We start from the raw sequence: 72089 nt of genomic DNA, 5'->3' as shown, positions 1-72089 counted from the left end.
TAGACACAGATCATCCGTTCAACAGTCCCTAGTTCAGCGGTCATTATCCACCTCGCCTGTATGTAGTTGGGCTGAGATATTTGTTTCCACCTCAGAAAAAGGATACACACTTGTTCAGTTTGATCAGTAGTTTTCAGTTAGAATGGAAGAGATGATGCGTCAGCTCTAGGAGAGTATGAGAACCATGTAGCAGGACGCTGCTCGTCAAACAGAATTTGCCAAACAGCAGGCCGAGGCCATGGCTCAACAGGCAGAGTTAATTGCCAGGCTACAACAGCAAGCCGGAGCATCAGCTTCACACCAAGCTCCTTCCCCACCAAAAGTCCCAATACTCGAGGAGACAGCAAATGTCCAGGAAGATATGGACATCCCAACGGGGCCGGCTCCGCCCCCAATCTTACCTCAGCTGTCCAAGGCACCCACGCCCACCAATCTACCGGATTCTCCCTTTGAGTTCGAGGTGGACCCCACAACACTAAAAGTGAGCAAGCTAGAAAAGCTGTTCAAGAAGACTGAAGGCGTGAAATCCATTCCGGACATAGAGGATGGATACACCGATTCGGCCGTAACTCTGCCGGACCGGTTCAAGATGCCACACATCGACCGCTTCGATGGCTCTGGAGACCCAATGGTGCACCTCCACCTGTTTTCTGATGTCTTGAGGCCAATGGGTTTGACCACGGCCCAGAAGCTGTCACTATTCGGCCGAACCTTGTCTGGGATAGCCGCAACCTGGTATGCAAAATTGGAGAACTCTGTGAAACAGAACTGGGAAGAGATGGCTGAGGCCTTCGTTGCTCAATACTCCTATAACACACAGATCGAGGTCACAACTCGTGATCTTGAAGTCACCCGCCAAGAGCCAAAGGAGGGTTTTTCTGAGTTTGTGACGAGATGGAGAGCAAAGGCCTCGATGATGACTACAAGGCCTTTCGACAAAGACCAGATAAGGATGGTTGTACGTAACATCCAACCCACGGTAATGCAAAAGATGATCGTCATACCCCTTCCCACCTTTGTGGACCTACACGAGATTAGGGTGCAGATTAAGGATGCTATGAAGCAGGGCCCTATTGACCAGGAGAAGGAGCAGCCCAGGAGGGCGTTTACACGCAGTTCGAATGCGACCACCAGTGGTGACGCAGCTGCAAGATCTTCTGAAGTTGGAATGACCACCATCACTCTAAAAACAGCCACCCCTTTTGTTGGCACATCCAATCCAAACCCCCGAACTTCAGACTATCTACCCCGAGGCAAGAGGGTTTTCACCCCACTTTATATGCCTTTGTCTAAAGCTCTAGGGGTCCTACTCAGGAAAGGACATCTGAAACAGTTAGAACAACGGCCTTTGCCCGATCCTCTCCCTCCAAAGCATGACCCGACTAAGTACTGTGCTTTCCATCAACAAACCGGTCATGACACTAACAGTTGCGTCCGTCTTCGCAACGAGATAAAAAATTTGATTGACAACAAGGTCATCGTCGCACCAGGTCATGCAAAGTCTATCGGCACTTGATCCGTAAACTCTTGGGGGATAATGTGACCATGTGATCGGGGGATGAACCACCTGCGGATGGCACTCAGTTCACTCCAGCTGTGGGGATAGCACGTACTATTTTGAGCATTTGTGAATGCTGTTTACTTTACTTTCTGACTTGGGTATTGGGTCAGTCTTGTTGTGTTGTACAGAGTCAGTCTGTTCTTACTGAGTCAGTTGGGTCTCTCTTGTTGTACCAAGTCAGTCCTGTTTGTTGGAGTCGGGTGATTTCAGGGGTGTTACCTCAGACATCACTTGCTTGTTTTGTGTTTGTCTTTTCGCTTTCTTTTGAGTCTGTTTCTACCTTGGAGCCAGTAATGCCAACAGATTTCAATGAACAGTAGTGATTTTCACACTCTTGTGTTTGCTTCTGCCTTGTGCTAGTTGTGCCAGAAGTTCTGAATGAGATGGCAGTATTTGATTAAAAACTATGTCTTTTCTATGCTTTGAAATCATTACATTGACCTGAGTTTTTTCAAAACTTTTTGAACATTGTGATGAAAACAAAGAGGTAGGAATTCCTCAGGATTTGCAAAAAAATTTTGATCAATTGAGAGAAAGAGAGGCATTCTAAGCCCTTAATGATTGAAATCATGTTTGTTAATGTGAGTACTGAGAAGGATCCTGGCTTGATCCAGATTAGTTCTGCATTGTCTTCGACACGAGCGATTAGTTGCTTTCTTAAAAGATTTCAAAAAATGTTTTGCGTGGTTCTACGAAGACTTGTGTGGAATTGCTCTTGAGATTGTGCAGCTTAGGATCGCTCTCAGCCTCGAGACTCAACCCCTTTGCTTCCAAACCTTGAACCTTAATTCAGAATGTTCAACGGTCAACCACAATGTAAGGCCCGTGTGGCCGGATCAAAAGCAACCCATGAATTAGGGGCGAGAATATCAGATGTGATCAAAGGAAGCTTGCGAAGCTAGATCAAAAGCCGCCCTTGAACTAGGGGAAAAAATGTCAGATGCGCTCGAAGAGTCAAAGATGAGTCTTTTTTGCAAACCAGGGAAGACTGGCAAGAATGCCAAATCCCAGAAGAGGGAAAGAAGAAAGTATTGCTGAAGGACAATCAAGTTCCTATCCACAACACTAGGGGCAAATTCACCATCCATTGGATAGACTTCTACATCATCAGTGAACAACAACCATTCTCTTGGATTCAGATGACGTCAGGATCTCAAAACCATTTGACATGGACAAAGCTAAACTTTTACCCTTGAGAGGCTCGTTGGGCCGAAAACCCAGAAGGGCGACCTAGGCAAAAGTTAGAGCCAAAAAAAAAAAGAAGAAAAATGAATAAAATGAAAGGAAAAGATAAAAAAGAAAAAAGTAGAAATGAAATGAAATGAATTGAAATGAAAAGAAGAACAAAGCTCGCAAGGTTGAAAACCCAGAAAGGGCAGCCTTGGCAAAAGTTAAAGCGCAAAAGGAGAGGTTAATACCCGAGTGTACCTTATAGCCCGAAATATGTAAGGCTTGATTCCCATGTTTGGGATACGTAGGCAACTTCGTTCTGATGTCTAGCTGTAAAACACTTCAAATTTGACTGTGTCCATGTGATGGTTCCGGTCATCTTTGTCTTCTCTATATCCGAGAATTTGGTTGTACTTATCACTGTAAGGACTGGTTGCCACGTGTTGCGACGATATTCAGACTAGGGGCAACTTTCTGTTGCCCTGCAGTGCTGCGGTGCTATTCAGACTAGGTGCAACTTTCAGTTGCCATGCAGTGCCGTTCAGACAAGGGGCAATTTTCCATTGTTCTGGATCTGAGGTTGTGCATCTCAAGAGTAAATCCTGTGTTGGTCGAGCAGTGGCCATTTGCAAAAATAGTTTTTGAGAATTTTTAATGAGGTTGACTAATTCTCTCGAAAATTATTCCATTTTTATAAAACTGGACCATTTCTTGGACCCAAAAAAGGAAAATTTTCAGTGCTCATAGCCTGACTTGCATGATTTTAGATCAGAAAATTGAACAAGCATGTTAATCTAACTCTCATTTTGGTCAAAATTGTTTTAGTAGAAAGCCAAAAACAAAAAATGGTCAAAATGATGAACTAGGGGCACAGTTGAGTCAGGCTCCCTGTCTGTTTCCCCATTGTCAGCATACTTGCCAGAAAGGGCACTCTACTTGCCAGAAAAGGGCACAACTGAATCTAACAAACAAAGGGCCGAAAGCTCTCTCATCCTCCGAGCTGCGAGGTATCAAGCCAAGTGTGAAGCACAAATTAGAATGGATCAAGATATTCCACTCCCTCATCTGGATAGATCTGATCACATCCAAACTCCCCAGCAAAGCATCGTCAACCAATGCCAGCTGCAGATTTGCTACACATCCAGTTGTAGCGCAACCCCTCTGTGGGAGTAACTCACTATTGTGAACAAAAAGAAGGATCTAGCGGAAGGCTAGGGGCAAGGGCCTACAACTTTCTGTTTATCCATCAACCGTCCAGGGGAGGGATAAAAAAAGGAGAGATTGAAGAATAGAGAGATGTGCGTTGAGAGAAAAAGTGAGGAAAGGGCTTTTTCAGAAAAACAGAGCCTGAGGGCCGAGCGATGTGAGGATCACAAGTAAGGAAGGGTGGGAAACAATACCCGGAGAACTGGCTCCTCGTGACCCGAGAGGTCTCTCGTCTTTGGAATACGTCTGAGTGTCGTGTCTTTTGCTTTGTTTGTCTCGATTCTTGTTTTGAGTCGTTTCGAGTGCTACCCGATGTGTTTAGGTTGTTTACCTCTTACTTTTCTTTATCGAGTCATTTTCGCTGTGTACAGTCGTAGGCTCAATACCCAGTTAAGAACTCATCTCTTAATTTCAAAAAAAAATCGTTTTGTGCCCAGAGTACTGTGTTATTCTCCACATTTGTGCAAAACAGGATTTGTTCTTTCATAAAACTGCAGGGTTCAACCCAGGTCACATGAGAACAGTAGAGCAAGGACCTATCTGAAGCTATATAGATTCTAGACTGCAAAGCAAAAGAAAAGAGGGAAAATTTGAAGCATCTGCGTGTGTTTCAACTTCTGCAAGTTCCGTCATTGCATCATGTCTGTCCAGAATGAGTTGTGTGTTCAGAATGAGCAGTGTGCTTTTACAGGCTATGTGTTCAGAATAAACAGAGTACTGTGTTATGAGCTGTATGTTCAAAATAAACCGAGTATCGTGTTATGAGCTATGTGTTCAGAATGAGCAGTGTGTCATACGAGCTATAAGTTCAAAGTGAACAGAATACTGTGTTGATTGTTTCAGAGCCAGGATGGCAATCAGAAGTGCTCTCCTTGAGGACCATTCCCTGTCAAAATAGAGCGGTTTACCGCCACTCATTCCATGAGGTGCTTTCTAAAGTGCCGCTTTGTTTTTTTATTGCATTCCCTAAACATCATGCTCTACATTGCTTGTAACATGCATCGTATCATCGCACTTATTGCACTTATTTGCATCTTGTGTTATCTTGTATCGTTTATCCTTTAACGCTGAGCAGCATTTAGGATCGTTGCCCTCTGGGGCTTTCTCAGGTTGCATTGTGCGTGCACCTGGGCGGTTGTTTTCGATACTCTTCTCACGTTTTCAGCATGGTTAGAGTGTTCTTTTCCTTACACGATTTCAACGTGTTTGGAATTCATCTTATCTTGCATTGTTATGCACGCTCCTTTCTGAAACACCGGGACATGTCCTTGTGTTTCTCCCTCTTTGGCTAAGAGCATTTGGAATACGTTCCAATGCTTGAGCCATTCCGAAACACCGGGATACGTCCCTCTGTTTCTCCTTCTTTTTGAAACACCGGGATACGTCCCTATGTTTCTCCCTTTTCGGTTAAGAGCATTTGGAATACGTTCCAATGCTTGAGCCATTCCGAAACACCGGGATACGTCCCTATGTTTCTCCTTCTTTTTGAAACACCGGGATACGTCCCTATGTTTCTCCCTTTTCGATTAAGAGCATCTGGAATACGTTCCATTGCTTGAGCCATTCCGAAACACCGGGATGCGTCCCTATGTTTTTCCTTCTTTTCGAAACACCGGGATAAGTCCCTATGTTTTTCTTCTTTTCGAAACACCGGGATACGTCCCTATGTTTCTCCCTTTTTGGTTAAGAGCATCTGGAATACCTTCCAATGCTTGAGCCATTCCGAAACACCGGGATACATCCCTATGTTTCTCCTTCTTTTTGAAACACCGTGATACGTCCCTATGTTTCTCCCTTTTTGGTTAAGAGCATTTGGAATACGTTCCAATGCTTGATCCATTCCGAAACACTGGGATATGTCCCTATGTTTCTCCTTTATTCCAAAACACTGGGATATGTCCCTATGTTTCTCCTCTTTTCCGAAACACTGGGATATGTCCCTATGTTTCTCCTTCTTCCCGAAACACTAGGATATGTCCCTATGTTTCTCCCCTCCCACCTGCATTGTCATGCACACTTTATCTGCGTTGTTATGCATCCCCTTCACATTGTTATGCATCACACTTAGGTTGCATTGCCATGCATCCCTCGACTTGTGTCATTACGCACTTTTCACTTGCATTGCTATGCATATTCCTAACAATATTGTACCTGTTGAGTTTCTCTCTTTTGCAGGTACGATATTGAATGTCCAGTTCATTTGAAGTTGGCGCGACTAGACGAACCAGACAGGTATTGTATGTACTCCGCGTGAGACGTAGCGAGAATTGTATAATCCTCTTACATTCTTACTGCATGAAATGTAGTTTGATTTGCATTCTTGCTTAAACTTGTTGCATTTATTGTGTATATTTGCTTCATTACAGCTGTCTTTGCATGATCATAAGTTAGGTCCGGCATTGTGAATGTCCTTTGCATTTTGCCCCTGCCTGCGGGCACATCTCTTGCTTATCCCGCCTGCTTGTCTAAGTCATCGGCCTTGTCAAAAATGGGTCGTCTCTAGGCTTTGACATTCACTCCCGTCATGTATGACTTTCAAGTTCTATCAAAGAGAAGCAACTGTAGACACCCTATTTTTGACCGACATTAAGACTCAGACGTCATCGATTGAGCGCTCGGTGATGGTGCATGTTGTGCTTGTTCTGAGGTTTCGGAGTTTCGGCTAAGAGCCTTAACCCCGGACCTCGGGACCCTTTTGTGCTTTGCCTCGATTTGCGAACCAGGTCCTGTTTTCTCTTCCCGAAGGGAGGGAGAGGTCTCGTAGACCATCTCTCAGTGGCCGTAGGCTACTTTTCGTGGTCGTAGGCCACTTTTTCCGTTTGGAGACCAGTTTTTGGTTTTCGGAGCCGTCAGTCGTGCCCCTCGGTTCGGGACCGCTTAACTTTCTCTGTTTGACACAATTTTTGGCACACACCTTGCATCCTCTCTCAAGAGGAACACTGGCACCCGGGAGACCACCTTTGTGGTCGCACGCCACTTCCGATGCTTAACTGCCTATTTTCGGGGCACCCGGTTGCGCATTTTGACCCCCGAACCCTCGTTTTGCATCCGTCTTGGTTCGTTTTTGGCATGAACCTTGCTTTCATTGTTTGGGAGGTGGTACAAGGGTGGGAGACCACCTTTCCTCATTGGAGACCACTTTTCTCCCGCCAGTCGGTTTTCTTGTCAGGAAGTTGCTCTCCTTGGTCTTTGAGCCAAGTTTGCTAGTCTCCCATCATACCACTAGCTCGCATTCAATGTGGAGACCATCACAAGGGCTGGCCGACCAACTTTTTTTGACTTGAACCTTTTGAACTGGTCGGCCGACCAGGGGAAGTGGTCAGCCGACCACCTGAACTGGTCAGCCTGCCCCCCTCAGTTTTGTCTGTGTGAGTGTGTGCCAGCTGTGCCAGCTGAAATGCATAGACTACATCCTCCATACACGTGTATGAAGGATCTTGAGCCTTGTTTTTTAGCTTCTTGGGGAAGCTTTGGCCTTGTATCTCTATAAGAGAGGCCCTCCTCTTTCTTATACCAGGTTGAGAAATTGGTTTAAGGCTCCAATACATATCTCTCTCTTTATCTCTATATTTTGGGTTCAAAAGGGTCTTGTTCTTGCACCTTTGCACACCACCTCATAGCCTAACCCTTCCACCATTGCTTTGAGGTCCTTCGAGGTCATTTTCAGAGGTTAAAGGTCTGGTTTTTGGGTCCAAAAGTTGTTGTCTTGCTGAGCTTCAAGGGTAACACAGTTTTTCCCTCTTTTAAGCTTTATTTTGATCCATCTCTTAGCCCTATTTGCATGCATATTTGAGCTTTGTTGTCAACTAAAAAAAGTCTTTTTTTGAGGTCCTTTTGGTGTTTGTTTAAGGTCATTTTGTTGTTGGGGGTCATCTACCCCCTTGCATGCTTCATTTTGCCTTGTTTTGAGCCATGCCCTAAGGCCTTTGTGTTGGCCTTTGCTTTCCCTTTTAACCACTGAAATCCAGCAGATTTTCAGTGGTTAACATGTATTTTTGAGAGCCAAAATCAGAGAGGGGTGACCCTCTCCCTCCTTGTCTTGTTCACTAGCATTTTTGGCCTTACAAAGGAGCCTTCATTTGCACCCCTCCAAGCCTTGTTTCAGGCCCTTTTCAATGACTTTTAGGGCCTGCCTAGGCTCTTTCTAGAGTTGGTTTTGTCATCTTGGGTGTGTCTCTTGCATGTGTAGAATAACCCCTCTTATAGCCTATCAAAGGAGCATGACATTCTTGCATGCATTTATCATGTTACAGTGGGTTTTTGGGCTTTATTTGGCATGTCATGTCTCTGACTTTTGCTGGTTTTGCGGCCTCTTGAATGCTTCATATGCTTGTAGTGTAATCCATGCTCACTAGCTCACATTGCATGTTGTTTTGGCCCTTGATTCTAGCACATTTTGGCCATGTTCTAAACTGATTTTATTCATGATTTGGCCTGCCTTAGCTCTATTTTGAGGTCCCATGGTCGAATGATGCTTGCCATGAATGCTTGTAGTGTAATACCCTTGCATAGCTTCGAGTTTTAAAGCCTCTTACTTGCTTAACTTGAGTTGTTTTCATGCCTTGGCATCATTGAACATGTTATTTCAGAGCTTATACTTGTGCCATATTCCCATGTTTTCCACTCTTTAAATGTGTTTGAGGGTTGTGCTTGTATGCCTCATTTATGGACCATTGCATGAGCTTCATTTTTGTGCATTGCAAGCCATCATTGTAGTCCATTTTGCCACTATTTTCAGTCTGCATAGGGACTGTTTGGGGTTGGTTTGGTCATTTGGGCATCACTTTGCATACCTCTAGTGTAATGCACTTCACTAGTTTCGATAATTGTGTCGTCCAACATGCATCGGGTGAGTTGTTTGCATGATTCGGCACCATCTTGTATGTCATTTCAGAGCTGGAACATGTGTCATTGTATGCCATATTTCATCATTGTCATGTTGTGGTAGAGTTACACTTTGTTCCTTAGGTTTGGTCCCTTTCATTTGTGCATGTTTGCATGTACCTTAATTTGGAAAATCAATTCCTTTAATTTGGAAAATCATCCCTTAATTTTCGACATAATCCTGATCAGAATCCCAATCACTCCCCAAATTTTTGTAGTTCAATCATTGCCCCAAATAACTTAGATTGCCCTAGAATCAAATCACTTCCATTTCTGCCTTCCTAGATTTTTCAGAATGAAATCACTGCCTTTCTGAATGTTGATCTCAAAATCAAATCAAACCATTTCATTTAAGACAAGATACCATGTACGCATATAGTTTGCATTCATGCCAATTTGGGGGTAGGGTTGTCATGTCCTAATTTCAAAAGTAGGATCTAAGATTCACTAAATCATACAAGAAGGCAACATTTGCAATCCTAGAAAGGTAGGTACCTGTCCTAGTTTGGAAAGTGCTAATGCTTTCTATATGCAAAAGGTAGGTTTGGTCACAAAAGGATACATTAGTTATTACTACCAATATACCTCTCATTCCACAAGAAAATGATCAAACAGTACTAACAGCATAATTTGACGCTTGCCTTATTGACATAACATAGCCCGCGAATAGTGCCCAGGATATTATGTAATAAGGCAAGTTTCCTTAACTCTAAAATGATGCAATGCAATTAACAATTAACCACTAATTTCATAAAATAAAAAATTTCAAATCAAGCTAACTTAAGTACGCAACAGAGTCGCCAACTGTGGGTGTCGTGCCTTTTTCAAATCTCAAGCATGCATCCCACACCAACATGCTCTATTAATATAAAGTCGCCACTTAATTTTTAAAGGGGAATTAAGAAACCTTTAACAATGAAAACTTAGTTAAGGCCTAGTTTGTCCTAACCAAGTCCTAACCAAGAGCATTCCAGGTTCTGTAGCTTAGTGTAACAAGCCCGCGGGGGGCCTCGCTACAGCTCGGACTCGACTTTGTCAGTCACGGTTCTAAGTCTGAACCAAAGAGTCCAAATCCGGCAAATCGTTTTGAGAAAACAGATTTTTGAAAGAAGTGCCAAACATGGACTGCTTTGCCAGAAACAGAGTCGCCACCTAAATATTTTATTTTGGGAAATTTAGGAAACCCTGACTCGGTGCCAAAAGGCCACGTGTCCGTCATCACCAAAGTTGCCTCGTCTCGGGAACTTGGGTACGATTGGGAAAGGTCACTTCGTGAGCACCCCCGCTCGCCCAGTCATAGGCCGGCCTCTACTAACCATGATATCAATTTTTGAAAAACATTGTGAGTTCTTATTCCGGTTCATTAGCCTAGGTTACTATGTGATGCCCACAGCATACAAATATAGACCGAGTCGCCTGAATTGGAACGAAACATTTCATGCTTGTTTTTGAAAGTGGTTTGCTACCCGCAGGTAGGCTTTAAAACATTTGATGATTTATTCCAATTTAAGTAACCCAACCTTCACCCACAGGCATTCAGGCAGTTATATCAGATAAGCATATAGCCTCATGGTAAGCATGCTATTCATGGTAGTCACTCACACGCATGCAAGGATGCTAAAGCATAAAGCTTACCGAGTACTCCAAGCCAAAATAGGAATTCATTAGAAATCATGCATGATCCTAACTATACAGAAATGCCTAATGCAACACATGCAAAATGCAATTATAGCAGGCTCGGCTATTCTAAGATGGCATATGAAATGTTACAACTATCATGTATTCAACTTTGAGATTGAAAGTACAATGCAGTTAGTATGATGCGCCGAGCCCGGTGCATGCAATACAGATGAATGAATGCAAACATGCTGTCATACTGTATGCTAATTTAAATATGCCCTAATCTAACCATCATAAGCGGATAAATAAAAGGGAGAAAGACGTGGGTTTGGAAGACATACATCACACTCACGCACACTTATTACAGTTGTGCCCTCGCGCAGAGGGTCCGAATAAATATACAGTCCAAATATTACAGTCCCGAATAAAAGAATATTACAGTCCAAAATATTACAAAATCCTAATTAATTAATGAATTAACTAAGAAAGCAAATAAAACTGGCGTGCAAGCCAGGGACTGCCTTGCTTCTGATGGATGATGCATGTCCGGGTTGTCTTGCGCGGAAATCCACCGGAATGCCCCAATTAGCCTTTGTTTACACCTGTTCTTGAAATGCGTGCCAAGCCCCGAAAAGTTGCTGATTCTTCGTTTTGCTGCAACAGAGAGCAGGAAAGGGGCATAGCAATGTATTTGCACAGATATATGCATGTCTCGAACTTCGTGCCACCAATCACGCATACCGAGGCATGATGGCCGAGGAGTCGAAATGCACAACTCAATATAGGATGAATGCACATGAAACTACAGCTAAAACCTAACTCCATGATCGATAATCCGGAGTGTCAGTGACTGGGGAGTTGAGACACATTCCGTCACTCGGAGTACGAAATGTACCTCGTTTCCCGTGCCCGGGCTAACTCCTATTCCGGACACGATGCAATATGCATGATATGTATGAAATGCAACTAATATACAATCCTAACATACACAATGCTATAAAAATGAGATGTCTCGAAATGCGTGCACGCGGGCACGCGAATCGAGAAAATGCATGAATGCAATGAAAATGAGACGCCTTGAAATGCGTGCACACGGGCACGCGAACCGAGAAAATGCATGAATGCAACAAAAATGAGACGCCTTGAAATGCGTGCACACGGGCACGCAAACCGAGGTGATGGCATACGCAATGAATGAAAATGAGGTGCCTCGAAATGCGTGCACGCGGGCACACAAACCGAGGCAATGGCAAAATGCTATGAAAATGTGATATGGACTTATACCAACATGAGTGAGCCTCAGCCACACTCACATAGGATGCCGGCGGATAAAAAAGAGGTGCCTCGAAATGCGTGCACACGGGCACGCAAACCGAGACGATGGCAGAATGTGATGTAATGACATGAAAACATGATATGGGCTTATACCAACATGAGTGAGCCTCAGCCACACTCACATAGGATGCCGGTAGATAAAAAAGAGGTGCCTCGAAATGCGTGCACACGGGCACGCAAACCGAGGCAATGACGAAATGCGATGAAATGACATGGAAACATGATATGGGCTTATACCAACATGAGTGAGCCTCAACCACACTCACATAGGATGCCGGCGGATAAAAAAAAAAAAAAAAAAAAAAAGAGGTGCCTCGAAATGCGTGCACATGGGCACGCAAACCGAGGCAATGACAGAATGCGAACTATGGCATGGGAAGTGATATGCAAACATGGTAATGGGATTTAAGCAATAAAATATGGGGGAAAACAGTCCCGAAATGAGGCGAAATGACATGAAATGCAAGGAATTGTCCCGAAACGCGAATTTAGGCACCCGAAATGGCCTATAGCTATGCCAAACATGCACAACATGGACATGAAATGCAAAGACAGAAGCTAGGCAGTCCCAAAAAAGGCACTTTCACAGTTATAAACAAGGCCAAACAGAAAGCATAGATATGGCAAAAATAGCATGCAAGAATAGGGGCCAAAAGAGGGGTAATGAAGCAAGTGATATAAAAAAAACCCAAACTGAAAATTTTCCTTCTACAACACTGAAGAGGGACCAAAAATATGAATATTTACAGTTTATGGCAGCCTCAAAATCAGTATACAAATATGCTAAAAAATGAGCACAAGATTGGGGCTTAAAAGGTGCTATAACATGAAGTATACAAAATAATCACCAAAAAGCCAAAGACCCTTAATAAAACATGTATAATGGACCAAAATAAGCACTTTTCCAGAACTGTAAAATGGCCAAAAACAAAAGTATGATAGACTGCCATTGCATGCAAGAATGGGGAATAAAAGAGGGATATAACATGAAGTGACCTATGGAGGCCCCAAACCATGAAAGGACCTAAATGAAACATGAAGAATGGACCAAAATAAGCACCTTTTCAGAACTGTAAAATGGCCAAAAACAAAAGTATGATAGGCTGCCATTGCATGCAAGAATGGGGAAGAAAAGAGGAGTATAAAGGTAGGTATAACATGGAAGTACCAAATGGTGTTGAGCCCTTCTTCAACGTTGAAGAGGGACTCAAAATAAGCCTAATATCAGTTTACAACATGCTCAAAAACAGATTACTCATGGGTCGAAAATAGCATGCAAGATTATGACATATAAGAGGATCAATGAAGCAAGTGTGTCATGGAGGGCTCAAACAGGGTTGAGCCCTTAATGAAAAGTGAAGATGATCTCAAAAGAGGGCCCTTTTCAGTTAGGGCCGGAACTTGAAACAAAAAGCAAGTGAGGCTTACAAATGGATCAAGAAAAAGGGTCAAAAGAGGAGAAGTATCACTTACCCTTGAAGACTCAAACTTTTGTTGCTTCTTGGACCAATTTGCAGCTTCTTTGGCCTTTGAGAAACCTTCCTTGTTTCTGGAAATGAGGTGGTGGTGGTAGAGCTTGGTGGTGTAGAAGAAATGATGCTTAAGGACTTAGAGATTTTTCAAGAAATGAGAGGTATGGAGATGGAGTTGTGTATGGAGGCTTGAAGGTGAAGTTTTCTAACCCCAACAAAGGATATATCTTGCTTGCTATATAGGCCAAAAAGGGGGTGTAAAGGTGGGGGAAAAGGAGAGTAACTTTCCCCCACAAAATATCTCCCAGATAAAGATCTTTTCCGGGGGATAAAGCCTCACAGCTGTAAAGGGAACAGTGCAAGGAGCCCGGCCGGCCTGGTACTTTTGCTGCAGGTGGCCGGCCGGCCACACCCCCTAGCCGGCCGGCTAGGGGTCAAAAAGGTCAATCAGATTTTCTGGCCGGCCACCAACTGGTGGGGTCCTCCTATCTGTGTACAACACAACCCTGTGGTTAAAAGTCCAAGAAAGTGGGTCCAAGGGGTTCAACATTAGCCCGGAAGGAGGGGGTCAAAAGGGTCAAGTTGAATTAATGGCCGGCCATGAACTTTTAGGGTCCTCTCATGTGTGTACATCACAAATATGTGGTTCAAAGTTCAAGAAAATGGGCCCAAGGTGTTCAACATTAGCCCGGAAGGAGGGGGTCAAAAGGGTCAAGTTGAATTAATGGCCGGCCATGAACTTTTAGGGTCCTCTCATGTGTGTACATCACAAATATGTGGTTCAAAGTTCAAGAAAAAAGGTCCAAGGTGTTCAACATTAGCCCGGAAGTGCGAAAAACGGGCGCCGGAGGGCGTCGGAGGATGTATAACTGGTTGCTGCAACAATTGCTGGCCTCCCACCCTTCAGGGACCTCCCCGGTGATAAAACAGAGGTACCTGCCAAAAATGAACGAAAACCGTTGCAAAACGAATGCTCGGGGACCAAAACGCGCAGTTCGGGGTCCCGAAAATGGGCTGTTAAGCACCGAAAGTGGCATTCGGCCACGAAGTGGGCTTCTCAGCCCCCAGTGTCCCTCAAAAGGGAGCAAATGAGATGTATGCCAAAATTCAGAACAAACGGAGATGGTTAAGCGGTCCCGAACCGAGGCACACGGCCTAACGGCTCCGAAAACCGGATACCGGACTCCGAAATGGGAAAAATGGCCTACGGCCACCAAATGTAGCCTACGGACATTGAGATATGGTCTATTGGACCTCTTCCTCCCCTCAAGAAAAGAAACAAAGAAAACCGAGCCTGGAACCGAGGCAAAGTACAAAAGAGGGTTCGGAAGTCCGGAGGTAGGGCTCGCGGCCACAACTCTGAAACTTCTGAACAAGCACATTATGCAATATCACCAAGCGCTCAATTGGTGACGTCTGAGTCTTAAGGTCGGTCAAAAATGGGGTGTCTACAGTTGCCCCTCTTTGACAGAACTCGGAAGTCATAAGTGACGGGAGTGAATGTCAAAGCCCAGAGACGACCCATTTTTGACAAGGCCGAAGACTTAGACAAACGGACAGGATAAACAGAGATGCGCCCGCAGGCATGGCCACAGGCAGGGGGCAAAATGCGAATGATATGCAAGAAGCCGAAGGTAACCCAATGATCATGCAAATGCAGCAAGCTGTAATGAAGCAAGTATTCGCAAATAGATGCAACAGTTTTAAGCAAGAATGTAAAGCAACAACTACATTTCATGCAGTTAAGAATGCGGAGGATTATTCAATCCCCGCCACGTCTCACACGGAGAAGATACGATACCTGCGCGATTCGTCTGGTCGCACCAGCCTCAATTGAACCGTACATACAATATTGTGCCTGCAAAAGAGAGAAACTCAACGAGCACAATATGCTAACAACATGTATTTAATGTGATTCCGAAAGTTCGACACACGCAGTGCCGGTGAGTGAATGCATCGTAATGCAAGAATGGAACATGCGTGACAACGCATGCTCCAATATGGAGGTATGCCAATATCAAGAAATGTACATGACAAGGCAAGTATGCTCATGAGAATGCAAGATAATGTGACACGAGCATGAATCAGGGTGTTCATTTGTCATGAAACAACGAGTACGGAAACGCGTGTTTCAGCGAAGGTAACTCAATCGCGGCCTCCGATCCACTTCCCTGAAAGGTTACAACTCATTCAAAAAGGATGCACTTTGATTTCGATGAGTGATGATGAGACACATGTCAGAACTTGAAGCCGAAGTTCCGGCGGAGCTATTTCGCGACCGGAAGTGTACTTTTCTTGAACTTTTTCAGGTCCCGGGAACTCCGATCTTCCTCAAAATTTGCAGAGAGCTAGGTGGGCATGTGGGGGACATGGCCGGCCGTTCATCTTCCCAAGGGGAGGTGGCCAACCGGTTTCCCATAAAGCTAATGGCTGGCCGACCAGTTATGCAAAAAGCAGATAGCTGGCCGGCTAGAAAATGGGGCCGGCCGGCCATGTGCCCAGATCCGGGGGTATTTTGGTCTTTTTCACCCCCTTCCTTCATGCTTCTTCAACCAAGACTTGAGGCCTATAAAAGGCAGCCGAGGCCCCTTCCTTTTCTTGCCTCCCACACCACTTTCTTTTCCAGATCTGAGTTTCATACGCGTTTTCCAACGCCCCGTGCAAATTGTTTCCGCAAAAACATTCAGTTTCAAGCACTTTGAAGCGATTAAATTCCGGCTTCGGAGCTTCTTTTTGCATTTTCGCCACTTGAGGTAAGTTTGTCTCAATATTTGGAATATTTTCTCGGGAGTTGACTTTTGTTGACTTTTTATTTCCCGAGAGTTGACTTTTGTTGACTTTTTCCAATTTTGGCTCGTTTTGGCTCATTTTGCTCCCTTTGCAGATTCTTTGAAAATGGCGGGTAATTCTCCCCACGGCGGAGGTTTTCCAGGTGCCGGAGATGATTTCGATCCCATGACTCTACCCCCGAGGACCCGACCTTTTATTCCCGGGAGGTACCGTCCGCCAGCACATGTCCTCCCTCGTGCTGTCTTCCGTCACTTCACTAGCTTTGACGAGCGAGCACCCGTGGATCTGCTTCTCCGAGAGCCGGAGCATCACCTCTCTCATGAGGCCCGAGAGGTATTTACTTCATTTTCTGTATTTTTCGTGCATTTCGTACCTTTGCCATGCTTGAACATGCAGTTTAGCTTATGACATAGTTCTTCGCTTGCATCCTGAACATGTAGTTTCAACATTCGAATTTCTGAACACTCGGCTCATTAATTAATTGCGAACACACAGCCCACATTAGAACACACGGCTCAAACACTGATTTGTCGAACACACAGCCCGAATTCGAAAGTGAACACACAGCCCACACTTTAAATTTTCTGAACACGCAGCCCAGATTAGATAGTGAACACGCAGCCCACACTGGTAGAAAGTTGAACACGCAGCCCAAACTTCAAATTTTCTGAACACGCAGCCCAGATAGATAGTGAACACGCAGCCCACAATTTAACTGAAAGTTGAACACGCAGCCCAAACTTCAAATTTTCTGAACACGCAGCCCAGATAGATAGTGAACACGCAGCCCACAATTTAACTGAAAGTTGAACACGCAGCCCAAACTTCAAATTTTCTGAACACGCAGCCCAGATTAATTAGTGAACACGCAGCCCACAATTTTACTGAATTTGCAGGTAGCTCATTCCACTTCATCGGCATACAGCCCATTTCATCTCATTGGCACACAGCCCATTCATTTCATTGGCGCACAGCCCAGTTCACTTCATTATTGACAAATGTATTCATTCTGAATGCAGGTTGGCTCCCGCAGTGTGCGGGGGTATGGTTCCACCATCGCACGGGACTGGTACGCCGAGCTCCCGGAGGCTGTCCGAGATTTGGTAGATTTGGCAGGATTCGGGCCTTTCTGCGTCGGGTTGTCACGTTGTCCTGCCAGGAGGACACTGATGGCAGCCTTGGTAGAGAGATGGTGGGACACCACCAACTCCTTTCATTTCTCTGCTACCGGGGACATGACCATGACCCCTTTTGACTTCGCTGTATTGACCGGCCTTGACATCGGAGGTTGGTCCATCCCCTACGATGAGGATATGGGCAAGTGGGAGGCCGCCTGGATGTATCTGTTGGGGGCTCGCCCGCCTGTTGACAGGGTTTCTGGGAGAGTCCGATACACTTGGTTCTCTTCCCATTTTCGGCGGGCGGAGATGGTGCCTGAGACTCCTGAGGAGACAGAGCAGTATGCCCATGGTTTCCTTATGTTCCTCTTCGGGACTACCCTGTTTGCCGACAGAGGGAACACAGTCGGGTTATATCTGCTGAGCGCTCTGGTTGACCTATCACAGGTCCATCGATATGACTGGGGTGGCGCCGGCCTGGCTACTCTTTACTTCTATATGAGCGCGACCTCCCGCGGGCGGGGTGATTTACTTGGCGGCTACTGGAGAGCCTGGGAGGTACTTTTCTGTCCCCTTGATTTACATTTCTGCTTTTCATTACTTGTACATTGCACACACAGCGCACTTTTACAGTTTGTATTTTGCTCTCAGCATTTCGTACTTACATTCTGCATTGCTTTTCTCAGCTATGGGTCTATGTATACTTCCCATCATTAGCCCCAGAGTTGGAGGTGGCAGGGATTCTCATGACCCCATATTCATTGGTGTTCGAGGGCCCGCACCGGCCGAGACCTCGAGAGACCCTCCTTAACCTGTGACAGTACTTTGACACTGTGCGACATTCAGAGGTACCTCAGAACTTTCAGTTCCTTTCATTTTCATCTTTGATTTGCCCTATATATTCTCGATTTCTGATTGGTTTATGCATTTATCATCCGCAGATCACATGGCAGCCCTGGGTGTCCCTGGGTGATGGTCTCCGACTTCAGTATACCGGAGCGTCGGACATCTCCCAGTATAGGGTCCTGCTTGAAGGGCCGGTTGGCAGGGCATGGTTCCTGGGGGAACGCTTTCTGCGCCAGGTATGGGGGTATCTTTCTCAGGATCCTCCCGCAGTACCTCCAGCCAGTATGTGGACTGCTGACAGGCTCTCTTACTCGGAGGTAGTCGGTGCCATGCTGGGCAGTGATGCTTTACTATATGTTGAGGAGGGGGACTACGCCACTTACCGTCACATATATTTGATGCCTCCATTGACGGGAGCTCATATCCCGATGATGAGGCCTGCCGGTATGTCATCCTCGGGCCAAGCTCGGGCTCGGGCTGCAGACGCCCCTTCTACTAGCAGGGCTGGTACATCTAGAGGTGGGAGTAGACCGGTTCCTCCGGTTCCGTCGACTCATCCTCATCCCGGATGGCCAGATATGCCGACTGAGTTGATGGCGTGGCAGTATGGGGCTATCTCTCCGACTCCGATCCCGCTAGAGCCTCCGATGCCCAGTGATCGATACGCCATTGATCCGGACTCACCGCCGGTATGCTCCACTTTTTTCATTCATCATTCAGATGTTTAGACACTCTTCTGTTCACTGATGATTATGAGCTCATTTTTGCAGCCATCGCGAGGGTACGTGGAGGAGGTGGTTGGACTGGTGGCCACACTCGAGGGCATGGTCCTGCGTAGGGAGGCACAGTTGTCTGTCGCGGGCATTCAGGTACCCTTCAGTTTTCTGGCATTTATCATACTTCTGATGACATGCTGATTTCTACTGCATCGATAGACTATTTGTGTAGAGCACATCTGACACACACCCCACTTGTATTCTGTATTTACATGCACCTACTTCACGTAGCCTTTGCTTGTATCTGCATCTGATGTATATATTTGGACTGATGCATTTGAATTGAACTCTTTGTTTTCAGATGCCTTCATGGTCCGGTCAGCCGCAGGCCAGGCCACCTGGGCCTCCTTGGGGAGCTGGGCCATCTGGGCCTTTTCAGGGGGCGGGGCCATCTGGGCCTTCCCGAGGAGCCGGGCCATCTAGGCCTTTTCGGGGAGCTCGAGGAGGGCCTGTCCGCAGACGCAGGGCTCACGTTGTGGAGGTGGAGCCTGATGAGGAGGAGGAGGATGTTGAGGAGGAGGAGGAGGAGGAGGCTACCGATCGTCAGTCAGAGACATCTGCCGAGGAGGGGGGCTCCGGTTTTGCCTCGGGGAATAGAGGCGAGGCTGAGGGGGATCCTGAGGATGACAGCTCCGACTTAGATGATGATGATGGTGCGGAGATTGTCCCGCAGAAGAGGATGAGGAGTGCTTCCTGTTCCCGTTCCCGAGGACTCTGATGTTGCTATTTCCTGCTTTATTTTTCTTTTTGCTAGTAGTTTGTAGCACTTTGCACATTGTTAGGCAGTTTTATTTTTTGTAAAACTTGTACCTTTGTTTGTTGTAAAGCATGATGAAATGAAATAGCTTTTGAAAAGATGTTTGTATTTTAAACTTTTAGCATCGTATCGCATCATTTATTTCGCACAAAAATGAAATTGAATGGAAATGCGCATTGTGTAATCACCAAGTCAGGTAGTGAACCGACGCAACAAACTAAGCAACTCAACTTACTAAGATATAACAGAATCTTTAGCAAGTTTACAACTCGATAAGCAAAATGCAACAACGCAAATAAACAAGACTTTAACAAAAATTGCTTAAACAGAGAGCAATGACTCAAAAACACAAAACACGTCCGCTCGACAAACACTCGATAAGCAAAACAACAACTCGATAAACAAAACTCAATAACAACAAAGTGTACTTCTGACGATCTGGGCATCGGAACGTATCCGAAACGGAGGGAGATGAAGGCCTTTGACTCTCCCGTTGCATGGAAATGCTTGAAACTTTCCCTCGAAGGGTAAATCAGGGCCAAGGGGATACACTGCAGCATTGCCGGCCATCCCTGGGAGCTGGCCGGCCATTTTTTTGTAGAGAGAGACAGCTGGCCGGCCATTTCTGAAAAAGTAAATGGCTGGCCAGCCAGAAAAGGTGGCCGGCCGGCCACTCAGTCCTGCAACCACCAGATTTTTGACACGTGTCCCCGTGAATAGTGTTTTTCCTTCTATAAAAGCCTCAACTTTGGGAACATTCATTTCATCTTAGTTTTAGACAAAGATGGAGGCGTTTCTCGCAGAAAATCTCATATCTTAGATCTCTTCTTTGGATGGCTCGGAAAAGCTGAACTTCCGGGGTTTCGGCTTGAATGCACTATTCACGTTGAGCCGTACTCCGCTACAGCTTCTTTTTCTCCATGCCGCGGCAAGGTTCTGGAATCCAGTGACGCATGTTTTTAGCTTCGGCGGCCAAGAGGTATGTTCTACTTTCGAAGATTTTCAGGTTTTGATGGAGTCTGAATGCTCTGAAGTGATCTTGCCCCAGCTCCGTTTTGGCCATGCTCAGGCTTTAGGGCGGATGTGTGGGCTCACGGCGCATGACGCTCGATCTCTGATCTGCAGTGGGGAACTGGACATCCTCGGCTTGATCCATCGTTTTTTCGACGCCGGTGACCGCAGTAACCATTATTGGCAGGGTTTTCGGCAACACGCTCTCTGCTTATGTTTGTTGTCTCACTTTCTGCTTTCCTCGGGCTTCGGCGGGGCTAGCATTCGCCTGATTGAAGTCGCACAAGGCTTGAGAGAAGGGAAGAGCTGTATTGCCATGACCTTGGCCGAGACACTGATGGGCTTAGATTCTGTCTATCGCCGGGAGGCGACTAGGTTTGCCGGGAGTCCACTGCTGCTGCAGGTAATATTTCCCACCCGACCTTACATATATATTTGCTCACATCACTCGACCCTCAGGCTCGGTTTTTCTCACAAAACCCTTGTCTTACTTTTCTCTCATCGTACATCTCTCTATTTTTTATTCTCTCATTTTCCATCCCTCCCCTAGGTATGGTTAATGGACAAGTTGCGGGTTGTGGACTCTTGCCCGGCCTATTCAGCTCGAGGCTACTTCTTTCGGCAGCGCCTAGTCAATGCTCTTGACGAAAGGTGGTGGTTCGATTGGATGTGCAATTTGTCCGCAGACGGCATTGCTTGGCGTTGCCCTTGGCTCAACCTCCCGGCAATGAGCTATAGTATGTCCCGGCTGATTGGGATCCAATTGATTGGTCTAACCCACTGCGTATTCTATTTTCCGTTCCGGTTCCTGCGTCAGTTTGGTCATGATCAGACCTGTCCACCGGAGGGGATTGAGTACCCAGCTGCTTTCCCGATCCGGGGTGTACAGCTTGCCCGATATGCCACGGCATGGAGGACTAGAGAGCTCCTGGCCCCTGCTTCAACTTTCAGTTGCACTTTGTCCGATGAGTAATTGGATTGGCTCAATGAAGAGGCACAGGTTGGGCCTAGCTTGGCATCAGATGCTTCGTCCAGCTCTGGGAGGGGACGCAGAGATACTTGATTCAACTATGCCCCAAATTTATTGCTTATTTAGCATTTTCAAGTTTTCTTTATGAATGTACTAAAAAAGCAACCTCGATTGTATGCAAGAGCAGGAGAAGTCTATTTTGAAATCAATGAAATTGAAAGTTGTGGTACTGAGAATTTTCCGTTTTTGGTCCAAAAATCGTCTTAGTCGTAAAAAGATTAATTTGAACAAAGTCAACTTTTATTAAAACTTTTCAAAACTATTTTCGATGTGGATCAGAACTGGACACGCCGAAAATCTGTCACTGAGATGCACAACCCCAGATCCCTGCAACTGGAAAGTTCCCCCTAGTTTGAAGAACAATGCGGCACTTCATAGCAACGGAAAGTTGCCCCTAGTCTGAGTAATTTTGTACCGTCGCGGCAACGGAAAGTTGCCCCTAGTTTGAACAGCACTGTACCTGAGATCACGATAAATGCTGATGGATAAAGATGACTGAGATGATCAAAATGGACAGAGTTGATCGGGGAAAAGTTTATGGCTGAACTTCAAGGTAAAGTTGCCTACGTATCCCAAAGATGGGAATCAAGCCTTACGTAGTTCAGGCTAAGGTTCACTCGAGTATTTTCACTCTCCTTTTGCGCTCTAACTTTTGCCAAGGCCGCCCTTTGCGGGTTTTCAACCTTGCGAGCTCAGTTTTTATATTTTCTAATTTTTTGTGCTCTGAATTTTCCCTAGGTCGCCCTTTCGGGTTTTCGGCCTAGCGAGCCTCTCAAGGATAGTATTTCTTCAACTTGTCCATATTGATCGGTTGTGAGAACTCCAAGCCATCTAGATCCATCAGAACCACAGCTCCACCTGACCAGATAGCTTTGATGATGTAAGGACCAGTCCAATTGGGTTTGAACTTGCCCCTTGGGTCGTGGATGGGAGCTCGGTTGTCTTTGAGCACCAGATCTCCTTCTTTCAGATTCCTGGACTTAACCTTCTTATTGAAAGCCCGGGAAATTCTGCGTTGATAGCCTTGGATGTGGTACAGTGCTTTCAGTCTTCTTTCATCAAAGAGCATGAGTTCTTCGAATCTGCTTTGCTGCCAATCTGCTTCGGCTATCTGGCATTCAGCCAATACTCGTAACGACGGAACCTCAATCTCAATGGGTAGAACAGCCTCCATTCCATAGACCAATGAATATGGAGTTGCTCCAGTAGAAGTTCTGATTGAAGTCCTGTAGCCCCACAGAGCAAATGGCAGCTTGTCTGGCCAGTCCCGATAGGTTCCCACCATCTTCTGCAGTATATGCTTGATATTCTTGTTGGCGGCTTCAACTGCTCCGTTGGTCTGCGGCCTGTATGTAGATGACTTATGGAAAGCCACATTGTATTTCTCCAACAAGTCTATTACTTCTTTCTTGAAGTGGGAACCATTATCTGAAATTATTTCGTTTGGCACCCCGTAGCGGCAGATGATGTTGTTTCTGATGAACTTTGCGACGTGCGACGCCTTCAACACCGCGTATGATTGGGCCTCGACCCACTTTGTGAAATAATCTATCGCTACTAGGATAAACTCATGCCCGTTTGACCCCTTCGGGGTAACAGCTCCGATCACATCAATTCCCCAGACTGAAAAAGGCCATGGTGAAGTCATGTTGTACAGTTTTGACGGCGGGATCTTCATGCGGTTTGCATGAATTTGACATTTGTGGCATCGCCGAACAAAGCTAATACAATCCTCCTCCATGGTTGACCAGTAGTAGCCCTGTCTGAGGATCTTTCTGGCCGGCATTACTCCATTCATGTGTGCACCGCACTCCCCCCCATGGATGGCTTCCATCAGGCGTTTTGACTCTTCAGCTTCTACACAGAGCTTATGCATTCCCAGATGACCCCTTTTGTACAGCTTTCCCCCGCAGATAATGAACTGAGCAGCCATTCTCCTGACAGCCCTCTTATCCTTGGCATTTGCCTCTGGTGGATATGTCTCCTTTTCCAAGAAGTTCCAGATGTCGTAATACCAGGGGTTGCCGTCTTGAACCTCATCTATGGCGGAAATCGACTCGTATGCCGGCACGAACTTCTGATCAATAATGACTGGATGCATCCGGACTCCGGACGGGATGTCTATCATAGAAGATAGAGTTGCTAATGAATCTGCAAACCTGTTGTTCTCTCTTACGAGGTGGGTGAAATTCAGCTTCTCAAACCGAGGAATTGACAAATCCAAGGTTTGATGGTAAATTATCATCCTTTCCTCCTTGACTTTCCAATCTCCTTTTGCTTGAGACACAACAAGGTTCGAGTCCCCAATGACGTCCAATCGTCTTACCCCTAGTTCCAGGGCTGCTTCCAGGCCAGCAATACATGCCTCATACTCTGCCTCATTGTTGGAAACTTTGAACCGGAGCTTGAATGCTAAAGGGATACGGGAATCGTCAGGCGCTATCAGCAACACCCCTATCCCATACCCATACTGGTTTGACGCTCCGTCAAAGTACATCGTCCAAGTTTCATCTTCGACGTGCAGAATGGCTTCATCTGGGAATAGATACTCAACCGCTTCATCCCCCTCAACCGGGTGGTCGGCAAGGAACTCCGCTACCGCTCTCCCTTTTACTGACTTGCGCGTTACATATTTCAAATCAAATTCGGAAAGCAACAGCAGCCAACGAGCTAGCCTACCCGTAAGCGCTGGTTTCTCGAAAAGATATTTGATGGGATCTAAACGGGAAACCAACATTACAGAGTGAGCTAACAGGTAGTGCCGCAGCTTCCTGGTTGCCCATACCAAGGCCAAACAAGCCTTCTCCAGCGATGTATAGCGGGTCTCGTAATCCAGCATCTTTTTGCTCAGATAGTATATGGCCCTTTCCACTTTGTCTTCTGACTCCTGCGCGAGCATGCAGCCCATGGTAGTCTCAGTTACCGAAAGGTACAATACCAACGGTCTCCCCGGCTCTGGTGGTGACAGCACGGGTGGGTTCTGTAGATACTCTTTGATCTGCTCAAAAGCTGCTTGACATCGGCCGTCCCATTGGAATTTCCTTTCTTCAGGAGACCAAAAAGTGGTTCACAAGTCAAGGTTAATTTAGAAATAAACCGTCTTATGAATTGCACTTTACCCAGAAAGCCTCGCACCTCCTTTTCAGTCCTTGGTGGTGGCATTTCTAAGATGGCCTTGATTTTGGAAGGGTCGACCTCGATGCCCCTTTGTGTAATCAGAAACCCTAGCATCTTCCCTGCTGTAACACCAAACGTGCATTTCTGGGGATTCAGTCGCAGCCGAAACTCTTTGATCCTTTGAAAGAATTTTTGTAAGGCAGTGTAGTGGCCCTCTCTATCTTTGGACTTGACAATCATGTCGTCCACATACACCACGACCTCTTTATGGATCATATCATGCAATATTGTAGTTGCTGCCCGTTGATACGTAGCTCCATCATTTTTCAACCCGAATGGCATCACTCTATAACAATATGTCCCCAACGGGGTAGTGAACGCAGTCTTCTCCCGGTCTTCGGGTGCCATCACTATCTGATTATAGCCTGAGAAACCATCCATAAATGAAAGCAAGGCGTGTCCTGCCGTGAAATCCACCAATTCATCAATGTGTGGCAAGGGAAAGTCGTCCTTCGGACTGGCCCTGTTCAAATCTCTGAAGTCTACACAGACCCGAATTCTGCCGTCCTTCTTTGGCACCAGAACAATGCTGGCCAACCAAGTTGGGTATTCAGATACCAGCAAGAACCCTGCGTCAATTTGCTTGGTGACCTCTTCCTTAATTTTGAGAGCCCAATCCGGGCGAATCCTTCTGAGTTTCTGTTTGACAGGGCGGGCCTTGGGATCAAGAGGGATCCGGTGCTGTACAATCTCAGGATCAATTCCAGGCATGTCTTCGTAGGACCACGCGAAAACATCTTTGAAATCTTTTAATAAAGCGACTAAGCGCTCGCGCTCCTCCGAAGACAACGTGGACCCGATCTGAACCAGCCGCGGGTCCTTCTCAGTACCAACATTCACAGTAGTGATTTCATCCATTAAAGGTTTAACAAATCTTTCCTGCTCTTGATCAATTAGTCGTTGCAAAACTGGAGGAATTTCTTCCTCGCTGTTTTCATCAAAATTTGGAAAATCCTGATTTAAGCAATAAATCAAAGGCACAGAAAAATACTCGGAAACCACATCCACATCATTCTCATTAAATATTTCCAAGCCGTCAGATTCCTCTGTTACAACAGACTCAAAAGAAAATGAAAAAGACGACCTAGACAGGACTGTGGCATCCGGGTTATCACCCCCAAGAATACCGGACTCAGACTCAGTCGAGCTGGAATCTGATTCCGACGCACAAGATTCGGTGGAATCAGATTCCGGCTCACTACCTGACCCGGAACTGCTAGATAAAAAGCCTTCTTCATATTGCCAGATGAGAGAAGGTGCGATAGATGCATCCAAGATCGGCGCTGGAAAGCCCGCAGCTATTTCATCTCCAATCACAGAAACCGAAGAGTTATCCCCCAAGCACTCTTGGCCGATCGGAGGATCTGATAGTAGACTCGCCAGTGCTACCCCCATTTCAAGCTCTGTGCTCTCAGGATCCACTGCTTCACATTGCTCAGCCTCAGTTGGTGGGTCTGTCTGCGCTTCGGCAACGTCATCCCCAGATAATTGTATGTCGAAGAAGATTTCAAAACCAGGCACGCGCTTCCCCTCCGCGTTTTGCCATGGCTCCGGGAAGCCGCAGAATGGAAAATCTTCCCCCTCCCGGACGAAGCGTCCGTTTAGGGTACCCCAGATGGGCCTGTGCATTAACTCAAATGGCTTCCCGGCCTTCTTTGCTCTGGCCCTTCCGGCCATTTCTTTTCCTTTCCTCACCCAATCCTCCTTGGTGGGCAGATAACCCAGTCCAAAGGCGTGAGGGTTGTGTGGCACTTCGGCCAACACTGAGACGCCCTTCCGGCCGCTTCTCCCTAATCCCATCCCGGGGATATGTTTTAGCTTGTTCATGAGGTATATAAATTGTGCACTAACATACATGCCCTCGTTCACAGCCATGACATTTTGCACCACTTGAGCCTCGGCCAAAGTGAACCCCGATAGAAACACATCCTCCGTGCCGTGCTCGATCTCCAAGATAGGTGTGGACACTTCCGGCGGCGGATGGATTGATGAATTCCCAAAAACGATCACTACCCCTTTCCCGTGGGGGTACTTTAGCATCTGATGTAGGGTGGAAGAGACTGCTTTGACCTGGTGCAACCACGGTCGCCCCAAAAGTAGGTTAAAGGTTGCGGGAACGTCCAAGATATGAAATTCGATACTGTGTTGTCCTGGACCAACCTTGGTTTGAATTTTAACAGTCCCCATCACTTCTCTGCTGGTATTGTCATATGCTCTGATCACTTGGGTAGTTGGGACGAAGTCCGCGGGTTTTAACCCGATCGCATATGCCGTTCTGGTTGGGCAGACATTAATCGCAGACCCGATATCAACAAGTACCACCGGTATCCACTTATCTCTACATTCCACAGAAATATAGAGAGGTTTGTTATGACTTGTGCCCTCAGGCGGTAGCTCCTTGTCCGAAAAGGTTAATGCCGGGGAACCTCCTCCCGGAAAAACCAGCCCAACCAGCTGTTCAGGCGTGGTGTCTATGGAGAGTTTGGACTTGTCCATAGCAGATAGGACAGCTTCTCTGTGTACTCGTGATGCCATTAGCAGTCCCCAGATGGAGATGTCTGCTTGTATTTTCTTTAACTGTTTCAGCACAGCCTCATCTTCAATCTGCTTCTCCTTTTGTTTCTCTGCTTCTCTATCCTTCCTGGATGCCTCGGGTTGGTCCAGGTGTGGGGGCTTGAAGTACCGCCCACTTCTTGTCATATGGTCAACCTCATCGAGGTACCAAGTATCATCCGGCTGGCCACTTCCCCAGTCTTCATCGGTGTGGGCAAGACACAAGTCGTCATCTTCCCACCACATTCCGCTGGCAGCCAACAGACACCTGTCTGGCTCCAGTTTAGTTGCACTCGCAGTATTCTCTGTCCATGTGCTCGCAGCATTCTCCATTTTCGTGCACACAGCACTTTCGGTCCCCTCAGGGCCTTTAGCTTTTCTAATTCTCTCAGCCTCCTCAAACTTTTCTTGTTCCAGCTGCGTCAGTACAGCTGTTTGTTCAATAGTTCCCATATCTATAATGCCCATGTCCCGAGCGGAATTCTTAACACCGGCGCTCTCCGGCGACACAACTTGACTTTCGGCCATTCCGGCCACAAATGGTACTTCTGCCCCCGCCGGGCTCTGTTCTGGTTGGGCTTCCCCCACTGCATCCGGTTGATCTTCGAGCCATCCAGTGGCCTCCTCTGATCCCTCATAATCGTACCAGTTAATTGATGCATCCTCCAGTTCCTGGTCGTCGAGGAATTGCAAGTTGGCAAAATCCTCCTCTACGGCTGTCAGATCATCTGCCCATAGCCCAGACCCATCCCCCCGGATCATGCATAGCTCTCCTGTCTCTGGCAATTCTACGCTTAGCCCAATTCGGCTCGTTGATAGGATGTACTTGCTTAGATCATAGACTCTCCCAGCAAAATTCTGCCCAGTCCCAGATTCAACAATCTCATTCTCTCCCAAAATCTGCCCTGCCCTGTCTTCGACGGTCACCACCATCGGTTCTGGTTGGGTTTTGGAGATGTCCACCATGCACAAGAAGTCAGTGCAGTCGGGGAGGAGCACCTCCGGCTTGGGTAGGTGGGTGGGCGTAATATAGATGCTAGGATCGTAAGATACGACCCCAGTCTGGATAAAATTAATTCTTTTGGGAGGAGGAGCTTCGTTATGTGGTGGGAGAGGGTTGGTTGTGACATTGGGTTTATCAGGAGGTGCGATCACCTGTTTGTCAATAAGATCTTGGATCTCATGACGCAATCTGTAACAACGGTCGGTATCATGACCGTGTTGTTGGTGATACGCACAGTATTTTGACGGGTCGTAAGAGGGGGGGAGTGGATTCGGTAATGGCTTTGGTTCCAGGGGTTTTAAATGATTTTTTCTGATCAATATTCCCAGAACTTTGGTCAGGGGCATATATAGTGGGGTAAAGGTTCTTTGGCCTCGTGGTTGGAATCTGTTGGCTTGTGTGTTGCTTCCGGACGCGCCGGAGAAGGGTGTGGCAGTCATGGGCCTTGGAGGGGGAGGGGGAGTGGTGGTGACCATACTAACTTCCGAGGCTCTCCTATTTGCAGCGCCACTCGGGCCCGCATTGTTGTTACGGTTAAACGTCCTCCTCGGTTGTTCTCTGTCATGGTCAAACAGACCTTGTTTCATTGCGTCTTCGATTTGCACCCCCATCTCATGTAAATCTGCGAAAGTAGGGAAGGGGACTACAATCATTCTCTACATCAGTTTTGGGTGGAGATTGCGCACAATCATCTGGATTTGATCTTTGTCCGTGGGCCTTAAAGTCATCATTGACGCCTTTGCCCTCCATCGGATCACAAAGTCCGAGAAAGTTTCTTTGGGCTCTTGCCTTGTCGTTTCCAGATCACGAGTTGTGATCTCGATCTGAGTGTTGTATGAATATTGTGCGACAAAGGCCTCAGCCATTTCATCCCAGTTCCTCTTCACTTCGTCTTGTAACTTTGCATACCAATGGGAGGCCACACCCGACAGGGTTCGGCCGAATAATGAGAGCTTCTGTGGTCGTGTTAGGCCCATTGGCCGCAAGACGTCTGCAAACAGTCGGATATGAACCATGGGGTCGCCGGACCCATCAAAACGGTTGATTTGTGGCATTTTGAACCTATCGGGGAGTGTTACGGCCTCCTCGGTATATCCATCTTCGATATCCGGCATAGCCTTGACCCCTTGGGATTTCTTGAAGAGCTTCTCCAGTTTGCTCAATTTCAGAGCTGTGTGATCAACCTCGACCTCGAATGGAGAGTCCGGGTGATTGGATGTATGGACTTTGGACAGTTGTGGTGGAAGCGGGGGCGGAGGTGGCCCCGTTGGAAGATTCGTGTCCTCTTGTAAATTTTGGACATGCGGCAGGGTATTCTGGGCGTTTGGTGGGGCGTTCTGAACAGTAGGTGCCTGCTCAGGTAACGGAGCCCCTGCCGGAGGAGGAATTTGATGTGAAGCAGATGCCGCGTTCTGCTGTTGCAGTCTGGTGATTAATTCGGCCTGTTGGGCCATGATCGCGGCCTGCTGTTTGGAGAACTCCGTCTGACGAGCGGCATCATCATGCATCTGTCTCATGCTCTCCTGCATCTGGCGCATTAGAGCCTCCATCCCTGATGTATTCTGTTGATCCATCTGTCTAACTGGTATGTCTATTCCTACAGCAGTAATTGAGACCTCAGTCCTATAGTCCTCTGATGAAGTAACCCACTGTTCTGACAACCTCCGTTCTGACACACTGCGCCTTTTCGGCTTCCTTCTGGTAACAGGGGGTAGGGAATGGAACACTGGCTGTCCGTCGATTAGATCCTCAGATCGATGGAGTCGACGACCTCGTGTCCAAAGTGCTTGGGGAATGCCTGCTGGGTTGGAAGCAATTGTGCTAGAACTGACCTAGCAAAAGATAAATAAAGCGAAAAGGAAATAAATAAACAGATAAACGGGCAGCATAACAGCTTAAAATAAAATGCAAGACACACAGTCAGGCATAATCAACACACAGTCAATAAGCTGAATAACATACTGTCCTCAAACACTGATTATTATCCCTGTATCACTGTTTCCCTAAAACAGAATCTGATATCCGCAGATAACTCGTTCTCAAATACTGGTTGATGCCCGCAGGCCTGATATCTATAATACTGAACTGATGCCCGCAGGCCTGATACTGACAATACCGAACTGATGCCCGCAGGCTTGATACTCAAACTCATATACTAATCTGATGCCCGCAGGCCTGATACTGACAATACTGAACTGAAGCCCGCAGGCTTGGTGCCCAAACTCATATACTGATATATGCATTCCTGTAGAGACGCACTCTAAAGCACATAACAGATAAGTGAGAGCCAAAACACCCCTATGTTGGGGTAGGGTTTCCCTGTCCTATTGTGTCAGGAGCTAGGGTTTCATTACGCACGCAGCGGTTTCAAACAACCTATAAACGGGTAAGCAACCTGTCCTAATTTGGAATGGTCACTATGGATCCGAATATGCACTAGGTCGAATGGTCAAAGAGGGTGCCCCGGTAAAACCGGGGTTTGTGTTCCCATACTGGCAGAGCCCACAACCGGTCAGCCTTATGGTCATGCCTTGACAAGACAAGCCTCCGGCAAACCGTTCAGGAATAGCAGATGGCAAACACGGTGTCCTAGGCGCACCAATGCAAATGCAATGCAAAGAAACTCACAAGTGTAGTCAAAAACAGATATCACGAGTTCGAGTCAAGTTCTCTAAATCCCCAGCAGAGTCGCCAGAAACTGTAACAAGCCCGCGGGGGGCCTCGCTACAGCTCGGACTCGACTTTGTCAGTCACGGTTCTAAGTCTGAACCAAAGAGTCCAAATCTGGCAAATCGTTTTGAGAAAACAGATTTTTGAAAGAAGTGCCAAACATGGACTGCTTTGCCAGATACAGAGTCACCACCTAAATATTTTATTTTGGGAAATTTAGGAAACCCTGACTCGGTGCCAGAAGGCCACGTGTCCGTCATCACCAAAGTTGCCTCGGCTCGGGAACTTGGGTTCGATTGGGGAAGGTCACTTCGTGAGCACCCCCGCTCGCCCGGTCATAGACCGGCCTCTACTAACCATGATATCAATTTTTGAAAAACATTGTGAGTTCTTATTCCGGTTCATTAGCCTAGGTTACTATGTGATGCGCACAGCCCCAATTAGCCCCAATCCACCGGAATGCCCCAATTAGCCTCTGTTTACACCTGTTCTTGAAATGCATGCCAAGCCCCGAAAAGTTGCTGATTCTTCGTTTTGCTGCAACAGAGAGCAGGAAAGGGGCATAGCAATGTATTTGCATGATGGCCGAGGAGTCGAAATGCACAACTCAATATAGGATGAATGCACATGAAACTACAGCTAAAACCTAACTCCATCATGGATAATCCGGAGTGTCGGTGACTGGGGAATTGAGACACATTCCGTCACTCGGAGTACGAAATGTACCTCGTTTCCCGTGCCCGGGCTAACTCCTATTCCGGACACGATGCAATATGCATGATATGTATGAAATGCAACTAATATACAATCCTAACATACACAATGCTATGAAAATGAGATGTCTCGAAATGCGTGCACGCGGACACGCGAACCGAGAAAATGCATGAATGCAATGAAAATGAGATGTCTCGAAATGCGTGCACGCGGGCACGCGAATCGAGAAAATGCATGAATGTAATGAAAATGAGACGCCTTGAAATGCGTGCACACGGGCATGCAAACCGAGGCAATGGCATACGCAATGCAATGAAAATGAGGTGCCTCGAAATGCGTGCACGCGGGCACGCAAACCGAGGCAATGGCAAAATGCTATGAAAATGTGATATGGACTTATACCAACATGAGTGAGCCTCAGCCACACTCACATAGGATGCCGGCGGATAAAAAAGAGGTGCCTCGAAATGCGTGCACACGGGCACGCAAACCGAGGCAATGGCAGAATGCGATGTAATGACATGAAAACATGATATGGGCTTATACCAACATGAGTGAGCCTCAGCCACACTCACATAGGATGCCGGTAGATAAAAAAGAGGTGCCTCGAAATGCGTGCACACGGGCACGCAAACCGAGGCAATGACGGAATGCGATGAAATGACATGGAAACATGATATGGGCTTATACCAACATGAGTGAGCCTCAACCACACTCACATAGGATGCCGGCGGATAAAAAAAAAAAAAAAAGAGGTGCCTCGAAATGCGTGCACACGGGCACGCAAACCGAGGCAATGACAGAATGCGAACTATGGCATGGGAAGTGATATGAAAACATGGTAATGGGATTTAAGCAATAAAATATGGGGGAAAACAGTCCCGAAATGAGGCGAAATGACATGAAATGCAAGGAATTGTCCCGAAACGCGAATTTAGGCACCCGGAATGGCCTATAGCTATGCCAAACATGCACAACATGGACATGCAATGCAAATACAGAAGCTAGGAAGTCCCAAAAAAGGCACTTTCACAGTTATAAACAAGGCCAAACAGCAAGCATAGGTATGGCAAAAATAGCATGCAAGAATAGGGGCCAAAAGAGGGGTAATGAAGCAAGTGATATAAGAAAAACCCAAACTGAAAATTTTCCTTCTACAACACTGAAGAGGGACCAAAAATATGAATATTTAAAGTTTATGGAAGCCTCAAAATCAGTATACAAATATGCTAAAAAATGAGCACAAGATTGGGGCTCAAAAGGTGCTATAACATGAAGTATACAAAATAATCACCAAACAGCCAAATACCCTTAATAAAACATGTAGAATGGACCAAAATAAGAACTTTTCCAGAACTGTAAAATGGCCAAAAACAAAAGTATGATAGGCTGCCATTGCATGCAAGAATGGGGAATAAAAGAGGGATATAACATGAAGTGACCTATGGAGGCCCCAAACCATGAAAGGACCTAAATGAAACATGAAGAATGGACCAAAATAAGCACCTTTTCCGAACTGTAAAATGGCCAAAAACAAAAGTATGATTGGCTGCCATTGCATGCAAGAATGGGGAAGAAAAGAGGAGTATAAAGGTAGGTATAACATGGAAGTACCAAATGGTGTTGAGCCCTTCTTCAATGTTGAAGAGGGGCTCAAAATAAGCCTAATATCAGTTTACAACATGCTCAAAAACAGATTACTCATGGGTCGAAAATAGCATGCAAGATTATGACATATAAGAGGATCAATGAAGCAAGTGTGTCATGGAGGGCTCAAACAGGTTTGGGCCCTTAATGAAAAGTGAAGATGATCTCAAAAGAGGGCCCTTTTCAGTTAGGGCCGGAACTTGAAACAAAAAGCAAGTGAGGCTTACAAATGGATCAAGAAAAAGGGTCAAAAGAGGAGAAGTATCACTTACCCTTGAAGACTCAAACTTTTGTTGCTTCTTGGACCAATTTGCAGCTTCTTTGGCCTTTGAGAAACCTTCCTTGTTGCTGGAAATGAGGTGGTGGTGGTAGAGCTTGGTGGTGTAGAAGAAATGATGCTTAAGGACTTAGAGATTTTTCAAGAAATGAGAGGTATGGAGATGGAGTTGTGTATGGAGGCTTGAAGGTGAAGTTTTCTAACCCCAACAAAGGATATATCTTGCTTGCTATATAGGCCAAAAAGGGGGTGTAAAGGTGGGGGAAAAGGAGAGTAACTTTCCCCCACAAAATATCCCCCAGATAAAGATCTTTTCCGGGGGATAAAGCCTCACAGCTGTAAAGGGAACAGTGCAAGGAGCCCGGCCGGCCTGGTACTTTTGCTGCAGGTGGTCGGCCGGCCACACCCCCTAGCCGGCCGGCTAGGGGTCAAAAAGGTCAATCAGATTTTCTGGCCAGCCACCAACTGGTGGGGTCCTCCTATCTGTGTACAACACAACCCTGTGGTTAAAAGTCCAAGAAAGTGGGTCCAAGGGGTTCAACATTAGCCCGGAAGGAGGGGGTCAAAAGGGTCAAGTTGAATTAATGGCCGGCCATGAACTTTTAGGGTCCTCTCATGTGTGTACATCACAAATATGTGGTTCAAAGTTCAAGAAAATGGGCCCAAGGTGTTCAACATTAGCCCGGAAGGAGGGGGTCAAAAGGGTCAAGTTGAATTAATGGCCGGCCATGAAATTTTAGGGTCCTCTCATGTGTGTACATCACAAATATGTGGTTCAAAGTTCAAGAAAAAAGGTCCAAGGTGTTCAACATTAGCCCGGAAGTGCGAAAAACGGGCGCCGGAGGGCGCCGGAGGATGTATAACTGGTTGCTGCAACAATTGCTGGCCTCCCACCCTTCAGTGACCTCCCCGGTGGTAAAACAGAGGTACCTGCCAAAAATGAACGAAAACCGTTGCAAAACGAATGCTCGGGGACCAAAACGCGCAGTTCGGGGTCCCGAAAATGGGCTGTTAAGAACCGAAAGTGGCATTCGGCCACGAAGTGGGCTTCTCAGCCCCCAGTGTCCCTCAAAAGGGAGAAAATGAGATGTATGCCAAAATTCAGAACAAACGGAGATGGTTAAGCGGTCCCGAACCGAGGCACACGGCCTAACGGCTCCGAAAATCGAAAACCGGACTCCGAAATGGGAAAAATGGCCTACGGCCACCAAATGTAGCCTACGGACATTGAGAGATGGTCTACTGGACCTCTCCCTCCCCTCAGGAAAAGAAACAAAGAAAACCGAGCCTGGTTCGCAAACCGAGGCAAAGTACAAAAGAGGGTTCGGAAGTCCGGAGGTAGGGCTCGCGGCCACAACTCTGAAACTTCTGAACAAGCACATTATGCAATATCACCAAGCGCTCAATCGGTGATGTCTGAGTCTTAAGGTCGGTCAAAAATGGGGTGTCTACACTTAGGTACAAAAGCGGAAGGCCATTTACATGGAAGCACCCTCTTTTGCCTAATCTGAAAATTGGCCTCCACTCACTCTCTATTTTATAATTTTGGTGGTTAATTGTTCACATAATTTAGTTTAGTCCAAAAACCTTTACATACCCTAAAACTATGTGACTTAGTTAAAATGAATATCATTTATTTTAGATTAAGAGAGTAAAGCCATATTTTCTCAAAAGATGATGATTTTTCAATGAAAAATGCATTTTATCAATCAATGGCCATAAACTCAACCTAAAATAAATAATATTCATCAAAAGTATCCAAAACATAGAATTTTGAATACAAAAAGCACTTAACTTGGATTATTAAAAAATGACAATGAAAACACAAGCACATGCTATGAAGGAATAGAGAACATACCTTGTTGCCCACTTTCAGCGTCTTTCATGCAAAACATAAAATAAATATGACCTCAATATGCAACATAGGCCCGGTTTAAGACTATTAATGATTTTATGACAAAAAGCAAATGACAAACAAAGAAAAGAGAAGTAATGATACAAACTATCTACATGATAATTCAAATCGAGCCTAGCATATGGATTCTACATGATCAAATGAACCCAAACATGTTGTTCTAATAAAAATAAAAGAAACATGGTGAAAAAGACCAAAAAAAAAAAAGAAGAAAAAAAAAAAGAAGACTAAATATGCAAGCTACATGGCATATGAGTGCACTAGAACCCTAAACATGGTTTACTATTGAAAACATAAATAATTGAGGTACTACAATAATAAAAGATGAGAGGATTACCTGTTGTTTTGAAGCAAGCTCAAGAAAAGGGAAGAAAACTTGGTTTTCTTGCTTGCAAACCTCCATCAAGCTCGAGTTCCTATTAGAGTTTGTGTTCTTCCATCCTTAGGATGTTTTTAGAAGTTCAGAGTTGCCTTGGGGTGTGTTATTTTCGGAGCTAGGGCAGAGGGAGATGAAAAGTGTGGTGTTTTGATCTCAAAAGCTTGAAAAAGGCTCCAAGTTCTTAACTCCATCAAAGAGACGAGGAGGGGCTCTATTTATAGAGCTGGGGGAAGCCTCTGGAACCCTTCTAGGGTTTCATCGCTTCCTCCTCCTCCATTCCCACCAAAATTGCACCAAAATTGAGCTACCAAAAATAACACTGCGATGCTTCATCGTGCACATGTACAAATAACGCGCATACTCAAAGCTAACGTGTGCACGTGCATTTTTCCTTGTTATACGTGCCATGCATGCATGCATAACTACGTAGTCCTATGCTATTAGGTTGCTTGCAGCACAAGTAAGCCTGAATTGCATTCTAATCAATGTTTTTGATAAAACGGGTAATTAATTTTGGAAAATATGATCAACCCAAGCACAATCGGGCATTTTAGGGTGAAGAAGTAGGTTTTTGGCTAAAAACAGGTCGAAGGGTAAAATTTTCATTCTTCCAAAAAGTTGATTTTTGGCCAAAATGGGTTTATAAAGCAACTCTAAACAACCTTTAAACATTCTAAGGATGAAATAAGTACCATTTCATCATCGGGAGGTTTGCAAGCGCCCAAGGTTTGCAACCTTTAAAATGAATATCATTTATTTTAGATTAAGAGAGTAAAGCCATATTTTCTTAAAAGATGATGATTTTTCAATGAAAATTTGATTTTTCAATGAAAAATGGATTTTATCAATCCATAGCTATAAACTCAACCTAAAATAAATAATATACATTAAAAGCATCCAAACCATATAATTTTACATACAAAGAGCTCTTAACATGGATTATTAAAAAAAAAGACAATGCAAACACAAGCATGTGCTATGGATGTGATAACCTTGTTCTGTATTATGCTAATTAACCTTAACTATGATTGTCATTATGTGTTTAGTATGATTTGAGTGTCATTTATATGATTATATGTGGTTTTGAATTTCTATCTGTTCACCGTAGGAAAATCTGTTCAACTTACTGTTATGAACTGAAAATTAAAGGACTTATCGGCTACAGAAATCGAAATTGACTACGCCATTATGATTTGCATAATTTTTAGAGCCTATGGTGAAATTTAATTGAAAATTTTTTCGGATCAAAATAATTAGATTCAAAACGATTAATTAAGCACCATTGCTTAACCTTAATCAAATTTCATTAGGCCATCCTAAATAAAGGCCTATATAGCTTCATGTTATTGTTTTGAGCTCATTTTTGCTGAGATTACACTCTAGAGACAGAGAGTGTGCCGGTTAGAGAGAGAGCGGGAGCTCAAGTTAGAGAATTGCTTAAGAAGGTTAAAGATCTTGGAGTTTAACTCAAGGATTAACTAGAATTTGGAAGATTGAAGCTCCTAGGTGAGTAATTGGGCATAGATTCATGAATTTAAGTTTGTAATTTTGTGAATTCAAGTTAGATGGTGATCAAGAACATAATTTGAGTTGAAATTGATGAATTTGGAGCTTGTATGTGCATGCATGTGCAATGAATTTATACATTCAAACATGAATCATGTTGAACAAGAAGAATTGAGCATTGAAGCATACATGCAAGTATGGTTTTGTTGAGTTTCATTAGTATAGGCATCATTCGTGCCATTTGAAATGGTATTGAGATCTATAATACACATGCATTAATGATCCATGAAGTCATGGGGTTTGTAAGAAGTTGAATTTATGTGTTTTGAAACCCATGAAGAGAACTCAAAATGATTTTGGAAGAAGGGCTATGAATTTGAACAATTTGGTCTCATGTTCTTATATTCTCATGTTATATAATGTGTTTCCATGTTTTGAACCAAAATCATGAGTTTAGAGCCTTTGAATGTCAAGTTTGAGCTTCAAGAACAATTTTGGAAATTCCAGAATTTTGCATGTCTGCTCGAGCGGTGAAAGTGTCGCTCAATTGTGAAATGTTAGTTCCCAGAACTTTTGCAGACATTGACGTCCGCTCGAGTGGGGAGAGTCACGCTCGAGCATCAGTCACATGTTTCGACTCTCACTTCGAGCGTCCGAAGTCACGCTCGAGCGTAATTACGAGGTAACCTGTACTTTTGCAGACGAAAGTGGTCCGCTCGAGCAGCAGAAACCACGCTCGAGCGGGGAGCCCTGTTTCAGAAATTTTGTAAAGATGATTTTATGTTTTGTTTCCATTCTCTTTCACTCCTAAGCACTCTTAGGCATACATTGAGCATTGTAAATGGAATAAGAAGATAAGAAAGAGGCCTAAGAGGAATGTGTGAGTTAAGAATGCATTGAATCGTTTGTGACCCGATATATGTTATGTATTTGTAGGGTCAAGAACAAGGACGAATCCACCGGCAGAACACTGTGAGTAATATCTTAGTAAAGATATTTTAAGTATGTTATTTGCCCAATTGGTTACTCCTATTTGAATTTCATAAGTCTGTTAATTTGAATTATGGACAAATATTCGTTATGCCAAGAGATTGGGCCAAAGGCCGTCGGATATGAATAAATGGGCCAAAGGCCGTCAGATATGAATAAATGGGCCAAAGGCCGTCGGACATGAATGACTGGGCCAAAGGCTATGGGACATGAATGATTGGGCCAAAGGCCGTTAGACACGAGTGATTGGGCCAAAGGCCGTCGGACATGAATGATTGGGCCAAAGGCCGTTTGCTATGAATGATTGGGCCAAAGGCCGTTGGACACGAATAGTTGTGCCGAAGGCCGTTGGATATGGATGAATTGGGCCTGAGGCCGTTTGATACGTCGTGATCTGTAGTCACTTGATACACTAAATAGAAACATGAATTGGGCCCAAGGCCGTATGATGTATTTATTACAAATTCCGTTCATGTATCGTCTTTATTTGATATTATTCACTAGGCTTTCGCACACTCTCATTCATGTGTCTGTAGGTGAGCCAAGAGATGTCCAAACCCAGCCTCAGTGAAGTATGTGAGAAGCAGTCAGAGTTTTGAGGAGTCAACCCTTACGTCTCACGCATGAGACTCGTTTTCGCCCTTTTGTCCTTTTTGTTATATTTTTGTTATGTTGGCGAAAACGATGAATCACTTTTGTATATAAGTTTTGTTTGGCTGACTGTATAACTGAAAGTTCCGGGTTAAAGATTAACTTTATGAATATGTGTGAGTTATTATAAAATGTTTGTGAAACGATTTTGCTATATCATGTGAGCACAGCTCTATGGACAAAAGTTTTAAATTTTCTTCCAATTTGGCCCCTTAACTCTGTTCAAATTTGTTCTATTTGGTTTGAGGCCATAGGTAATCTCTTGATTACTGGTCGGTTATGACCTCAATCCATGGGGGGGGTTCAGGTCATGACAATGGAGGAATGGAGGACATACCTTGCCGCCTACTTTCAGCGTCTTTCATGCAAAACATAAAATAAATGTGACCTAAATATGCAACTAGCTATACAAAACATGAACCTAGGCCTGATTTAAGGCTACTAATGATGTTTATACACAAAACGCAAATAACAAACAAAGCAAAGTGAAGCAATGATACAAACTATCTACATGATGATTCAAACTGACGCTAACACATGGATTCTACATGATTAAATGAACCTAAACATGATGTTCTAATAAAAATAAAAGAAATAAGGCGAAAAGCACAAAAAAAGAAGACTAAATAAGAAAGCTACATGGCATATGAGTGCTCTAGAGCCCTAAACTTGGTTTCAACGTTCTTATTGGAACAATAGGGACACGGTTTGTGGATGTAGGATTGTGCAAGGCTCCCCTAATCAATGGAAGCACGGTTTAATACATTATGCGGCTGTAAAATGGGGAATCACTAAAATTTGAAAGCATGGAAGCAAGTTGTTGGCTGCTGGGAGTGCCGATGGTGTCAAGAAATGTGTTTTATTTCCTATATATTTAATTGTCTATAGGTTGTGTTTATTAGTGTATTTGGGTGCCTACCCTTGCGGGATGTGCAAGGGATGTTTTGTTCTCCGGGGTGACCATTTATGCTGTGATAGTGTTCTCGGTTCTTATGCTGGGTTCCAAGAATACATCTCTTTATGGTGCTGGTTGCTGCCGTTGGTTTATTGTAAAATTGTTTGTGAGATGTTTAGTTTGTTAGTTGTTTGGTATTTGTTTATGGCCTTTAGTGTCTTTGGTTAGGTCTATTGTTGCTCATTTTTATTTTTATTTTTCCTGATGTATAGTTGTGGGTAGGGCCTAGGGCAGGCCCCTTGTATTTTGTGTTAGCTTTTTGTTTTTATTTATGACTTACTTACCAAAAAAAAAAAAACTTGGTTTCAATCCCTAAACTTGGTTTGCAATTGAAAACATAAATAAAAGAGTTACTGAAATAGTAAAAGATGAGAGGATTACCTACTGTTCTAATGCAGGCTCAAGAAAAGGCAAGAAAACTTTATTTTCTTGCTTGCAAACGTCCATCAAGCTCGGGTTCCAATTAGAGTTCTTGTTCTTCAAGCCTTAGTGTCATGCCCCAAACCCGCCCCTAAAAGTTTGGGCATGATCTAATCAAAAACGGACATTTAACTTGGTATACATAACGTACGGGGCCTTAACGGAAGCATTAAATATCATAAAACAATAGAAACAAACTCCATTGAGCTGCCACTACTATGCCAGGATCATAAACATCATAACAGGCAAATAAAATCCAAAACATACACCTGAACATCGGTTATATACAAATACATGTACAGGCCCAGCCCTATGATTGGGCGTATAACAAAAAAACATTGTGGAAGAAAGTGTTATACACATTTCAACCTTAGGCCAATAATTAGAGTGCAATGCCAAAAGTTCACCAAAACCTCGCAAAAATATGAGTGGTTTCCTTTGGGGCCTAGACACACAAAGGTTGAAAAAAGGGGACGAGTGTCATGGCTTAGGACTGACCACTTGGTTGGTTACCTACAGAAACAGACATAACATAGGGTGAGCCAGGCTCAGTGAAAAGTAATACTTTTATAATTTGATGTTCAACTTAAATCAATAGACAAATCAATGCGTACGTAAATGCAGAGATTACATGTTTAATCTGATTCTGTATTAATTTCAGAACGGCCTTGGGCCCAATCTTGAAACATAATGGCTTTAAGCCCTTGAACGGAGCGGCAATAAGCCCTTGAACATATTGGCATTAAGCCCTTAAACATGTTGGCATTGAGCCCTTGAACATATTGGCATTAAGCCCTTGAACATATTGGCATTGAGCCCTTGAGGATATTGGCATTGAACCTTTGAGTATATTAGCATTAAGCCCTTGAACATGCATGTATGAATCCAAGAGGTGTCTCACACGAACTCTAGAGGTGACTCACATCGTAGCACTTAGTTCCGTGTAGCACTTTGTTTCATACCATAACAACTTAAACAGAATGGCCATAGGCCAGAATTCCATAGTCATATGAAAGTGGTTTTCATTAGTTATTCTCATTCTTTGAATCATTCACATAGTTACATAATTAATAGAGTTAACAAAATGCTAATGGCAAACATTAGCTGTAGTAAGCGTACTACTACTCACAGTGTTGTGACGACGTGTTAGTTCCTCTCGGAGTGTGTCCTGCACACGTTCATAACTTGCAAATTAGTTCCTTCTCTTTGTTGAATCATTTCTGGATTAATTTCACTTCAAATGAATTTTACACACATTAAAAGGCATGAAATACAAATTCTAAAAATATCCGAGGGTCCAGCACGCAAAACGGAGCAAACTGTTTTTCTTAGCATGGGCCGCACGTGCGGCTGTGAGCCCTGCGCGTGCTGCAATGAGCCCTGCATGTGCTGCAGTGATGCCTCGCATGTGCTGCAGTGATTCCCCACACGTGCTTTTTAGACAGTAGCGGAAGTGCCAAAATTCCTCACTTCCCGCACGTGTGGCCATGACTCCTGCACGTGCGGCTGGGGTTCCCGCACGTGAGCCATGACCCCTGCACTTGCAGTGATCTGCCTCAATTTCCAGTCCGAATTTCCCATAAAACCCAACTTTTGGTAAGCTTGTATATGGCGCAAAATAGGTTCTTGAATTGATGAAGTAAGGTTTAAAAACACATGTACACAAACATTACCACATACCAATCTTAGTATAACTTGAATCTTTAACCTCTAAAGCTCATGAACATAACCCAATTCCATATTATACTCCTCCATATACACACTTAGATATGGACATGCTTAGCCAAGAAGAGATGAAATGAAATTCCTTTACATGGTTCACATTAACACAACAACAACATAAAGAAAGACATTATTCAATTCTTTAGGTGCCATAAACACACACACAAGCCTTAAATTGCATGAATACTCAAGGAATTCCTCATCCATAAGCAAGAAAGAAGTTAATTAAAGTAACCTCCATACCTTGAGCTTTACAATCCCTAACACTCTCTCTTAATTCTTCAATCTCTTCGTTGTAGAACTTCCTCCTTTCCCTAATTCCCTTTTCCTAGCAACTTTCTCAGGATATTTTTTTATGAGATGAAGTCCCAAGTCAATGGTTAAAGAGCATGGATATTTACATATATAAAAGGAAAGTGAATAAGACGAAATCCAATCAGTTTAATCATTCCTAATCAAAATTTCACAGAAAATCTTGTTAAGATCTAAAAATCATGCTGACTTCAAATGTAAAATCAATTTACAGTAATTAAGCCTCTAAGGCTTTCAATTTCTAGTTCAAACATTATAATTGTAACAGATGTTTTCCTTATTAGACAGATAAGCATCCATAATCATAGGATTCACTTAAATAATCTCAGATTCTTATAGAATTTCACAGTAAACATTTGAAAGCACAAAATAGGGACGGAAAATATATCAGAATTGTATGTGAGGGTCAAGTTATTACACTTAGGATGTTTTTAGAAGTTCAGAGTTGCCTTGGGGTGTGTTATTTTCAGATCTAGGGCAGAGGAAGAGGAGAGATGCAGTGTTTTGATCTCAAAAGCTTGAAAAAGACTCCTAGTTCTTAACTTTGTCAAAGAGAGGGGGAGGGGCTCTATTTATAGAGCTGGGGAAAGCCTCTAGAACCCTTCTAGGGTTTCATCACTTTCCCCTCCGCCATTCCCACCAAAAATTGCACAAAAATTGAGTTACCAAAAATAACTCTACAATGCTTCATTGTGGGCGCGTACAAACCAAGCACGCACGTGCAAGGATTGTGCGCGCGTACAAACAACATGTGCACTCGCATCTAATGTGTGTACGCGCATTTTTCCTTTGTGTACGTGCTATGCATGCATGCACAAGTACGTGGTACTATGCTCTTGGTTTGCTTGTGGGACAAGTAAGCTTAAATTGCATTTTGATCAATGTGTTTGATAAAATGGGTAATTAATTTTGGAAAATACAATCAATCCAAGCACAATTAGGCTTTCTAAGGTCAAGAAGTTGGTTTTTGGCTAAAAACGGGTCCAAGAGTAAAATAGTCATTTTTACAAAAAGTTAATTTTTGGCCAAAACGGGTTTATACAACAACTCTAAACAACCTTTAAACATTCTAAAGATGAAGTAAGTACCATTTCGTCATTAGGCGGTTTGCAAGTCCCCGAAATCTTAGGGTCAGTCGAAATGGGATGTCTATAGGGTACAAAACAATATATATATAATCTTTTTATGTGAGTGTATAATGTGTAGCTAAACATGATATTATGTTTTTACTTATAAAATGAAAGTGAAAAAAGGGTCACACGTTTAAATGAATATTAATTACAAATTCAATTGGTTTGATTTGTTAGCATAGTGGGGTGTTCAATGGGTCACTCCAGAATCTGTTGAAGGTCTGCTTCAGTGGTGGTTAGGATTTAAATTTCAAAAGTTGGAAAGGAAAATATGGTAAGTGCTACCTCTGGCAGTGTTGTGGTCTGTTTGGAGAGCCAGGAATGATTGTAAATTCAATGGTGTTCAAGTCTAGTTGGAGTTATTAGAATTAAGATTGCTCTTTGGCTAAAGTATAATTGTAAGGAGGTAAGTAATTCTATTCATAAGCTGGTTCACAAGCTTTAGTCCAGTAGAAGCAAAGTCTGAGGCATCTCTATGGTTAAACCTTCTTCGTTTTGTTTGATTCTTGTTTTCTTGGCTTGTTGCTATTGTCTTGTGGGGCTGTAGCCAAGATTGGTTGATAACTCTTCAACATAGCTTCTGGCAGGTGCTGCAAATGATAGGGTGTTCCTATTTATGCCAACCTAGTTGGGATGAATGGGTTAGTCTATAGTCTTATAGCACCTCCATGTACATTTTATTTTCTTACGTTGTATTTGGTTGAGAGATTTGAGAAGAGATTTAGAAATGGAAAGGGAAAAAATGTATGAAACTAGGTGAAATGTAGGTATATTTTATTCATATATCGCCTACCTTTTTCTTTTTTTTTTTCCAAATCCCTTCTCAAATCTCTCAACCAAACACAACATTAAGGTTCTTGTACTTTATTGATGTATGATGTAAGGCTTTGCCTTTCAACCTTATTAATAAAATGCTTTGTTTTGTTGATAAAAAAAGAAAAAAGAGAATAGATTATTGAGGTAGTTTTGAGGATGATAGTTGACGATTATGGCATTTGTCTCAATTTCTCTACCTATATTTACTTGGAAATTAACTAATGAAATAAGGGGAACATAACATTTTATTGTTGCAGTAAACAGAATTAACTGATAAGGGTGTCAGTGTGATTTCAGATAATAAAAGAGAACTCAATGTGATTTCAAATGAATAAAGGGATGTCTGTATAATTTACCAAATTATTTATAAACAGAAGTGAAGAAAAAAGTTCCCTAGAATTTGAAAACTTGGGTTTTAAATTCTTAATAATTTTTAGTTTTTTTATTCAATTTTTTTAATATGTAGTCCTGTAGACCCCACTTTAACATGGAATAAATTATTTTCATAAACAAAGAGCACTTTATTCCTTTGATTATACCTGGGAAGCACTTCCATGAACAAATTCGGTGCGTTCAATCATGGAGATGGAGAGTACAAGGTATCAATTATTCCTTTGATTATACCTGGGAAGCACTTCCATGAACAAATTCTGTGCGTTCAATCATGGAGATGGAGAGTACAAGGTATCAAATACTTGATTTTGTCCATTTTCGTTTGTATCCTTGTTCCGCTAGATTTAGTGGCGCTTAGAGAATGGGGTGCCTGCTGCTGTAGTGCTCTATGGGAGGGTCTTGGGTCTATTTTTATTATAGATTTGGGTTCTTGTAAGTTAGTAAATTGAAATTGAGAGAGTTTGGACTTGATAAATTTATTGGGGACCAATCTCAGTGATTTAAAGCGTGCACTTTTTAAGATATTTTGAGTTGAATATTAAAAATAAAAAAAATATAAATATAAATAAAAAAATAAAGATGATCAAACATGGTAACTATATCTTTGAATCAGATTTATATTATTGAAAATTGATAATTATTATTCTTGAAATTGTATTTTTCGTTCATTTTTTAAAATAATTTTGATTGAAACATATAGCTAACAATATCCGATCATTTTGATTTTTACATGAATATTCTAATCAGGGAGTTCTAAAAAATGAATGGTGCGGATTACTGAGGTCAATTCCAAAATGGACAAACCAAGTTCAAACGCTCTCTCAAGTTGGACAATCCAAACCCTTTCATTATCTAAATAATTTATTTTGTATAGTTCGACGAGACAATCATTTAAATTAAAAACCAAGTTGAACAAATATTCGTAGTCATATTATCCAATCATATTTATCTTTAAAACAATTGACAATTTTTTTTCCAACATCATACTTATGTCTCAATTGACTCGAAAGGGACTGAGATTTGTATGGACCAATGTTTGCGAGCAACCTTTTCGGGAGCTTAACGAGGGGTTAACTTCAACACAAGTATTGAAATGATTGGGCTAATACTGTTTATTATGATGCATCTTGAGACAATTTTTTTTTTTTTATTATTATCTTTATCTTGAAACATCTTTGGTTACACGGGGGTCCGAAGTGAATAGTGATTATGAGAGTAATTAGAAAGGTAAAACTATGTTAATGAGCTAACAAATCTGGGTTAATAGGAGAATGAGTAAATGGTGAGGATGAAGCAAGTGGTTCAAGAAGAAAGAAATGGCAGTGCGAAAATGGGCAGCATATCCCTAAATCCTAAAAAGTTCTTTTTTGACCTTGGAAAATGGGTCCTATTCATAGGTTTTTCTTTGGTACCAAAGAATACCAAGTGGCCAAATAAGGTGATGACTCGTGTTCCTGAGGATCACATGGAATATTTTCTCCTGTACCACCAGGCTGAGGTAACCATGTGTCCCTTTGCATGTACCATATACTATCTATTTGGCACAAATGCTTCAGCATGTGCCACTGTATTATCTGTTTGGTACATACCTCAACAACTTTTATTTTGAACCTCATCAAGTGCACTTGCAGCAGTAATACTTGCTGCTGCACCTTCCTTCTTAGTTTGGTTTGGCTAAGACATGCATTCTTAGGATTTCATTCACTGCTATCAGCCATGTTTGTGTTTACCTCGGTGACTCCTCCACTTTTAGCCACCTAAACAAAAACTCAATAGCTTCTTAGGACGCGAGCCATAACAAGTTGTGTCTCGTACCAAGCCCAAGGAGGCTTCATTGGTCATGTCTGCGCAACCAAGGCAAGCTCATGACCTGGGTAAATGGAAATGGTGTCCTTTGCTTTCAGGCTACCCTACTCCCATCTTCGCGGGGTCGCTGCGGTGTACTAGAACAAGGGAGGATCTCAATCTAGACAAGAATAAGGCTCATGAAGAGTTTACCCCTATCTAGCCGAGACTCTAGGATAAGCATTGAGCCTGAGTCCAATGAAGTGAGCCTTCTAGGTGATCATGTCACTGTGGGTTATAAAAGTGAAGTACCCTCGTGGGTCTGAGAAAAATTCTTTCTTGTGCGTTTAAGTACTATTTGCTATCTGTGAGAGATAAAGTTTACTGACTTGATCGTCGGAGTGCCCCAGATGGACGAACCACCGCGGAATTCTCATCTTCTTGTTGGCAAGTAGTTGGCTCATTCTATTCTACCGGTACTCTCCAGCCGAGTTTCCATTTTGGTTGTGTGGTCGGAAATCAACACTCATATATAGTCATAAACATTTCAAAAAAATTGTAATTATTTTTTAAAAAATAAAACTAATTCATAATTTTTTATATTATAAATTATTAAATCTAGACCAGTGACCTATGATTTTGGACAAGACCCTCCAATCTAAATCACTACTGGAGGAAGCCCTCCCCCAGAAACAAATGTAAAACGCTAATGGGAAGAATATAGTCATCATGTGCAAAGTGGGAATAAAAATGTTGAAAATAAGAAATGAAGGGTTTTCCTCTTTGGAACAAATTCTTTTCTAGAAAATTGTACTTTCTTTCTCTATTTATATTATGGACGCATAATTTATTTAATAATAATCATACATAATTTTTTGTATAATATTTTTTAGGGCAAATTACACAAATAGTCCCTATACTTTAGGGCTTGTGTCATTTCGTCCCTGACTTTTCAATTGTGACACATTTGACCCTGAAGTTTGAATATTGTTCCAAATAAGGACAATTGAAGATAACATTAAATCTTTCAAGGGTAAAATTGTCAATTTGATAAAATATAAACCAATTTGACAAAAATAAATGCCAAACAAATATTTTTGAATTTTAAAAAATTATTTTTACCTATTAAAAATAAAACTATGTAAAATTGATAAATCTTTTAGACATTTATTTATTTTTTTTTACCAAATTAATTTTTATTATGTGTTTGGATGATAATCATGTAAAATTAATTTTAAAAAATTAATCATGTAATTTTTATTAATTTTACATAATTTTATCATTGGTGGATAAAATAATTTTTAAAAAATTAAAAATATTTTTTTGACATTTATTTTAGTCAAATTGGTTTATATTTTATCAAATTGACAATTTTATCCTTAAAAAATCTAATGATATTTTCAATTGTCCTTATTTGAAACAAGATTCAAAATTCATGGTCAAATGTGTCACAATTGAAAAGTTAGGGATCAAAATGACACAAGCCCTAAACTACAGGGACTATTAGTGTAATTAACCCTATTTTTTACCATCTAATCACAATATAAATATAAATATTTCTCATTGTGAGTAAGCGACTATAAGAAATGTTGTAGAAAAATGCGGAACTATAACATGACTCTTCTTTCAATTATTTATTTATCATGTAACGTGTCACACTAATTCAATAATAAACACAAATAATAAATCCCACTAAATCAATACAATATTAATATATGAAATATGAAACAGTAACTATATCTTCATTACAGGCTCTTTCTCAAAAGAATGAAATTAATCCAACATAGCCAATTTGGTTACCCCACAAAAATGTAAGTTGAGCGATTCTACAATTCCTTCATGTCCAAATTTCATAATGGTTTTGATTTATCTTTAATTGTTATCTTAATTTGAGAGTGGGTAATTACAAGTCTTGTGAAATTGAAACAACTTAAAACTCAATAAACTTTACTTTCTCAATACAACTTAAATTTGTTTTTTTTCAATTTCTTTCAAATTTTGAATTGCAAATATAAAGTTCAGGAATTTCAAATTTTGTTTTGCGCAAAGCCAACAAATATTTATACTATATAACAGGTAAAAGAGATTTTTCTTTTTGAAAGCTTGTATGGTCTTCAAAACATTAATATAAATTTCTTAATTTTTAAAAGTTTTGAATGGTAAGAAATACACATGACATATAAATACTGCCTCATTTAACCATATTTATAATTTTGAAATTTAATTTTTTTTGCCTACAAAATCGACAAAAAAAAAAAAAAAAAATAGTCATATCTAACCCATCATCATATCTAATCCATATCTCATTTAAAATCCCAAAAAATTTAAATATAAATTTAGTCTTAAATAATTTAAAATTTTAAACCAACTAGGCCTAACCTAATTGGATATCATAACTTTCCTAAGGGTTTAATCCATAAGGGGAGGTCATGGTTCAACTCTCCTTAGCAGACTTGAATTAAAGGAACAAACACTTGGTACTTTGTAATGGTTGGAAGGAAACTCTCATATGTGATAATCTAACAACTAATAACTGATTTTCGCTGATGAAAAAAAAAAAAAAAGGTAATTTAAAATTTTAAAAATATCCATTTCCAAATATTAATCAATATTTTTAGTTTTTATTTTTCAAAACTAAAAAATACATATGGCATCTAAATATCTAATTTATTTATTTATTTATTTTGAAATATTAGGGAGAGATCCTTTTACATGATTGTGCAAGAGTTTGAGAACACCAAAATTTCGGCTGATAATTAAGCCCTAGGACTTGAAATTTTGAAAGGGTAAAAACAAATTGTGATATATACGGTCCCAAATAGCCTTATAACCATAGAAATCCAAAAAAAATTCTATAAATGTTTCATAAGCCGCCTCTCTCTCTCTCTCTCTGTGATTGACAATGTATCCTGCATCTCTCTCTGATCAACAATCACACATCGGTGTACACCAGCAACTCAACATCCATCTCTTTGTCATTGTAGTTCTCAAGACTTGAATTAGTCATTTTCGTTCGTATAAATTTGAACTGTGTCATTTCTGTTTGTAACTACTGTCCAGATCTGACGCTTTTCTTGATGCCATTATATTCAAGACCAACAATCTCTAATTCTAATACAATTGCAAGTGAAATCAAGTTCTTTATTCAAATTTATATGTATTTAATTTTTGTGATTTTAAATATAAAATTATACAATAGTGTACCTAGGGAAGACAAGGCATAGTTATGACCATAGTTTAGTACACGCTTTATGCTGACTAATGATAATTCACGCCCGTGATTTGAATGTATGAATATTCTTAAAGATGCTATTAGGGCTTGTACCCACAACACATCTTTGTTATCATAATTGTGATTTTCCATGAAGTTGATCAATAAACCCGAGATATGAGATTCGTAGTGAATTCAATAACCCTAAGACCCTCACTCATTTCCATATTTAACCCTAATTTTACTTTACTTTTGTTTATTTTTGGTTTTTAAATTAATTTAGTTATCATTATATGAACAACTAATTTGGGAGTTAATCTGAAATTAATGTACACTTAGTCTATTTGTCGTTGTCGGAACGATGCCTCATCTTAACTGCTATTCTAAGGAGTAATTGTTTCTACTTGACTTTTAAATACTATTTTTGGTGTAAAAAATGACCCATCAATAAAGCCTTGTTCTTTATGGTGACAAATTTTTGGTCCGTCTCTACAAATGCCTTTCATTTTCGCTTTGGCCTGACAAGTCCAACCAATTAAGATGTCTACTTCTTGGCATGCTTAATCCTAATGTATTTGCCCCATTGCAATATTTTTCAATGGTTATCAACAACAAAAACACAATACATTTCTAAAACATACGTTGCGATATTAAAACATGAAATTATGAGATGTCAATAAAATATATAACGATTCCGGTTTAAACCCGACCCTTGTCATGTTATTGGATCCAAGATCATATACTCTTATTCGTTGCCTATGCTCCTTTTTGTCATGTTGTTGTTGAGTGGGAGTTGTTGGTTGTATTTGAAACAAGTTGGGAGTTAGTTTTTCAAAATATTTGTCGTCTAGTTTTTTTCTTGTTCACTAGAGCGGTGTTTTAGTTGTTCGAGAGGTCTTTTGGATCTCCCAGTATTTTTGCAGGTCTGCAAAATGTAACGCCCCAAAATAAATAACAATAACCCAACTCATAACATTACTTACAAATGATCAACAACATCATATCTTCTATTCCATTCATAACTTTGATGAACACAAAAGATGACATATGCAGTATACATTCACAATTCCTTGATTCTGAATCTATAGCATGTGGCATGGATACATGAATAAAAGTAAAAGTAAAACCAAATAATTATATGCCTTAATGGCTACTACTTTCCAAGTCGATACTTGGATACAACAAATGAGTTTAACTCAATACAAGTAAATCTCGTGGCTTAAACAAAAATAATTACATTAGTAAGCAAAAATGAAGCCCTCAGCTTAAAGTCCTCCCAAGCTATGTCCTTGGTGAAGGCATATCGTCAGCACCTGAAAGTTGTTTTTCCACATATGGTGAGCCAAAACTCAATAGAGGTACTCTAACACAGTGTATGAATCTTAGCAAAATTATAAGGTGAATGCCCATGCGTGCCATTTGTCAAACATTCCTCATTTTTCATCTCAAAACAATGCAATGCCAGATTACAAATCAATTCATGAAAATAATCCTTTTATAGCAGAAAACAGGGCAGTGGATACAAAACACTGGGAATCTCTAAGTACATGTCTGCCAGTAGACTAAGCACTACCAAAGCCATTTTATCGGTACTAATTGGAAGGATCGACACCTAACCATGCAGGTTTCTAGACTAACACCAAGGACACACAGGCTAACATCATAACCACAATCACACCCGTAACCAGATTGACCAAGGTATTCACCTATTTTATTTTATTCTATCTCAAAGTCAATACATTTACAATGTTCAATATGAGATAATGCTCAATGCACAATGTATGAGAAATTAGTTTTAATTTAACCTAATCCTCATCCAATGGCTACAACAATCAAGACTATCCTCCACCGATAGCCTAAAACAGATAATCTATAACACAAGTAGTTTCCAATCAAAATACATAATTCCATCATTTTACATAAGGAGTGATATTACAAATCCAACTCCACCATCATCATCAACATAAGCATTGTTCCAATCTTATAGAGCCCAACACCATTTCCCATTTCCTTTCACAAATCTAAATATTTCAAATTTTAGCACAAAATCCCATTTACTTACAAAATTAATTTTAAGAAAGGATATCCACCATTTTAACAAATCTCAACCATAAACACATCCCCACAACCATTTTGAAGAACTTATTCGGGAAACCCTAATTTTGATTTCAAAATCAAACCCTAGAGTTTTCCAAAAATCCCCAATTCACTAGCCTTTTTTAAAGGGCAAATAACTAAGCTAAAAATTATATTAAAGGTTGAAGAAATACCTACCTCAAAGTAGAAGACAAGAGAAAGCACAAGGTAGAACTTAGTGGAGCCAAAAACAATAATTCCTCCGATTAGAACGAAACCCTCGACGTGCTCAATCTTTTACTTCAAAAGAATAAGGTGAGGAAACCAAGGGATTGAGAGTATTTAGAGCTAGAAGGTAAAAAATAGAGAGGCAACGAAAGAGTGAAGATCTAGGTTTTTATATTGTTAAGACAGAGAATAAAATTAAAAAGTGACTCAAAATGTCATTTTCTTAGACTGATATCCGCACAAACCGCTCGAGTGCAAGAAATACCACTTAAGCGTAAGACACAATTAAGTAACATGCGACCAAAATCACCGCTTGAGTGAACAATGACCCCCTCCCAGAAGTTCCGACCTGCAAAATACCACTCGTGCACAAGAAAGACTGCCCGAGCAAAGATTCTTTTCTTTCAGCAGTTTATAGATTGTAAAAGACCGCTTGAGTGCAAGAATGATCGCTCGAGCGAACAAACAAATATCTGGGCAATAACTCTTTTGAAAAGCTAACTCCAAACCTATCTCAAACACAACCAAAACTCCCAAACAACCAAACTCAACTAGTAACAAAATAAAAATGAAATGAACAATAGTTAAGGACATGGGTTCTCAGATTCAAAAGTAAAAAATGGGTTGGGTTTAAACCAGAATCGTTATAATCTCCCCCTTTACAGAATTTCGTCCTCAAAATTTAAAACCAACTAACATTCATTGAAAGTAAATCAAATGATATGTCATCCAGACTTGTAACAAGGACAGACAGAGTCTTTCAAAACTAACTATTATAGTTCAATTCCCCAAAACATATACAATGTTTATATATATTACAACATGAATAAGATTTTTAACACAAGTCTCAAATATCAACAAATAGGTTGGGATACTTCTCACGAACTTCTGCCTCACGCACCCAAGTTGGCTTCTTAACCATGTGGTGTCACTGTAACACCTTAACCAATGGAATAGTCTTGCCTCGCAAGACTTGGTCCCAAGAGTCTAAAACCCATATCAGTCTCTCCTCATACGATGCATGTTCATCTACCTCTAACTCTGTCCAATCCAATATGTGTGAAGGATTAGGCTCATACTTCCAGAGCATACAAATATGAAACACGTCGTGAACCCCGAAAAGTTGTGGCGGTAAGGCCAAATGATAACCTACTTCCCCAATCCTTTCAAGGATCTCAAAAGTCAAATAAATCTAGGAGACAACTTTCCACTCTTCCCAAACGTCGTTAAGCCCCATCTCGGTGATATCTTCAAGAACACGTGATCTCCTACCTCAAAGGACAAAGGTCTCCTTCTACAGTCGATATAGCTCTTCTGGTGACTCTGAGCTCTTATGAATAAGCACAACCTTCTTCGTTGTTTCTTGGACTAATTTAGGACCTAACATAAGTTTATTACCCATCTTGGCCCAATACACTGGAGATCTACAAGGTCGGCCATACAAGGCCTCAAACGGCGCCATACCGATAATCTTCTAGAAACTGTTATTATAGGTAAAATCCACCAAGGGTAAATGCCTCTCCCACGACCCCTTAAAATCTAGAACACAACACCGAAACGTGTCCTCTAAGATCTGAATGGTTTTCTCAGACTACCCGTCAGTTTGAGAACGATAATCACAGGGACCCCATGAAGTCGAACTATGTCCCTAATATAAAGGTTGGCAAGATAATCCACCGAGTCACTCATGTGTATAGGTACAAAGTGTTCTAATTTAGTTAACCAGTCGACTATCACCCACATAGCATCCTTTGAGTCCTCGGAAGACCCACAGCAAAATCCTTCATGACATACTCCCATGTCCACTTGGCTATAGGTAAGGGTTGTAACAAACCAGCTGGTCACTGGTGCTTGGCCTTCACTTGGTGACAAGCAAGGCACCTCGAGACAAACAATGCTACGTCTCTCTTCATTCCCTTACACCAAAACTGGTGGCTAAGTTCGTGGTACATATTTGTGCCTCCCGAGTGTACCGTAGGGCGTGAATGGTGGAACTCTCGGAGTACCTCTTCCCTACAAGATTCTGGTACAAAAAGACGTCCAAATACCTCACACTCGACTCAGAATATACATTCAAGCCCTTTCATCACCTGCTTTGATCTTAGCTTCTTTGGCCTCCAAGGCCTCCTTCAGTCGTGCCTGGTATAGCCTTGGAGAAGAGGCAGCCGGTGGAGTTGAGGTAGATGTAGTAGCCCTGCTCTCTCTAGGAGTGTTGGGGAGAGGAGAGCGGTAGGTTGGCATGTAGTTCAACAGTAGTGAAGCCTTTTGTTTGACAATAGGAAGGTGTAAGAGCCGGTAGTAAGTGTAACCACTGGAAGATTTGAGGCTACACATGGTATAGATTTCGGCAAGGGTGATCCTACTGTTTTCTCGGTGTGCCAACTCAGCAATACCACTGATAACCTTGAATGTGTTGATTGCTAATTGCATGGGATTTAGCTTGTAGAAGTGTAAAAATTCTCGGAAAAGAATATCAAATGGGAACCTAATTCAGCCCTCGATGAAGGACACTACGAGAAAAGGCATGTAAGTTTTACCAGGCATGATAGAGTCTTCTTTTCCAGCCAGTCTAAGATGAACGTCGACTGGAATGGAGAATTCTTGGCAGAAATGTTCTAACTTGCTAAGAGAATCCACTTGCCACTTAAACATGCCCATGATCATGGCTAGGATGATTTAGACATAGTTGTCTGTGAAGAAGGGTTTAATATGGGTTCTAGGACCTCGACCGAACCCTAGTCGAGCACTTGGGTGAGGGTTTTAAAGATCTAAAGGAGAATTTGTTTTAGTTTTCGTAAATGTATGATTTCTAAGTCAAATCCCAAACCTAAAATCTATGCAAGTGAACAAAATTCCAAGGCAAGAATCTGGAAAACAAGCCAAAAAAACAGAAGGAAAATATGGCTCAAAATCAAAAAGTGCAATGAAAGGCATTGATAGATTTGTGAACATCAGTGTTCGAGAACAAGAACATTAAAAAATTCAAGAGCATAAGGAACGTTGATTGAATCAATGCACAAACATGTAAAATGAAAATACAGGAGAGAAATACATTCAAGAGCAGTAAGAATCCAAAAATGAAAAAGAAGAAATTGAAGACTTACAGGACGGAGCCGAAGAAATGGTCACCGAGCTCGTGTTCGCCAAAATCAGACGGTCAAAATGATCTAAATCGAATGGTGAAGGGCTTGCTGGAGGAGTTGACTGGAACAGTTACGGAAAACTTTGAAGGTTCGAAAAATGGCGATTTGAGGGCTTAGAGAGAGAAAATATAGGACGAGAGAGAGACTGTGATTGCAAAAGTGAAAAGACGAAGAGAGAGAGAGAGAGAGAGAGAGAGAGAGAGAGAGAAAGAGAGAGAGAGAGAGAATAAGTTTTGTAAAAAACACAAAAAAGCGGCGAAACGTAATAAAGGTGCCTTAGACGACGTGCCTGTCAGGCGGCATGGGCAGAAATGACACGACCTGATAGCGTGTGTGTGGTACGAGCCAGTACGAATAGGGCACATGGAAGAAACGGTTGAGTTGACGGTGCGTGACAGGTCATGCGTAGTTGAAGCTCTTGAACTTCTTGAAATAACGAAGCATTAACCTTGGCTGAAAGAGCGATCTCAAGTGAAATGCTTAAAAGAACTAGGTTCTTGATTCATGATAAAGTGGGCGACTGAGTCCTGGTTACTTGAAGCCGACGAGTCATGATCTCTGTCGGAGTAGTATCTGCATTTTGAGCCGACCTGTTATGTAAACAAAATATGTAGGTTCCATCACCTCAGGTAGCCGAGGTAATAGAACCTAGGGAGCAGTTGTGGGGAAATATTTTGTGAATGACGCCACGTGGCCAAGATAGCCCTGAGATGTCGGCTAAGGTGCCACGTAGATGAGTCATGTTGCCGAGGTGATCATGGCATTGCCGAGATGTTCTGCGGTAATGCCATAATACAGAGATATTCGGATAAGGGACAAGAGTCCTAAAACAAGGGAGGATCTCCATCAAGATAAGGATAAGGCTCATGAAGAGTTTATCCCTATCTAGCCGAATGTCCAGGATGAGCATTGAGCCTGAGTCCAATGAAGTGAGGATTCTAGGTGATCATGTCATTGCTGGTTATAAAAATGACGCACCCTTGTGGGTTTGATATAAATTCTTTCTTGTGAGTTTAAGTACTATTTGCTATTTGTGAGAGATAAAGTTTACGGACTTCATCGTCGGAGTGCCTCCAGGTGGACGAATCACCACAGAATTCTCATCTTCTTGTTGGCAGGTAGTTGGCTCATTCTATTCTGCCGATGCTCTTCAGTCGAGTTTCCCTTTTAGTTGTGTGCTCGGAAATTAACACCCACATATAGTCATAAACATTTGAAAAAATTTGTAATTATTTTTTAAAAAATAAAACTAATTTATAATTATTCATATTATAAATTATTGAATCTAGACCTGTGATCTGTGATTTTGGACAAGACACTCCAATCTAAATCACTACAGGAGGAAGCCGTCCCCCATAAACAAATGTAAAACGCTAATTAAAGGGAAGAATATAGTCATCATCTGCAAAGTGGGAATAAAAAATTTGAAAATAACAAATGAAGGGTTTTCCTCTTTGGAACAAATTCTTTTCTAGAAAATAGTACTTTCTTTCTCTTTTTATACTATGGATGCATAATTTATTTAATAATAATCATACATAATTTTTTGTGTAATATTTTTTACCATCTAATCACAATATAAATATAAATATTTCTCACTGTGAGTAAGCGACTATAAGAAATGTTGTAGAAAAATGCGGAACTGTAGCATGACTCTTCTTTCAATATTTATTTATCTGATAATGTGTCACACTAATTCAATAATAAACACAAATAAAAAATCTCACTAAATCAATACAATATTAATATATGAAATATGAAACAGTAACTATATCTTCATTACAGGCTCTTTGTCAAAAGAATGAAATTAATCCAACATAGCCAATTTGGTTACCCCCACAAAAATGTAATTTGAGCGATTCTACAATTCATTCATGTGCAAATTTCGTAATGGGTTTGATTATTTTAAATTGTCATCTTAATTTGAGAGTGGATAATTACATGTCTTGTGAAATTGAAACAACTTAAAACTCTATAAATTTTGCTTTCTCAATGCAACTTAAATTTTTTTGTTTTTTTAATTTCTTTCAAATTTTTGAATTGCGAATACAAAGTTCAGGAGTTTCAAATTTTGTTTTGCGCAAAGCCAACAAAAATTTATACTATATATCGAGTAAAATAGATTTTCCTCTTTGAAAGCTTGTATGACCTTCAAAACATTAAAATAAATATCTTAATTTTTAAAACTTTTGAACGGTAAGAAATACACATGACATACAAACAGGGGCGGAGCCACGTTGGGCTGAGGAGGGTCACGGTTTTGAGAAATTTTTTTTTTTTAAAAAATAAAGAAAATATATTAAATAAAAAATTTATAAAAATATTATTTGAAGTGAAATGACATTTTTAAAATTATAAGAACAATAATGGTTATTTTGATTAAAAAAAAAGTGAAGTCATATTATTATCTATAAAAATTTCAATATAATAGTGGTGTCTATCATTATTGACATGCAAACATAATTAATTTCAATGAAGATATAGAATTTATTGGATTGTTAGTTAGATTTGACATGTGTAGTTTATCCTTCATGTGTTTATTTCCATTCATAACTAAAATGGCCACTATATAAATTATAATCAAGCAACACATCTTCAATTATAAAAATAAAAAAACAAAAAAAATTACAATAGGACATAACTAATATCAGAATGAGTCATAACTAACTATTACTTGATATATAATCATAACTAAAATAACAACCACAAGAAGTTATAACTAAATTATATCTAACACTATAATGTATTATATAACTAAATATCACGAAGATCATAATTGCGACATATGTTAGACACTTTTTTTGCGGTATGTTTTATAGAATTTTTCTACTACAATATATCGTTTCTGTCTCAATGTATCTTCTTTTTTAATTTTTCAATTCACCTATAAAATAGTTACTCCCAAAAATTTGTATAAAATTTAATCTCAAATCCTTTAATTGAAAATTCACATTTATCTAAATGAACTCTTGACATTTAAGTTTAGTAATATCTTATTGTTGTTTATTATGAAAAAAAAGAAGTTAATCAGTGTGTTTGGTTTGAATTATATGGATTAAGTTTTTTCAAAATTGAGTATTTTTATTTTCATGTTTTTTTTTTAGTGAATATTTTTAAAATTTTAAACATTTTTTTTTTACTTTTTTAGATGCACCTTACTTAGATGTATCTAAAAAGCAAAAAATTTGTGAAACAATATTTTAAAAAATTAATTAATACATAAAAATAGAAGAAAATGTACTGAATTCTCGTATTTTTTTTTTGTTTTGTATTTTTGGTATTTATTGAATTTTTAAAAGGCCTTTCCACATTTTTTTTTTACTGTTTAGGTATATTTATGTAAGTATGTCTAAAAAGTAAAAAAATGCTTAAAATATTAAAAAAATCAGTAAAAACAAAAAAAACACGGAAAACAAGAAAGTAGAATTTTCTTAAAAGTGTTTTTAGAAAAATGGAACCAAATTATCATTAATTTGTGCCCCCTCTGCATTGAATTCCTGGCTACGTCACTCCATACAAATACTGTCTCATTTAACCATATTTATAATTTTGAATTTTTTTTTTTTTTTTTTTTTTGCATACAAATTCGACAAAAAAAAAAAAAAAAAAAAAAAAAGAAGAAGAAGGAAGAAGAAGAAGAAGTGAGGTAGTCATATCTAACCCATCATCATATCTATTTCATATCTAATTTAAAATCCCAAACAATTTAAATATAACTTTAGCCTTAAATAATTTAAAACTTTAAACAAACTAAGCCTAACCTAGTTGGTTACTGTAACTTTCCTAATGGTTTAATATCTAAATGGAGGTCATGGTTCAACTCTCCTTTAAGGGAGTTGAATTAAAGGAGCAAACATTTGGTACTTTGTAACGGTAGGAAGGCAACTCTCATATGTGCTAATTTGACAACTAACAACTGACTTTCGTTGATTAAAAAAAAACGGTTATTTAAAATTTTAAAAATATCTATTTCCAAATACTAATCAATATTTTTAGTTTTTATTTTTCAAAACTAAAAAATACGTATGTCGTCTAAATATCTTTTTCTTTTTTCTTTTTCTTTTTTTTTTTTTTGAAATATTAGGGAAAGATCCTTCTACATGTTTGTGCAAGAGTTTGAGAACACCAAAATTTGGCCAAATAGTTAAGCCCCAGGACTTGAAATTTTGAAGGGATAAAAACAAATTGTGATATATATGGTCCAAAATAGCCTTTTAACAACAGAAATCCTAAATTTTCTCTATAAATTTTTCATAAGCCGTCTCTCTCTCTCTCTCTCCCCAATTGACGATGTGTCCCCCATCTCTCTCTGATCAACAATCACACATTGGTGTCCACGAGCTACTCAACATCCATCTCTTTGTCATTGTAGTTCTCAAGACTTGAATTAGTCATTTTCGTTCGTATAAATTTGATCTGTGTCATTGTTGTTTGTAACTATTGTCCAAATCTGAAGCTTTTCTCGATGTCGTTAGATTCGAGACCAACAACCTCTAATTCTAATACAATTGCAAACGAAATCAAGTTCTTTATTCAAATTTATATGTATTTAATTCTATGATTTTAAATATAAAATTATACAATAGCGTACCTAGGGAAGACAAGGCATACTTATGACCATAGTTTGGTGTATGCTTTATGCCGACTGATGATAATTCATGCCCATGATTTGAATGTATGAATATTCCTAAAGATACTATTAAGGCTTGTAGCCACAACGCATCTTTATTATCATAATAGTGATTTTCCATGAAATAGATCAATAAATCCGAGTTATGAGATTGGTAGTGAATTCAATAACCCTAAGACCCTCACTTACTTCCATATTTAACCCTAATTTTACATTACTTTTGTTTATTTTTCGTTTTCAAATTAATTTAGTTGTCATTATATGAACAACTAATTTAGGAGTTAATCTGAAATTAATGTACACTTACTTTGTTTGTCTTTGTTGGAACGATACCTGATCTTAATTGCTATTCTAAGGAGTAATTGTTTCTACTTGACTTTTAAATACTATTTTCGGTGGAAAAAATGACCCATCAATAAAGCCTTGTTCTTTATGGTAACAAACTTTTGGTCTATCTCTACAAATGCCTTTCATTTTCGCTTTGGCCTGACAGGTCCAACCAATTAAGATGTCTACTTCTTGACAAGCTTAATCCTAATGTATTTTCCCCATTGCAATATTTTTCAATGGTTATCAACAACAAAAACACAATACATTTCTAAAAAATGTGCTGCGATATTAAAACATGAAATCATGAGATGTCAATAAAATGTATAACGGTTCTGGTTTAAACCCGACCTTTGCCATGTAATTGGATCCAAGATTAGATACTCTTATTCATTGCCTATGCTCCTTTTTGTCATGTTGTTGTTGAGTGGGAGTTGTTGGTTGTATTTGAAACAAGTTGGGAGTTAGTTTTTCAAAATATTTGCCGTCTAGTTTTTTTCTTGTTCACTAGAGCGGTGTTTTAGTTGTTCAAGAGGTCTTTTGGATCTCCCAGTATTTTTGCAGGTCTGCAAAATGTAACGCCCCAAAATAAATAACAATAACTCAACTCATAACATTACTTACAAATGATCAACAACATCGTATCTTCTATTCCATTCATAACTTTGATCAACACAAAAGATGACATATGCAATATATATTCATAAATCCTTTATTCAGAATCTATAGCAAATGGCTTGGATACATGAATTAAAGTAAAAGTAAAACACAATAATTATATGCCTTAATGGCTACAACTTTCCTAGTCGATACTTGGGTACAACTAAATGAGTTTAACCCAATACAAGGAAATCTCGATGCTAGAACAAAAATAATTACATCAATAAACAAAAATGAAACCCTTAGCTCTAAGTCCTCCCAAGCTATGTCCATAGTGGAGGCGTATCATCAGCACTTGAAAGTTGTTTTCCACATAGGGTGAGCCAAAGCTCAGTAGAGATACTCTAACACCGTGTATGAATCTTAGTGAGATTAAAAGGTGAATGCACATGTATGCCACTTGTCAAACATACCTCATTTTCATCTTAAAACAATGCAATGCCAAATTATAAATCAATTCATTAAAATATCCTTTTATAGAAGAAAATAGGGCAGTGTATACAAAACACTGGGAATCTCTAAGTACATGTCTACCAGTAGGCTATACAAGCACTACCAAAGTCATTTTACCGGTACTAACCGAAAGGATCGGCACCTAACCGCATGAATTTCTGGACTTACACCAAGGACACATAGGCTAACATCATAACCACAATCACACCCCTAACCAAATTTACCAAGGTATTCAACCATTTTTGTATTTTTTTTTTCTCAAAGTCAATGCATTTACAATGTTCAATATGAGATGATGCTCAATGCGCAATGTATGAGAAATTAGTTTCAATTTAACCTAATCCTCATTCAATATCTACAACAATCAAGACTATCCTCCACTAATAGCCTAAAACAGATATTTCATACAATAGGCAGTTTTCAATCAAAATACATAATTCCATCGTTTTATAGTGCGAGTGATATTACATATCCAACACCACCATCATCATCAATATAAGCATTGTTCCAATCTTATAGAACCCAACATCATTTCCCATTTCCTTTCACAAATCTAAATATTTCAAATTTTAGCACAAAACCCCGTTTACTTACGAAACCAATTTTAAGAAAGGATATCCACCATTTTAACACATCTCAACCATAAACACATCCCCACAAACATTTTGAAGAATCCATTTGGAAAGCCCCTATTTTGATTTCGAAATCAAGCCATAGATTTTCCTAAAAATCCCCAATTCACTAGCCTTTTTCAAAGGGCAAATAACTAAGCTAAAATTCATGTTAAAGGTCAAAGAAATCCCTACCTCCAAGTAGAAGACAAGAGAAAGCACAAGGTAGAACTTGGCGGGGCCGAAAACAATAACTCCTTCGATTAGAATGAAACCCTTGGCATGCTCAATCTTTTCCTCCAAAGGACTAGGGTAAGGAAACCAATGGATTGAGAGTATTTAGAGCTAGAAGGTAACAACTAGAGAGACAACGAGAGAGTGAAGATCTAGGGTTGTGAAATGTTTAGAGAGAGAATGACATTAAAAAGTGACTCAAAATGGCCTTTTGTTGGACAGATATACGTATAGACCGCTTGAGCGCAAGAAATACCGCTCAAGCGTAAGACACAATTAAGTGACACTGCTCGAGCAACAAAAATCACCGCTCAAGTGAACAGTGAGCCCCTCCTAGAAATCCCGACCTGCAAAATACGACTCGTGCGCAAGAAGGACTGCCTGAGCAAAGATTCCATTCTTCCAGTAATTTTACAGACTATAAAAGGCCGCTTGAGCGCAAGAATGATTGCTCGAGCGAGCAAGCAAATATCTGGGCAATAACTCTTTTGAAAAGCTAACTCTAAACATGTCTCAAACACAACCAAAACTCCGAAATAGCCACACTCAACTAGTAACAAAATGAAAATGAAACGAACAATAGTTAAGGACATGGGTTCTCAGATTCAAAAGTAGAAAATGGGTCAAGTCTAAACCGGAATCGTTATAATCTCCCCCCTTAAGGAATTTCGTCCTCGATATTTAAAATCAACATACATTCATTGAAAGTAAATCAAATCGTATATTATCCAGACTTGTAACAAGGACAGACAGAGTCATTCAAAACCAACTATTACAGTTCAATTCCCCGGAACATATACAATGTTTATATATATTAGAACATAAATAAGATTTTTAACACAAGTCTCAAATATCAACAAATAGGTTGGGATACTTCTCACGAACTTCTGCCTCACGCTCCCAAGTTGGCTCCTTAACCCCGTTCTATTGCCACAACACCTTAACCAATGGAATAGTCTTGCCTTGCAAGACTTGGTCCCGAAAACTCATATCGGTCTCTCTTCATATGATGCGTGTTTATCTGCCTCTAACTCTGTCCAATCCAATATGTGTGAAGGATTAGGCTCGTACTTCTGGAGCATACAAATATGAAACACGTCATGAACCCCGAAAAGTTAGGATGGTAAGGCCAAATGATAAGCTACCTCCCCAATCCGCTCTACGATCTCAAAAGGTCGAATAAATCTAGGAGACAACTTTTCACTCGTCCCAATTCTTGTTAAACCCCATCTCGGTGATATCTTCAGGAACACGTGATCTCTTACCTCAAAGGACAAAGGTCTCTTCCTACAGTCGACATAGCTCTTCTAGCGACTCTTAGCTAAAACCAACCTTTTACGAATAAGCGGAACCATCTCCGTCATTTCCTGGACTAATTCAAGACCTAACATAGGTGCATTACCACCTTGGGCCAACACACTGGAGATCTACACGGTCGGCCATACAAGGCCTCAAACGGCGCCATACCAATAATCGTGTAAAAACTGTTATTATAGGCAAACTCTACCAAGGGTAAAGGCCTCTCCCACGACCCCTTAAAATCTAGAACACAACCCTGAAACATGTTCTCTAAGATCTGAATGGTTTGCTCGGACTACCTGTTAGTCTGAGTATGATAGGCGGTGCTAAACGTCAATCTAGTGCCCAAGGCATTCTGTAAGATCTACCACAATCGAGCCATGAAATGTGGATCTCTATCCGAAACGATAGTCACAAGGATCCCATGAAGTCGAACTATGTCCCTAATATAAAGATTGGCAAGATAATCTACCAAGTCACTCATGTACATAGGTACAAAGTGTGTTGATTTAGTTAACTGATAGACTCTCACCCACACGACATCATTACCCCCATTGAGTCCTCAGAAGACCCACAACAAAATCCATCGTGGCATATTCCCATTTACACTTGGCTATAGGTAAGGGTTGTTACAAATCAGCTGGTCGCTGGTGTTTGGCCTTCACTTGTTGACAAGTACGGCACCTCGAGACAAACAACGCTACGTCTCTCTTCATTCCCGTCCACCAAAACTGGTGGCTAAATTTGTGGTACATCTTTGTGCCTCCCGAGTATGCCGTAGGGTGTGAATGGTGGAAGTCTTGGAGTATCTCCTCCCTACAAGATTCTGGTACGAAAAGACATCCAAATACCTCACACTCACTGAGAATACACGTTCAAGCCCTTCTCCACCTTTCCACTAGCTATCTTCCCTCTGATAACCTCTATTTCCTTATCGCCTCTCTATGCTTCTAAACTTGGCTCACTATTGTAGGTTGTGCAACTACTGTGAACAAAACGGCTAACTCAACGGACTCACTAAGATGCAAGTTGAATTCACCAATAGCACCCAACATCTCCCATTCCCATATCGCAATACTAGCTACACTACTTACTAACTTCTTACTCAAAGCGTCGACCACTACATTGGCCTTCCCTGGCTGATAGTGTAGCTCGAAATCGTAATCCTCCATAAACTCCATTCACCTCCTCTGTCTCAAACTCAAATTTTTTTTGTGAAAACAAATACTTCAAACTCTTGTAATCAGAAAACACCTCGAATCTCTCACCATATAAGTATTGCCTCTAGATTTTTAAGGCAAAAATCAATGCCACTTACTGTAAGTCATGTGAGGAATAATTTTTCTCATGTGTGATCAACTACTGCAAACTGTATGCTACCAGTTTCCCCCTTGCATCAATACACAACCCAACCCTTCTGGAGACGCATCATAATAAACTGAATAGCCCAAACCCCTCTCCGGAATAATCAATACTAGAGTAGTGGTGAGTCTAACCTTAAGCTCTTGGAACCACTTTTCATAAGCCTCATTCCACACAAACTTCACTCCCTTCCTCATCAATCTATTCAATGGTGAGACCAATCTAGAGAAGTCTTTCACAAAATGTCAATAATACCCGGCTAAACCCAAGAAACTTTGGATCTGAAAGGCATTCTTAGGTTGTTTCCAATCTTGCATTGCCTTTATCTTAGAAGAGTCTACCATCACTCTTTCTCCGGATATCACATGGCATAAAAACTTAACTTCTTTTAACCAGAACTCACACTTCCTGAACTTAGCATATAAACAGTGGGCTCTAAGCAACTCAAGTATGGTTCGCAAATGTTCCTCGTGTTCCTCCTCGGAGGGTGAGTAGATTAAGATGTCATCAACACAGACAACCATGAAACGGTCTAAGAATTCAAAGAAGATTTGATTTATCAAATCCATAAACGAAGTCGGTGCATTAGTTAGCCCAAAAAGCATCACTAAGAACTCATAGTGGCCGTACCACGTACGGAATGTCGTTTTTCGAATATCCTCCTCCTTCAACCGCAATTGGTGATAACCCGATCTTAAGTCAATTTTCGAAAAGCAACAAGGCCCTTTTAACTGGTCAAACAGATCATCTATACGAGATAATGGGTATTTGTGCTTAACAGTTACCTAGTTTAACTTTCAGGTATCGATGCACAGTCACAAAGTGTCATTATTCTTCTTAGCAAAGAGAGTCGGTTCTCCCCAAGGCGAAGTACTAGGGCGAATGAAGCACTTACGTAACAACTCTTGGAGTTGAATCTTCAACTCACACAACTCAACGAGTGCAAATCTATATGGTGCAACAAAAATCGGTGTCGTGCCATGCACTTAGTCAATGGAGAACTCAATCTCTTGGTGAGGTGGCAGACTAGTAAAATCCTCGAAAAACACATCCGGGTATTCACAAACTACCCTCGACAATTGAACTTGGACCACAGCACTCTCACTACTCAAGAAAGTTGCAAGAAGATAACTAAGCTCGCCCCGACTACACGAGTCATATACTGGCGACAAAACTCTATTAGTTTGGTCCCCCAGAAAATAAAAGCAGGCACTACTCGAGATATACATCGTAACTCTCTGACGATAACAATCTATAACAGCACGGTACGAAGACAACTAATCCATGCCTAAGATGGCATCGAAGCCCGACATGTCTAACAATACAAAAGCAAAAGGAAGTCAGCGACCACCAACCTCAATCTCACAACCGCGATATCCTTGATCCTAGGGTCAAAATTGCAATTAATGAAGAAACTAAGGGGCTTCGAAGAAATAATTTAAAAGTAAGGGACTTTTAAGAAAAATAAAATTTTCAGGTGCCTCATAACTGATCTGGCGTGGCAATAGCATACACGCGTCTTGTAGGTCTCTATTCTACCTACTTATTCCTCAGAGCATAAGACTGGTAAACTAATTGAGCCGAAGAAGCTCCTTGAGTGGCACTCGAGACCTATGCTGACTGGGTAGGTTGATGGCTCTGTGTCTGCCTCGAACTAGACACATCAGATGTGCCACTGCCTGAGGGCAAAATCTCTTCAAGTACCCTGGCTGCCCACACTGATAACAAGTAGGCGACTACCCTCTCCCCTAACTCTGGCTCTTCAGACGAGCCGAAGATGGCACAAATTATTGCCCTCTTTCTCTTTGCGGGAAAACTGAAGACTTGTGGCCCAACTGACCACACTTAAAGCAAGTGATCCCATCCTAACCACCTCTTCCTGAATTAGAACTCGGTACAAGAAAAGTGGATTTGAATTGTGTTGCTTGGGACTATTGTTGGGTGGAATCACTCTGTCTCTTATTGTCCTGAGTCTTCCCCTATACCTCCTAACTCCTCTGCTTGGAGCACCTCATCCTTTCCTCCTCTGCCTGAATCATGATATCTGAATGAGCCTCTACCTCCACAAGACGACCGTAATCCCTAATCACAGACCCAACCACCATGAAAAGGAGTCCGGTCCTCAGTTGCTTCTTGAACTTGACACAATGGTGCTCCTCCATCGCCACAAGCTCTAGTACAAATCTAGAGAGGCTAGTAAAACCAGCCTGAAACTCAGCTACAAATGTGTTCGGTTGGTTGGGCTTCAAAAACTAATCCCTCAACTTCTCCATAGTAGTGGAAGGTAAGAACTTATCCTGGAAGGCATTGACAAAGGCCTCCCAAGTCACCCAAATGTGCCCACACGCATACTTCCACCATTGACCCGCATGTCCCTTCAGCTGGAAAGATGCCAAGGTCGCCCTCAAACCATCGTCCTCGATGCCTAGCATCTCGAACATCTTTAGCATTTACTCAAGCCACTCATCTACCTTCAGTGGCTCCATTGGGTCCCCCAAAAACTCATCTGGATTCAACCAGAAGAACTTTCTCTTCAAAAAGGATGGCCCTAAACTTGATTCTCAGCCCTAAGAATGTCCACAAATTCCCACAAAGCTCCAACAATTTCACAGGCTCCATTGGGTCCCCCAAGGCAGCCATGGCTTGCTAAGCGGCTGGCTCGGCCACGCTGGCTTAACCAACTCCCTTCTCCTATGTCAGAATTTCTTCCAGTAACGACACCTTCTGTCGCCTAGGCCTACCACGCCTATCAACACTGTGTCTATGTCTTGACATCCTAATGAAGGTAACACAACAAATTAGCACATTCACAAAATGTGCTGAAGCTAATTTACTCACGTCCTAATGCATTGGACAACAATTAATTCACTCCAGCTAAGCACCTAATCACATAAACACAAATGAACCTCCTTCCTAGATAGTGACCATCCCGCGACGTTGCCACAGTTCTAGTTAGAAATAGCAGTGATCAAGTGCTCTTCCAACAAGACGTCTAGAAACTCATAGTCCCAATCAATATCTAAGAAATTAAATTCCATACTCATTTTCTCATGAGCCAAACCCACCCTTATTGGTTTAGCATTGTAACTGGCCAGCAATCCTAAGATTACCGAAGGCCTCTGAAATAAATTCATAATATAAGGGGTTAGTGGAAGCAAATATCAATATACATTGTCCATAGAGCTGTGCAGACTTATATGGGACAGAAAATTTCAAACTTTATATCTATATTAACGCATCATCTTTATGTCATCCAATAACAGATAATAAAAAAAAGGACTTAGCCCAAATACCAATAACCAAAAACTTGTCCAAAAGATGTAAGAAAATAAAAACTATTAACTTGACATAGCATTGAACAAAAAGACTTCCTGGAGCCTCCACGTGAGGTGCATTGGTGGGTTTGACAGAAATAGATCTAGACTAGAAGTCTCAAGCCTGGTCTCGTGCCCGATTACCTACATACATAATATAAATAGTGAGCTGGAGCCCAATGAATAACAACAAAGTAAAGGTTTTATGAATGATGTCCACACATATTCAAAAATTAGAGTTCAGATCAGAAACTGATTTATATTTGTATTCAGAATTTACAAATAGTCATACGTGGTACACCCATTAGCACTAACAAATCAAATTGGTCATAAAGACTCATATGCAAAGTAAACATATACAGAGCAGATGGTTATAAAAACCCACATACAGAGCAGATAAGCGGTTATTCATAACCAGTTCCATAAATGGAACAAATGTGAATCCCTGGTTCCAAGTAACAGATTACAGATATCACATGACGCTAAGGATGCCATGAACACATTTCAGAGAGCTGGACAATCATTCATGATTAATAAAAATAGCATTTCAGAAAACAGATCATATCATATTGTTCAGAAAATACTTGGCGTCAAACATAGCTTTACAGAGTTGTTACTCATAAATGGCACCAGAAGCAAACCAGATGAATCAAAGAAATCAGACGGACTATGGCACGTGACCTACACAAACACGTGACACATACACATTGAAACACATGCTCAGTAACACTTAACTTATCACTTTCTCGATGTATTTCAAATACATTTCCTTATTAATATATTGTAAAACATGTCTTAAGAATACCTTAGATAAAATGAGGATGCAAAAATGTAATTTGAAAACACTTGTAAAATTTCATAAAATAGGGCAGTTCGCTCGAGCGCAACATCGATCGCTCGAGCGGTCTGCAAAGTCTATATAAGTATTGGGAGCTCTCATTTTATGCTCAAGCCAACATATTGGTCGCTCGAGCCAAGGTTGAAAATAAAGGGTGGTCGCTCGAACCAACCATCAAACTCTGCAAAACTTCTGAGAGCTCGAAATGTACGCTCGAATGACGGTTCCTTCGCTTGAGCAAACTCTGTGAACTCTGCAATTTTCAGATTTGTGTTCTAAGTTCAAAACTCAACTTTAACACATCAAAAACTCATTCTTTTGGGAAAAAGCTTGAGGAAACACTTGAAAACTTGTATAACATCATGAATTGAAGATCACTTTGCAAAATCAAGGCCCAAAAGCATGTAAATTCTTCAAACCAAACCTTAAACTTAATGTATAACACATGCATGCATTGTTTTGATTTCAAACTCTTTGAAACATGAACAAATGAGATGTTTGGTACAAAATCATGTTGACTTCTCAAAATTTAACAAACATAACTCCATGCATGTGAGATATGAGTGGAATTCAAGCTCAAACTTCATGGATTATGCTTGCAAGCTTATGATGATCTCAAATTCTAAATTCGTAACTTATTTCTCATGCTAGTCTCTTAATTCACTTGAATTCCCACATTTAATGTCTTAAATACTTAGTTTATGAGTGAAATTCTTACCTAAAATGCTCAATTGGACTCTATGTAGCAAATTCCTTGAGTTTCCAAGCCAATTCCTTAATCTTTCCTTTAATCTCCTCTTTTCTACTTGATTTGAACTCTTTTCCTCACTCTCCCCTCTACTACACGTTTTTGGGCTCAAAATGGTGATGCAATTTTGTTCTAGAAGTTATATTGGCCTTATATAGGTGTAATTAGCTTAGGTTAAGTAATTGTGATTAAGGGTAATTAATCTCACTTAGTTTTACTTAATTTATTCTAATTATTTGGATCCTAATTTATTCTAATTATTTGGATCCGAATTGAAATCCAATTAAACTTACCATACAATTCTAAATATCCAAATTAACACATTGGCGTAGTCAATTTCATGTTTGGATGCCGATAAATAGAATTCTGAACAGATGTTCATCGGACTAACAAATATGAATACAAATCACATACAACATGCACAATGAACACATAATCTCTTTCTTAAAACTTGATTAACGTCCTTAATTATGGATTATGGGCTAATTACGGACCGACGTTGTTATAGTCTTCCCCCCCTTAAAGAATTTGGTCCTCCAAACTTAAAGTACCTTCATTTTGGAAGAATATGGAGTCCAATGGAAACAAGTCCGGACATTTTCTTATCATATCTTCTTCGATTTCCCAAGTTGCATATGCCCCTCCATGTTGTTGCGAATAAACTTTCACTAATGGGATTTCTTTGTTTCTCAATCTTTTGATCTGATGATTCATAATTTGTATTGGTCGTCCTTCTTAACTTAAGTCATCTTTCAAAAGTAGGTGTGTCGATTCAATCACATGTAACAGATCCCGCAAATAGTCCTAAAGCATCAAAACAACAAAGACATTATGAATGTTCTCCATAACTAGAGATAAGGCTATATGATACGTCACCAGATTGATTTTCTCAATGATTTCATATGGACCAATGTACCGCGGTGCCCACTTACCCTTGACTCCAAACTGTGTCTGACCTTTCGTTGAAATCGCTTTGATAAACACATGGTCGCCCACTTCATATTCTCAGTCTCTTCTTCTAGCATCCACATAACGTTTCTGAAGACTTTGTGCGGTTTTCAACCGTTACTGAATCGACTTTGCTTTCTCAATCAACTCTTGCACAAGTTTGGGTCCCAATAATGGTCTATCGTCTACTTTGGCCCAACAAATCGGTGATTGACATTTCCTTCCATAAAGAACTTCATAAGGAGCAATACTGATACTCAAATGATAGTTGTTGTTGGATACAAACTCGGCCAACGGAAAATAGGTTTTCCAATTTTCCTGGAAATCCAACACACACATTCATAACATATCCTCCCACATTTGAATAGTTCTTACTGATTGGCCATCTATCTGGGGTTGATATGCACTACTGAGTCTCAATTCAGTTCCCAAGGCTTGTTGCAAACTTTGCCAGAATCTTGAGGTAAATTTGGAATCTTTGTTAGACACAATAGATACTGGCACCCCGTACAGTCTCATAATCTCATCAGTATAGATATTAGCCAGTTTATCCACATTATAAAATGTTTTGACAGGTACAAAGTGAGTAGACTTAGTCAAACAATCAACAATAACCCAGATAAAGTCCATACCTGTAGAAAAATGATGTAGACCGACAATGAAATCCATTGTAGTATGCTCTCATTTCCATTCTGGTATTGGAAGTGGCTGAAACAATTTAGTGGGTCATTCATGTTCAGCTTTTACTTGTTGGCAATGCAAACATTTGGATACAAACTTGGTAATACATTTCTTCATGTCAGGCCACCAAAAGTTCTATTTCAAGTCTTTCTATAAATTTGTATTGCCCAGATGCATAGCAAACTTAGAATTGTGGGCTTCTATCATAACATGCTTTCTCAATTCCGAACAATCCGGTATACAAAGTCTACCTTGGAATTTCAACACATTGTTTTCAATCACAAATCCTAGTTTCGGTTTCAAATCGAGTTCATCAATAATCTTTTTCAAAAATGCATCTTCTAGTTGTTTTTCTTTAACTTCCTCAGGGATTGCTAGTTATGTAGAAATGGCAACTAAAACTCCACCCTATTCATGTAAAACAATTTCAATTTCATTTTTTTCTAAGTCACACAACAATTCTTTCTGTCCGATGAGCAAACATGCCAAATTTGCCACAGATTTCCTACTCAAAGCGTTTGCAACTGTATTGGCCTTTCTCGGTTGATACAGAATTTGTAAGCCATAATCTTTAATCAGTTCAAGCCATCTTCTTTGTCTCGTATTCAGTTATTTCTAGGTGAAAAAGTATTTCAGGCTTTTATGATTAGTATACACCTCACAAGTTATTCCATAGAGATAATAGCGCCAGATTTTTAGTGCAAACACCACAACTGCAAGCTCAAGATCATGGGT

General features: G+C 41.1%; 1 protein-coding gene across 1 annotated transcript; it reads left to right on the top strand.

Annotated features, from left to right (window-relative positions):
* The first annotated feature begins 17846 nt into the window (after nt 1-17846).
* On the top strand, nt 17847-49700 carry LOC145823830 (uncharacterized). The gene is made up of 5 exons (XM_082923356.1): nt 17847-18004; nt 18098-18691; nt 18773-18871; nt 19080-19324; nt 49652-49700. The coding sequence occupies exons 2-5, from the start codon at nt 18287-18289 to the stop codon at nt 49698-49700; spliced, it is 798 nt and encodes a 265-aa protein (XP_082779482.1). The 5' UTR covers nt 17847-18004; nt 18098-18286.
* The last annotated feature ends 22389 nt before the right edge of the window (nt 49701-72089 follow it).

Source organism: Camellia sinensis, chromosome 4 (assembly GCF_055761805.1).
Source record: "Camellia sinensis isolate YWXY chromosome 4, ASM5576180v1, whole genome shotgun sequence".
Classification (NCBI taxonomy): Eukaryota; Viridiplantae; Streptophyta; class Magnoliopsida; order Ericales; family Theaceae; genus Camellia; species Camellia sinensis.
Note: the sequence above shows the minus strand (reverse complement) of the source record. Positions and strands in the feature narration are given on the sequence as shown.

What these genes read in the sequence shown, in the direction of transcription:
- LOC145823830 (XM_082923356.1), top strand. Translation starts at nt 18,287, where the DNA reads ATGTGGACTGCTGACAGGCTCTCTTACTCGGAGGTAGTCGGTGCCATG. An exon ending in TTGATCCGGACTCACCGCCG is followed by an intron (nt 18,692 to 18,772) that starts GTATGCTCCACT and finishes TCATTTTTGCAG; the next exon opens with CCATCGCGAGGGTACGTGGA. An exon ending in GAGGAGGCTACCGATCGTCA is followed by an intron (nt 19,325 to 49,651) that starts GTCAGAGACATC and finishes ACTACTGTCCAG; the next exon opens with ATCTGACGCTTTTCTTGATG.